The sequence below is a fragment of the Papio anubis genome, chromosome 6 (genome assembly GCF_008728515.1).
Source record: "Papio anubis isolate 15944 chromosome 6, Panubis1.0, whole genome shotgun sequence".
NCBI lineage: Eukaryota > Metazoa > Chordata > Mammalia > Primates > Cercopithecidae > Papio > Papio anubis.
In genome coordinates, this window is record NC_044981.1 from 74,627,656 (window position 1) to 74,699,744 (window position 72,089).

The 72,089-nt window shown below is 39.5% G+C and overlaps 1 long non-coding RNA gene and 1 pseudogene across 1 annotated transcript; one reads left to right on the forward strand and one right to left on the reverse strand.

Annotated features, from left to right (window-relative positions):
- Positions 1 to 34,925: 34,925 nt before the first annotated feature.
- Positions 34,926 to 47,265, forward strand: LOC100997076. The gene is made up of 3 exons (XR_002521623.2): positions 34,926 to 37,028; positions 37,759 to 38,340; positions 44,415 to 47,265. It is a non-coding gene; the product is annotated as an uncharacterized LOC100997076 (long non-coding RNA).
- A 6,883-nt stretch (positions 47,266 to 54,148) lies between these two features.
- On the reverse strand, positions 54,149 to 55,597 carry LOC103883808 (annotated as a pseudogene).
- Between the last annotated feature and the right edge of the window lie 16,492 nt (positions 55,598 to 72,089).

Sequence of the window (72,089 nt, forward strand, 5' to 3'; positions counted from 1 at the left end):
AGTCTCCGTTTGTGCAGCTTACTAATGTCCTGTGGCCCCGCTAATGCCCAATTACAGATGTACCACTTTCATCCAACAGTGATGCTACTGAGCCTACCCGACCTATGAATAGGGATTACTGTCAACTTCATCTGGCATCTTTTCCCACTGCAGATACTTACAGTACCTAAAGGTCTGCCAAATTACATGGCTGAAGCAGCAGGGCTGTGTCTTGGGTTGGCTTGCTTTGGGCCCCATTTGGAGCCAGTAGCCTTTCATGTCACTTGGTAATTAGGTCAAGATAGTATTCTTAAGTTCTAAATATGTTGCCCCCAGAACTGATGAAGCCTGCCAAGAGCTGTGCATCTCTCTTGGTCATAGGAAGGAAAAGATCCAATAACTTTTTCTTTACTTTGGAGGAGATATTCTGGCATGGCCCAGATCACTACACTCCTAAAACTTCCCTGACAGGTCCCTGAAACTTTGTAAGGTTTATTGCCCAAGGCATGAGAAGGAGTATCACTATCTTCCAAAAAGGAACCACTCTGCAAGCCCAGTGGGTTCAGGGTAGTCTGGCATTTCAAGATCTCAAGTGCATTTACCCAGATAACCCCAGATCTCAGGGTGGCAGTCCTGCCTCATTAAGGACTTGGCTTTGGCATGGGAGATTTGCTGAGGCTAAGATTTCAACTTGCTCTGAGGCTTTGCTAATGTAATTCATTCCTGGGTTTGGTCTTCCTCTAGATTTGCCCTCTAGATATAGAAGATTAGGGTTTGGTAAGGAGGCCCTCTGGTTTTCATAATTTGCCTTGAATTGATGATTAATCACACTGATTCTGTCATGAACTATCTTTGACAAATCAATAGCAGTTAGCAACAGCCACCCAATGCCGGTCTTTTAGTTAAAATTTCCTCCTTATCTCTCAAGCACCAGCAATGTTGCTTCATCCAGTACACATTTTCTGTGAACACCCATCTCAGTTCACCATTGGTGAAAATTCTAACAACTGCACCTTTACAGCATGTCAGAGGTCTGTCCACCACAAGTGATGAGGTCCTGCTTGCCAGCTGGTGGGTGAATAATCCATCTTTAAATTCCTATTTTACAGTCTGCTTTCTAGGGCCACTGCTAGGACCAATTACCTTAGGTTTGGAAACAGACAATAAGAGAGTTGTGTGCTGGCTCACTGGGAAATGTTCTTGGGAGAAACACGTGTAGGGAAGAGAGGAAGGTACATTGGGCATAGAGAAAAGCTGGCCTGCAATGCAGTTGTCCCTGAGGCCTCAGCCAATCCTTCAGAAACCTTGGGAACTATGAGGGGTATCAAGTTCAAACATATAAGACAGGGCCAAAGGCCAAAAGCTGATGATGCTGCTGGTAAAGATTCAATGAGCCACTTAGATCTAGACACTTTATTACCTACATAGATAACAAAAAGAAGAATAAGCCCAAGGTTCCAGTCCCCACAACCCTTGTCCCACGCATCACAAAGGATGGCACTGAAATGAAAGGGGCTGGATGACTGACACATGCATTGTGGGATAACCAGTTGCTGAGAAACCAATTCTAGATTGCAGCAAAGTGGCTTTATCACCTGCAGCCCTGCTTTGGGGGGAATGGGGTAGAAAGCCCCACACTCCATGAGAACCTAGGAGGCAATAAGCAACCAACTCAAAACAGTTTCCCGAGGGAGCTAGGGAGGCAAGTGGGAGATGGCCTCGTAGTAGCTCCTTACAGGCCTCCCATCCTCTCTTGTTCTGGGAGGACCACAAGGCATTTCTCCAAGACTCAGATAAGCTATGGTTCAAGCCTTCACTATACGGATACATAAAAAGTCATCAGGATGTCATGGCATAGCTATTCTCCTATAGATAGCCCTTCAGAGTTGTCTCAAATTGAGGGGAGAGGGTTAGGGCTTTATCTGCACATCAGCCACCCCCTGCTTGGGTCTGTATCCTTGCGAGAAGCAATTCCATATCACAACTTGAGCCGTCAACAGCCCATATTCCCAGCAGCTGGGGGATGGGTGCCTAGGACATAAACAGCAGAGCTAGACAGAGATCCACAGTATCCTATCAATATTATATTATTTTGAGTCAAACTGCATTTGTGATTGTATTAAGATGTATTCAGAGACATGAAAGAGAAAACCTAACCTATAGGCTTAAATGATGAGGACATTTATGAAAGTGAAAAAAAAAAAAGTCCAGAAGGGTAGCCCCAGGATTAGTGTGGTGGTTCAATGAAGTCATTAAAGGCCCAGGCTCTTTCCATTTTTTCATTATATTGTTATGAGATGTTAGCTTTCATTCTCAGATTTGTAATTTCATGGTCACTAGGAAGCTGCTTCACCTCCATAAATCAAGTCCTTGCCTGATTTTGTTTAAAACAGAAAAGGAGGGAGGGAAGTAAAAGAGCTTTCTCTTCTTATGCATCTTGAGGGAAAGGAAAGCCTTTCCTAGAAGCCTCCAGCAGACTTCCCTTATGATATATTCACCAAAACTGGGTCACATGACAATGCCTGAACAACCACTGGAGAAAGGAAGCAACTTGGACCAATCATGATTACCTTCCTAGAGCTTAGTATGTTGCCATTTACCTCAAATCAAATTCTATTAGCAAAGGAGGAGGAAGAAAGTGTTTGGCTATAGGGTGTACTAACCACCAGTATCTGCCATGTTTATTGCCAAAAAGAGTCATCAAAAGTGCTTAGTGCTCTGAAGGTAATGCAAATAATGATCTCTATTTTCCTGCCTCCTGCTCAAAAACTTTCAGGGCCTCTTGAAAGGGCTCATATTTGCATCTGAAGGCATAGTAGAACCAATAAGATGTAGAAAAGAAAGACATGTCTGTAGGTTAAAGAAAAGGAATAAAGCAAAAATAACCAGCTAAAACAACATGAAGAGCTCCCCTCTCTTCATGTACTCATGTACCCACAGGTATATGTGCACACAACTACACACACATATATACTTCATTTCTTGAAGAAGCACATAACTACATTGTAGATGTCTCTATTGTTAAAAATAAAGATGCCGAGATTCACAAATGAAATTTCATTTAAAATGAGGGAAAATAACTCTGAAAGGAGCTTTCATGATAAACTCAGCAACTGAAGTGCCATTGAATAGTGCTCCAACTGGATATTGGAGAACTCAACACCTGGACAAACACAATTTTGATAGTAATTATTGAGATGCATGAACTTTAGTTGTCATCTTCTGAATATAAGAAACACAGGAGATGACACTACAAAAAACACACAGCAAACTTTAACTACACTCATAATAAATAATACTAAAGAAAACACAAAAGCAATGAAAGCTTTACATACATACTAAACTCCAAGAGTTAGTGAGGTCTGGATAAACTTCATTTTCTTTTCTCTGTTTTGAAATTCACCCTGATACTCTTTGCCTTTAGAAAGTCCCATTGAACGAGCTTCTGAAAATAGCACTTATTTGAGGGACTTGACCATAATTATAGGGTACAGTAAAGATGGAGTAGTGAATCCCCAAAGACCACCTCCAGGTGTGGTGATTGACTGGAAGAATTCAAGGGACTCAGCATACAGTTGTATTCATGGCTATAACTTATTACCAAAAAGGTTATGAAGCAAAATGAGCAAAGGGAAAAAGGCATACGAGTGAAATCTGGAGGAAGCCAGGCACATGCTTCCAACAGTCATTTCCCAATGGAGATGCACAGGACATGCTTAATTCTTCCAGCAACAAGATATAACAACGCATGGGAAATGTTGTCTATCCGAGAAGCTCATTAGAGACTTAATATCCAATGTTTGTATTGGACACTGGTCATTTAGGCACCCTCTGTCACACATACCAAAATTCCAGACTCCTAGAAAGAAAGCAGGTGTTCTGCATAAATTACATTGTTTGTACAAGCAATTGAACCTCATTAAAACACCCTTATCAGTTAGTGAGTAATGGGAACACTCTCAAAATATAAGTTTCCAGATGCCAGCAAAGGGCCAATCTTGCAAGTAGGCCTTTATAGGGAGAGCAGTCTTGGGCCTGCTATGTTAAATGCACAGATACAAAAGCAGAGGGTCTGCTTCCTAGAGGCTGACTCACTGCTGTTCCTCCTCTGAATTTACCACAATACAGAGAAATCACATACAAGGGACCTCAGCTGGGTCCTTTAGAACTTGTCATTTGCTTGCCATATTGTCCCAATATTTAGCATTTTATCTAGCATCTATTTTGTTGAATCAATAACTAAATGCTGCTTTCCTTTTTTCCTCTGCCCCTTTGCCCTACAGAAACAGTACCAGAGCTTTCCCAAGAAAACCATAGTGATCCTCACAAAAATTAATAGTGTATCAACCAAAGAAAACATATAGTGGGATTGTAAAGCTACAAGGCTGCTTTCTGGCATGTCTGGTAAAGTGACTCCTGAGTCATTTCCTACAGAGAACGTTTCATCCCAATCTGAGCAATGGCCCCATTCCTGGAATTAGGCCAGGAGAAGTGGATTGAGTGGCCCAAAGGAGGAGCCCTCATCTGGCTAGTCCATTAAATTCTGGCTGCTTAGATTCTAATGCTTGTCTGAAAAGTTTATCCTATTACTTGATAATTATACTTATCCCATTTTCCACTTTGAACTAAGTAGGACATGAACAATGTGCCTTTTTAGGTGATAAAAAGAAAATATTTTCCTGTTTTAATACCTGGATTCTTTGAGGAAAAAAAATGAGTATGAATTCAGTTAACCCTAAAGTCACTTGCATTAAATTTTTTTAAAATTTTTTTTCTTAAAGTTTATTTCCTTGTTTTAAAGGGAATGTTTTCTGTTGGTCTGTCAAAGGCCTTTGACTGAAGCAGGCCCACCAAGTATCTCTTCCTTCCCTTTATTCCCTTGGGTATTCCAGGATTTCTCTTTGGGTGACCCCGTAGTATGCCACCAGAGCTTCATGCATGATTTTGCCAAATGCTACCACTGGAACTTGACAGCAGGAAGTGGCCCCTGGAATTTATTAGTATAAAGAACTTCCAATTATTCATGTCCTCTTTAGTCAAAACAGTAAATATTTCACTTGGCACCAATTTTATTTTATTTCCTTTCTGAAATATGTAGTGAAGACAGCAGCAACAGCAGGAAAGGGCTCATTTGGTGCAAGAGACCTCAGGAACTTTCTGTGCTTCAGTAGCTCAGGCTTGCATTTATGTTTCTAATTCTTCACTCTTCTTTCCATCGACAACATTGGTTGTTAAAATAACAAAGGCTCCCCCTAAGTCTTGCTTTCTTATATTATCTTAAAATAAATGAGCAAGAGTCTTTCCTTATTTCAGAGTTTTCTTAAACCAGTATCCTTGAGAAGAAGCAAATGTGAGCAGGCAGTCATAGAGATCAGCAATAGTTTGTACAGATCTGAAAGAAAGAAGCTGCCCTGGGAAGTAGAAAACTGGGTGATCTCTGTCATTGAGCACACCATTACCTGTTTATTCTCCCTTCGTACCTTTTGATGGCACTCTCCTCCTTTCCTCTCCCACCCTTTTGTAAAGAAAAAAGCTGAACCATTCCCCCATCTGGATGCTGATCAAAACGTGTTGTGTCCTGCCATTTGTTCTCACTTTGATGCTTTTTTCTGCCAACTGAATCAACTCTGACCTGATTTGAGTAGTTTCATGTTTACTCCATCTCTTGACCATTTGAAGAGCTCCTTAACTGTTCTTTCTTTCTATCCTCCAAGCCAATTCTAGTAATATTGTTACTGACACAATATTATTATTTACTGACTTCTCACTGCCCTCAGAATAGGCCCAAGCACCTTAGTCTGGCATTCCCAGCTGTGAACAGTTGAGTTCCATGCCCCGTTTCACTTACTTATATTTGTATTAGTTCATTTTCACACTGCTGATAAAGACATCCAAAAATAGGAACAAAAGAGATTTAACTGGACTTACAGTTCCATGTGGCTGGGGAGGCCTCAGAATCATGGAGGGAGGTGAAAGGCACATCTTACATGATGACACTAAGAGAAAAATGAGGAAGAAGTGAAAGTGGAAACCCCTGATAAATTTATCAGATCTCGTGAGACGTATTCAATATCATGAGAATAGCACAGGAAGGATCAGCCCCCATGATGCAATTACCTCCTCCTGGGTCCCTCCCACAGCACGTGGGAATTCTGGGAGATACAATTCAAGTTAAGATTTGGGTGGGGACATAGCCAAACCATATCAATGTTTTATTTGTTTGTTTCTTTAATTCTCATCTCAAACTTGATTGGTTCGTTTATTGGCGTATTCATTTATTCAACATTTCTTGAATCATCTATTTTGTTTACTAAACCCAGTAGATTTAAAAATAAAAGAAAGAAAGAAAGAAAGAAAGAAAGAAAGAAAGAAAGAAAGAAAGAAAGAAAGAAAGAAAGAAAGAAAGAAAGAAAGAAAGAAAGAAAGAAAGGAAGGGAAAAAAGACATCTTTCTTGTCACCAAAAGATTTATAGTCAAGTTAGGGGGACAATTAGAGTGGAGTTTAGTAAGTTTAGCAGATGCTATGATGAGATGTGCACACAATACTATGCATTGACGAATTAGCAGATAATTCAATTCCCTTGGTCTTTGCAGGTTATAAAAAGACAAAACTTTTCTGTTTTATACATGGACTTCTTGAGGCAATTGGGCATAAATTCAGCTACCACTAAAGTCAATTGCACTTAAAAAATTGTTTTAAAGTTTATTTTCTTGTTTTAAGCAGAACTCCATGTTTGCTGTTGTTCTATCACAAACTTATCAGGCACCTACAGTAATGCAAGCAATGGGCAAACACATAAAAGATCAAATCAAAAAGGAGAATCACAGCAAGTTTCTCAGAGATGCTATTGCTTCAACAATTGGCCGGGTCATTAAGGACTCCCTGAGCATCCAAGCCCTCTGCTAACTACCATCAAAATGCCCTTGGGAGAATGCATGGCATACCTTCTGCTCACTCCATTTCCTCACCTGGAATACTTTCTTATGTAAACCCCTTCTCCCCATTTTTTGTGGCCTAACCAAATGTACGTCTTCACCTGCTGTGAAATTTTTCCAGGATTCCTGCTCTCACCTTTCCAAAGCTCTACAGCACATTGTGCTTTTCTCATGGGGCAACATTTTGGTTATTTAAATGAATATTTAAGGTAATGAAAAATAATTTAAATTACATAGATGTATGTATAATGACGAGTGAAAGACCATCTTTACTGCAACTCTACTCCTATTTCTGTCTCCAGAAGCAAGTCCTGTCAACAATTTTGTGTGTGTTCACCCAGAGCTTTCTTTGGGCATTTGCACACATGCATGCATGTGTACACACACATATAATAAAAGTTAATTTCTTAAATAAGTGAAATCACACTCTACATTGTTTTGGAATTATCTATGAAGATTATACTTGGACAAACATTCATGTCAGTACATAAATATGTAATTTGTTGTTTTCAATGTAATATTTAGATGGACATTTGTTTTCTGACATTCTATTGTTTAAAAAAAAACCTGCTATGCACATTTAAATATATCCTCATATATGTATGTGACCATTTCTGTGGATAAATTTATAGAAGTAAAATTTCTAAATCAATGAATATACATATTTTAAGTGTCGGTAGATACTGCCAAATTGTCCTCCAAACAGGCTATTCCTGTTTAGACTACCACAGAGTCCTCAGACCCTCAACTCGTGGCACTTTGCACGTGTTTAACCTTCCCTAGTAGATGCTAGGAAACATAATCTTGAGGCAGGAACTACATCTTCTACATGTTAGCGTCCCTGGTGATTTCTAGCATAGATCAGTGCTTGGCACGTAACAAACATGTTCGATAAATATTTGTGGAAACAAAATGAACTGTGTAGATGTAAAACACCAGGTTCCTTCTGGAGGCAAAGAAAGGGTCATTTGGTTTTGTGGAAGATCTCTGATCTGGCCCCTGTAGATTGGAACCCTATGTCTAGTACCTGACTAAGTACATAGTTATATTAATGGCACAATCTAGTTAGATGCCATCTTACAATGAAAATTTTAAATAAGATACTCTGAGGAGTTAGTAGGAAGTCCTAAGAGTAAAGGCCCTGGTCTGTGGCTAGGGAATAAATCATATTAAAAGGCCTGGAGCTCCAGGGTCTCTTGGCACCGTAAGAATGTGGCCAGTAATCACCAATGCATACAAGGAATGTGGAGGCACAGGAACCTACCAGTGGAGCCCAAAAGCCCAAACAGGAAATAGCACTGGCACCCAATTGCTTCAAAGTACAACTTTTGCACACTTTAAGTTGAAAGGTCTGGGTTAAAACCCCAGTTCCATGACCTTTAGCACTCTACATACTTTTTATGAAAGTTGCTTTGCTCTTTTGTAAAATGGAAAGAACAATCCTACTGGGCTATTGTGAGAATTAAGAATGAGCAGGTGAAAGGAGCCAGCACAATGTCTGGTACAAAGTAAGGGCCTTTTAGCACTGAGCACAGCATAAAAAAGGACTGCCTCAGCTGATTTAGCACAGACTCACTTAGGAACATCATCTTTAAAGCCTACTTTGGGCTGGTTGGCTTGTCCATTTCATGTGTGAGTTTCAAAGGCAGCTTCTCAGAAAAACATACCAAGAAATCCAGATGTAACTATTTTTTTACTTCTGTTTTTATAGCTATTAATTTCCCTTTTCAACAGTTAAGATAAACTTCAGTTCTTAACACATAAATCTCACATGGATGTTGTCTTAGTCTATTCTAGCTACTGTAACAAAATACCATAAACTGGGTAGCTTATAAAAAACGTAAATTTATTTCTCATAGTTCTGAAACTCGAAGTGTAAGAGCAAGGTGTTGGTAGGTTTAGTGTCCGTTGAAGGCCCACTTTCTGATTCATAGATGATGCCTTCTAGTTGTGTCCTCACATGATGGAAGGGGAAAGGCAGCCCTCTGCGGCCTCTTTTATATGGGCACTAATCCCTTTCATGAGGGCTCCACCCTCATGACCTAATCACCTTGTCATGGCCCTTCTCTTACTACCATCACACTAGGGATTAGGATTTCACCATAAGAATTTTGGTGGGACACAAACATTCAGACCATAGCAGATGGCATGACCACAATGATGTGAAGGGACAGATGCAGGGATTAGGCTGAATGCAATATGCCTCCATGTTCTAGAATGGGGAAGGTGGTAACAAATCAGGAGATCTGTGATCATGAATCATTTCTGTGCCTTCAGGAGGAACAGCAGGAAGCACCGTGAGCCACTTGGGCTCCTGAGCTAAGGAACGAGCTAAGGATTCATTCCCACAGAATCTAAACTGGCAGAGTGGAGACTACCAAAGCAAAGAATATTTGCAAGTCACCAAAACATTAAGAAATCTCCCATGATATCCTCTTTTTCTCTGCCTCACCTTTGTTTGTTTTATTCCTTTAACCCTTCCTTTTCTTTTTTTTTCTTTTCCTTTCCTTTTTTTTTCCTTTCCTTTCCTTTTTTTTTTTTTTTTTGAGACGGAGTTTCGCTCTTTTTGCGAAGAAAAAGGAGTGCAATGGCGCGATCTCAGCTCACCGCAACCTCCTCCTCCCGGGTTCAAGCGATTTTACTGCCTCAGCCTCCCGAGTAGCTGGGATTACAGGCATGCGCCACCACGCCTGGCTAATTTTGTTTTTTTAGTAGAGACGGGGTTTCTCCATGTTGGTCAGGCTGGTCTTGAACTCCCGACCTCAGGAGATCCACCCGCCTCGGCCTCCCAAAGTGCTGGGATTACAGGCATGAGTCACCGTGCCCGGCTATCCTTCCTTTTCATTTCCACTTCCCACAGTCCCTATTATCTTTCAGGGCCTAGTGCCAAGCCTTCTTATATACTTCCTAACATTTTTCCTGGATGGCATTTTTCATATTATGGTTTCCTTTCAAATTGTCTGTTTCCCTCCACAGCCCATTAGTATCTCAGTGGTATTGTTTTCACATTTCAACTTCTCTCTCCCATGCCCTGAGCTTTACACAATGCCTTGTACTAAATAGTTTTCCAGTAACACTTTTTAAAGAATAGATAAATGCAAAGAAAGAGAAATGCAGGCATGGAAATGGATGGATTTGTGGCCAGGAAAATGACTGTCTCAAAGACTGCTGAAGATGTTCAAGGCACAGTTCTTTCACTGCTCACTCTTTCACTGAGCAATTCTCAGAAGCCAAAACATAAATTCTCTTATAAATAGAGAATAAACATGTGTCAAGGGTTTTATTCAACTCAGTCACTAATGATGGAACCAGCAAAATGCTAAAGCTGATTGTAAGAAGATTTAAGGCACTGGGGTTTATGTAGTCCTTTTAATAAAAGAAAGTTAGCTTAAGATTGCAATTTGGGTACAAAACTGGTTAATGTTCTCATTAGCTTTAACGTTTGGGATTTTCTTTTCTACAGGATAGAAATCATTTGTGTCTCTACCAAACACAAATGTACAAGTGAAGGGAATGTCACAGAATCAAAACCCTTAATTAATAGTAAAAAGCAAAGTTAAACAATGGTATATTTTCCTAGAAAATTAAATAATTCATGAGTGGGCCTGACAGTTATTCATAATGACATTGAAAGGACATGTAACCATTCTCTTGGCCTTATTTACAGATTGTGAATAGTTTTTCTTTCCCAATTTTCAGTTCTTTTTACTCTACGCTTTCTCACTGGACCAATTTTCTCCATACCTAATGCTTGGCAATGATTCTCAAATTTATAACTTCAGTCCACACCTTTCTTCTCAGCTCTATACTTGCATTTTACATCCCCTGCAGATGTAGTTTGGCTCTGTGTTTTTGCCAAAATCTCATGTCAAATTGTAATTCCCAGTGTTGGAGGAGGGGCCTGGTGGGAGGTGATTGAATCATGGGGGCAGACTTCCTCCTTGCTGTTCTCGTGATAGAGTTCTCATGAGATCAGGTTGTTTCAAAGTGTGTAGCACCTCCCACTTCTCTCTCTCTCTCTCCTGCCAGCCATGTGAAGATGTGCCTGCTTCCCCTTTGCCTTCCACCATCATTGTAAGTTTCCTGAGGCTTCCCCAGAAGTAGAAGCTTGTACAACCCACATAACTGTGAACTAATTAAACCTCTTTTCTTTATAATTTACCGAGTTTCAGATATGTCTTTACAGCTGTGTGAGAACAGACTAATACACCTACTGACCAGCAGTGCAACGCTGGGGAGATTATTTCACTTATCTGTGTCTTTGTTTCCTCCTCTATAAAATGGGATTAATAATAATACCTACCACATAGGGTTAAAGAGTAAATGAATTCATATATACAAAGTGCTTTGAACAGCATCTGACACATAAGTGCTTGCTGTTACTATTCTCAAAATCTTTATTTAGATGTTTCAATGGTACTCAAACACTACACGTCTGAAATCAAACCTATCCCATTACCTCCTACAAACCTGCTTTGCTTCCAGTATTCACTGCCACAATCAAGGACACCACCATTCATGCAGTTATAAAAATGAGAAACTAAGGGCCATCCTTTATACTTCTTCTCCTCACTCATCATATCTAAGCTATCAATAAGTTCTATTATATTCCCAAGTACCTATTGAATCCATCAATTTCCCTCCATCTCCACTGCTGGCACCCTAGTCCAAACTGCTTTCATCACTTGCCTGAATTACTACAATATCCTCCATAATGGTCTCCCTATAAACATTCTTGCCTCTCTCTAATCACTCTCCACACTGAATGATCTTTTAAGAATGAAAATCTTACTATGCTACCCCACTAAAGACTCTTGTCTGGCATCATTCCCCTGAGTATCTGTGGGCCAGCCATACTGGCCTTCACTTACACTGTGACCACACAAGGCTTCATAGTTAAGCCTCTCCCTGTGCTGTGTCCCCTGCCTGCACTGTCTGTCCCCTCTTTACCTTGTTGACTCCCAACTCAAACAGCACCTGCTCAAGGAACTCCCCTGAATCCTCAGACCAGGCCAGATTCTCCTCTCAACATCATTTATTTTTCCTCCAAAACATGTATTGCCTGTTATAATTATGCACTTAGGAGTGTAATGAATATCCATTTCCCCCACTAAACTGGAAGCTCCATGAGGGTAGGGGCCATGGCTGTTTTTCTCAGCATTGTGTCCCCTGTGCCTTGCAATGAGCTTGACTTGTAAGGAGTCTGGTATTTAGGATATGTTTAATGGATTTTTGATAATTGAATGAGAGAACCCAGAGGACAGACTTCAGTGGACTCCCGCAGAATTCTTTGGCCTGTTCAACATATTTATTAGTGATTTGAATAAAATCATAAAGATACACTCATCGAAATTACAAGGGCTAAAAAATACAGAAAAATACAACAGACCCAGGATTCAAAAAGACATTAAAAGAATAAAAAGTAGGCAAAGTAAAAGGCAAAATTTAGTCAAGATACATTTAAAGACATTCGTTTAATTTTTTAAAATCTTTCCTGTACAAAGACATTATAAGGGAGACTATTTGCTAACAATCCATTTGGAAGTAGCCAGGCAAGAATGGGAAGAGGGACTGCTTGGGTGAGTTAATAATGTGTGGGCAGCAGAATGTCTGACACTATCTTGGGATGCATGTACTGAGAAGCTGGCTCTCCTGAAAGTGAGGGAGAATGTGGATGGTGTCCCTTGTGCCTAACGGAGTCACGGCTAACAAATAGTGTTAAATTAGAGGATGGGGAAAAGGAAACGTGTACACAACACAGTAGAAAGAACACAGGCTATTTTGTCTGAAGAAGATTGAGGCAATAAAATTGTTTTTTGTCAGCCCTGTGGTATAATAGCCAAGGTTTATCCAGGCCTTATTATAGTGTGTTCCATTACCTTGTTGAAGCCTAACACTATCTGTATATTACAGATATTATGATCTCCATTTTATGGATGAATGAAAGGGAGACACATGGTAAACACGCACAGCTCTAAGTGGTGAAGCTGGGATTTGAACTGGATTCTAGAGCCTGTTCCTAGTGAGGCCTACTACAGAGCCCATGGCCCGCTTAGGCAGACCCTTATTAAGGCCACCCTCTGGACAAGGGACCAAATATCTGTGTGCAGCTCCAGATCCAGATACAAACTCCATGAATGGAAGAAGGAAGCAGATTTATGTACTATTTAAGGGACATTTTTCTAAACGGGAACTTCACAAAATTCTTTCTCAAAGATAGTGAAAGTTCTAAGTGGACATGCTAAAGCTGAAGCTCCATCACCACCTCTCAGAAATGTTGTGGAGAGCGTCCCTGTGTTGTGGAGGGAAGTTTGTTCTAGCTGACCATTAACTTTCCCTCCAACTCTCAGCTTCTAGTGTTGAACTAATTGGTAGTGGTGGGAACTACACATGCCTAAACCTGGTGTGGCACAATGGTTTGTGGTTCAGAAAATAGTCACTCAACTTACACTCCTTCTTGAGATAGAGTATAATTTCTTAGCCTCATTGACTTCAGGCTTGGCCGTGGGACCAGCTTTGGCCAATGAAATGTTAGCAGATGTGGTTCATGTAGAGGCTTCAAATGTGCTTGCTCAGTTTGGCTCAGCTCTTGAGCCCCTGTGATCCACCATAAGGTGCTCCCTGTAGCCACTGCCTCTTCCTCCTAGGACTCAGAACCAACAATGTGGAGCAGTCTTCAACCCAGCCTGCACCCTGAAGCCAAGCCCAGCTGGCCCAAGCTTAGGTCAGCAGAGCCTGATTTGATCTCCAGGCCCATGAGTGTGAAAAGAAATACTTCTTACTGTAAGCCACTGAACAGTGGGGTGGCTTATTATGCTGCATTATTGTGACCAAAACTGGTTAACAAATGCCTGGTTCACCGTAAATGGAGGCACTTGCTACATATGCTGTGATATTGGCCCTTTTAAAAGTCATTATTCTCCCTGCCACCCCTCTGCCTTGGGATTCCGCCTTACGTGAGTATGTGGGGGCAGAAGAAGGAGATGAGTGAGTGGCTGTCGGCTGATACGCTGGCCCTCTTTACTCTGCCTTGAATCTAAGGATCTCAAGACACTACTAGGTTTTCTTTGATATGTCTTTAAAACAATTTTCAGAAGGAGGCACTGTGCTGTAGACTCAAGGTTCTCACATATATTTGAGACTGTGCTATAGTCTCAAGGTTCTCTGTGCATGTTGTCTTACATCATTCTTGCTCTGCCCTTACTTAGGTAATAATATTTGGGTAAGCCTATCAGAGTATGGAAAGAGCTTCTTTCTTTTAGGGCCTGAAGCCCTTAGTATCCCACATTTGAGTCCATGTTATATTGTTTACCATGAGAAACTCTTTCAGAAGAGTTTTAACACAAAGGCAAAATCCACCTCTGTCTTTGTTTCCCTTCTGTACAAGCAGAAACCAGCCTGAATTACTATAGTAGGTTTGTGAGAGCCAGAGCTGGGTATGAAGATAAGGAGGAAAGGAACTGAACCATGGGCTGGGGGAAAAGGCAGAAGCTAGGCACAAGACAGGAAGGATGAGCCAGGAGATTCCTGAAGGAAGTCGCTGGTGCCTTCTCTACGTCATCTATGGCTTCTCCATGATTGGATGGGCCTTTCAGATACTTCTCCTTTAAAGCCTTGAATTCTGAAATTGTTCATACTGGCTCCCTTTGGTATATCTTTCATATCTGGGTTTCGTACTATGTGTGTAAGGAGAATAGGAAAGAAAGGAGGGTATCAGTGACTATACAAGAAATATCTCATTTACGTTTGGAAAGAGGGAGCAGGTAGCAACTCTCAAAACTGCAGAAATCCAGCCTGACTTTTAGCCCTGCCTGTCCCTCTTTTTTTCCTGAGGCCCCAGAGTAGAGACTTTAACTGAAGAGACAAGAGTGCACTTACATGACTAAAGAAGGGTGTGAGTTATTGGAAAAGGAGGGAAGAAAGCAATCTATGTACATATGGAAGAAAGGAATGCAAGATAAGAGGAGAAAAAACATGTGCTAGACACCAAATGGTACCTCACTCAATTCTCACAGGAGTCCTTTACCAACCTCTCTAATATATAAATAAGAAAACTGAGGTAAAGAGAACTCCAGCAACTTGCTCAATATCTCACAGCTAGTTAATTGGAGGATTGGGAGAACATAGGTAGAACTAGGATTAGAATCCACATCTATTTCTAGAAAGTGGAAGAAAAGATGAGTGCCATTTAGACCCAACCCTACATCCAGATGTTCAAACATTAGGTGACCTGAGATGCCAAAAAAAAAAATTCCTCAACTCCAAAATGGATGTTTAAACCTTAGGTGACCTGATATGCCAAAAAAAAAAAAAAAATTCCTCAACTCCAAAATGAATCCCCTACTGACTTATTCTGATACCTAAATTTCCAGTATTGTTATTTTCCTTTCATTGGGTTAGATCCATGTATCTCAAACCAGGGACTGCACAGCCCAGTAGGTATGTGGCAGTATGCCTGGGATACGACAGAGAATCACGGTACATTGTTTGAGAACAGTGGCTTCATTCCAAAATTTGAGAGACGTTGCATCAAAACAAATACAAATGTTTTATAAGATGCAAATTGACCTGAGTTTAAAAGTTAAAATGTGAGAAATTTCACATTTACTTTGCACTGCAATCTCAGAACCCTAAGCATAGGAATTCTTTCTACGATAAGGGCCACTTTGTTGGAAAAATTTGAGAAGTGCTAGTTTCAAGCACCCTGTCCCTAGGAAGCCTCTGGTAAAATGAACACATGTTGGCTATTAGTGGTGAGGGGCATTTACAGTCACTGCAAAATGTGAGCTGTTGAGGATAGATAACGGCTTAGACGTCACCCAGCACAGAGAAAATACTTGAAGTTATGAGACCCCAGAAGCAGAAGTTTGAATTCTGGGTGTATACAAATCATATTTGTTGAGCAACAGTGGGAAAGTGCTGCAGTGGGACATCAGAATATTATATACGTGGGGTAGGGTTACTAAAAAGCTATCTTTTTCTTCGTTATCCATTTATTCACCCTGCGAACCTTGAAGAACTTTCTCATGCTCCCTTCTCAGAGAAAATTCTCAGAGATCTATGAAAGGGGTAGCAGACCATGTGAGACCTCATCTCCTCTCCAGACACAGCTGACTTAACCATAGGTGGATACCACACTCAAGGCAGTGTGTTTGGAATGCATTTGTGTACATGAAAAAAGCCAGGCATTCTTTAATTTAGGAGTATGGAAGTTGGAGTTATAAACTGACATTAGTCAGTGTCTGATGGACTTGTGAATGGTATAAAGCTGGAGATCATGGTGGCCACATGCATGCTAACGCAGTGAAAGCCAGTAGTTTTTGAAAAGACAAAACCAGATGTGCAGAGAGAAGCAATCAGGAGAACGTGCAGCTCTGGGGAGATAAAAACATAACTTTAATTTCTGAGTTCTGGCCTCTCATGAAGCCTGACTGTTTTGTGAACACTTCTGCACCTTTCCAGTGAATTCCAATTATTGCTTAAGCTGGCTGGAGGAGTTTCATTCCTTCCTACTAAAGTTCTCTAACAAAGGCAGACGGTGTTATCACAAAAAGGGTTAGAAATGATCAAAACCCAACTTTACCTGGGTGTAGCATAACCACGTAATTTATCATCCTAACCGGGATACTTGGGGCGCTGTTAATAATTATTCCAACACAACAGGAAAACAAGGATGTTTGGCCATCTTTCCCAAGTGGTAAAGAAGGGAAATCAGGTCTTAATTGCTTGCATTTCCTAGATACTCTTGGCTGCTTACATCTATGCTATTTTATCAGACTGTCACCATAACCCTATCTAGCCTGTCCTCTCAGACAAGCAACTGAATTAGGGATGAATGAATTTACAGGCCCCATAGGAAACTGGTAGAAGAGCCAGGATAGGAATCTGAGTCTATCTGACCACAGATTCTGTTCTCTTCTCACCAGGCTCTCTTCTTCCATAACAGTTTTGTCTAGGGCCAAGCTGAGACAAGGCCACAGTACCAGCATCAGCATTCTGGGGCTGTTTGAGAGCAAGGATCACTAATAAGAGAAATACACGCAATCACACGAATCTCTCAGAAAACCCACGCCCACCCTACTGATGCAAGGACAATGTCTAGCCTCGTGGTTGTTTGACATGCCTTTCAGCTGAAAAAGCACAATGAAAGGAAATTTCCACTAGCAAAGAAGGAAACTGAGGCAATTTTAAGACAATTCAGGAGAAGCCCCATGTTTTACCTGAGTTATTTGAGGAAACAAAAGATTAAGGGTCAGAATTTTTCAGATAATTGCTTGTTTTCCTAGTTTAGCAGGTTTAACTCTCAGGCTTTCTTTTCAGAACCTGTTTTGTCCTCATCATACAGTGAATACCCACCAATTTCTAGGTAAGACCTGTGTGGCAACAGAAAGATGTAGTGGGAGAGTAGAACCTGTTAGTCTCATTAAGACGCAGGTGAAAAAGTCTCTTCATTAACATTCTAATGAAACCCTGGGTTTCTTTCTGCTGAAATACCAACTACAACAGGAAAATAATTAGTTCTGAGTTGTATATCTCTTTTCTTATCAGGCACTTCTAGCTCTGAGGACTAATTCAGTCCCAATCAAACAATTACTTGATGATTAGGGCTTCTGGGATTTGCTAACCGTGGTGGGGAAGGTGCCAGGTTATTTGTGAGTCAGAAAAAGGGATAATTACTGCCAACTGCACCCACCTGTTTATCCTTGGTAAGGGGTAGTCTGCCAGGATAGTAATTACATCTTAATTCCAGGCGACATGACCCAGATAGGCAGTGAGCTCTCCATCCACAATGACCTAGCTTGAAGAAGAGACTCCAGCACCTGAGAGGCAGGGCTTTTTATGCCATTAAAGAGTCCCAGCTGTTTTCCCTACCACTCCTTTCAGAACCACTGATGATTCTGCCTTTGCATGGTTTGCTTGAAGTATGGGTTTCCAATAAAATCCCTGACTTTGTGAGAAGGTGAAAGGGTGATGGAAGAATTTTGAAGGAAGTTGTAGTATGGGACAGGGGAGCACGATTTGGGTTGAGGACCTATTATAACCACTTGGCACTGTGAAGTCTGAGGCCCGATGTCTGACCTCATAAAGTGTGACCACCTGTGGCTGAGGCCATGTAAAAGGCATGCTGGCCTTGCACTAGTTATCTGGAAGCCAGAAAAATATGTTTGACACAAGCCAACTCATTAAACCTTATAAAATGGAAATGTGAACTTTTATACATGATGATAATAGAGAAAAAAATCTCTTTGAAGAAAATAAGGAACATGGAGCATGATTGTTTTTTGAAGAACTTTATAATAGTGTAAACCATATTTACACTATTTAGTATAGTACTCTTCGTATGGTACCACATCTACCCAGTATTTTCCTGACATTTTTCATGCCCACAGAATTCCATCATAGAAGTTAGGAAACCTCATTATTTCTCTTTTGAAATCCTTGAGAATTATTTAAATGCTTATGTGATTTTTCATCACCTTTCCCGACGCACCGCTGAATCCAGAGAAACAATTTTAACAATTACCTGAATGCATACCCCCAATATATGTATACACACAAACTTTTAGTGGTCTGCACTTAGAATACTTTTTATCTACAGATGAATAGATAAAAAGGCCTGTTTGGTGCTAAATAATCAGACAGTGCCATTCATTTTAAATGAAAAAACAATCAAGTTGAGAAGAGAGTGACATAAAACAGCAGCTGAACAGAGAAGTTAGTGAATGTGAAGCCCAACTTAAAACCAGAAAAAGAATTCCATCATCTGATATGTGATTATTTCTTATTACTATCTTATCAAACAAATTTTTTTGAGACTCTGTCGCCCAGGCTGGAGTGCAGTGGTGCAATCTCAGCTCACCGCAACCTCCGCTTCCTGGGTTCAAGCGATTTTTGTGCCTCAGCCTCCAGAGTAGCTGGGATTACAGGTGTGCGCCGTGACACCTGGCTAATTCTTTCTGTATTTTTGGTAGAGACTGGGTTTTGCCATGTTGGCCAGGCTGGTCTTGAACTCCTGACCGTACGTGATTTGCCCATCTCAGCCTCCAAAAGTGTTGGGATTACAGGCATGAGCCACCATGCCCGACCCTTATCAATATTTTTACCTTTCTCTTTGGTAAAATCCATCTTTTTTTTTAGTTTTTTATAATGGATTTCAAATAAAAATATCATTTTATTTAAAGATTTAATAATGGCTTTCTCACAGAACAACTATTAAATAGCTTTTCCTGAGAACTTTCAATTAATTTCATTTCCCTGGAAGTCGTTGTTTTGAATCTAGTTTTCTTCCAGGTGGTCAGAATGCAAACATTACAGAAATGTTTTTCTTTTGTTCCAATTTTCTACCCTAATATCAACTTCAGCCTTTATAAGTGGGAAAATTATATCAATACAGATGAATTTTCTTTAACAAGATAGCATTTTATTTACTTGTTATAACGGTATCATTTAATGATGGTGTCAGTTGCCCTGAAGAACCTGCATTTTGTTTCAAAATCATATGCAGTGATTTCTTTAAAGGGTAGGTCACTGCATTGTGTGGATTTTAAGGGTACCTTTTAATTCATTGTTTACACACAATACTTCAGAATATAAATTTTGGTCAAACAATCAAACTGATTACTTCATTGGGAGAAAAGGAAGCAAGGGAAAGAAGGAATAGTTAGAGCAAAAATATAAGTATTTCATAAAGTTATGTCAAGAATTAAAGACAAGTTCAAGTTGAAGTTGAGTAGCTTTAATAGCAGTCCTTTAAGTTTTATGACATCACCTGGGCTGTTAATTTGCTACACCTACTTATACTCTGGTCTGTCTTCAGCCGTTACCAGCTGGCCAGCAATGTACTTTTGCCCCGGGATTTTTAGCCAAGCAGGACTTGTTATCATTAAAACCTTTTTAAAAGTTATGACTAAAAAATATACTTTGTAAATCTTTCAAAAAACAAAGGTTTGTAAACACATTGGGTGATATTTCTGTCTTATTTAATGCCTAGTATTAGATATACGCATCTATTAAAAATTTTTAAAATGCTGTCAACTCTCCAAGCACTGCCCTTTCTGCAGCTGTGATTTGGCAAAGCCCTGGAGATTCTGTCATCCAGGAGGCTACATGTCCTGAGAAGGCACGTAGGTACTCCTTAGTAGTGGCTGAATAACACCACACTGAGCATCACACAGAGGCCTGGATCCAGCTTTCCCTCTTCCACTCAGACGCGTTGTCTTGTGTGGTAATTGCACCCCATGGAGCCAGATATCCAGGCTTCAGTCATTCATGGAAATACTGTCCCATAAAACACCCCCTCTATCTTGCTGGGCTAGGCCCCTGGCTTTGTGCTGTCGTGCACACACTTAGCTTCTCTGGGCTTAGGAATTTGCTAAGAAAATCATAGTCCCGGCTAGGTTTCTAACAAAAAAGGTTGGATAGGACAAACACATTTTTTTGTTCCATTGGCTTCCATTATTATTATGTTTTCATGCACACATTATTTTAAGTTAAATCAGGGATTTTTCAACCAGAAGAGGATGATGTTGTTTCTGAGAATGCAGATAAAACCAAACATTAAACTTCAGTAAGAAAAACATGCAACTTGAGTTCCAAGTGAAAAGAAAAAAAAAAAAAAACCAACTCTAGATGTCTTCAAATAATCTTGGCCAGGATCCTGGGTGTGGGAAGCCAGAGTGTGGCTCAAACTCAGGGATGGATTGAAAGCCTTCCTCTGGAGGTTGCACGGACAAGGCTTGTCTAGCAAAGAACAGATGCCCAGGGTGGCTCTGGGAGACGACTGCCCGAGTTCTGGACTTTTCAAGGTCAACTCAGAATCTCGAAGAAGAAATAATATGAATGTCAAGGTTGGTTTCCTAGACCCAGGAGGAGGAAGGTCATGTACACAGATTCACAGGCTGTTGAGATCTGGAAGATGCTTCCCAATGTTAGAGAGTAAGAATCATTCAGGATCAGAATCAATCATATGTTGGGGGATGGGAGAAAACAAATAGGCTGGAGTGTTTTACATTGATTTTTCTTTCTATTTCACAAGTTGGATGGTATCTGCCAAGTTCTTTGGCTGTTTTGTGCCCCACATATGATGAATTCCAGTGTGCAAACATTATTGTGCACTGTGAGAACCAGGAATTGTAATCCAGGCCTTCACAGTGCACAATAGCATACCACATGCAGGGAGTAAAATACACTGCTTCCCTAAAGATGTTGGAAAAAGCACATTAGTTCTGAAGCTATTCAAATAGCTATTCAGAATAGCTGGTTCAAAGAGCTATTCTGTCCTGACCTCTATGGCTCAGCAGAGAAAGATTCATTTAAAAAGCAAAACAAAATGATTTAAGGCCTGATATTTGAAACTAGGCTATTTTGGGGCAGTATTTACCTGGTTCAGAAGACAATCCACAGTATAATTATTCACTCATACGGAAGGCTCGAAACAATTAAAACAAATCAGTACTTTTTTTATTAAGAATATCTAAAACAGCAGATTTAAAAGTCATGGAAGGGTTGGAAAAGCTTTGCCATTTGTTTTGCCTACTTCCCTAGTGCTGGTAATTGTGACCAAGGCAGAGAACTCTGGGCAGACAGGGGCAGGTCCCTGGCAAAACTCCACCTTCAAGTTGAAAAGCTGAAACCACCGTGGCCCAAAGGAAGAATTTCCATCCGTGTGTGTGCCTGCTCTCTCCTGATTGGTTCTTTCTGAATAATGTCTTTTTATCAATCAAATGTTGCCTTTTCTAAAACTACCTATGGCCTGCCCTGCCCCCCATCCTGTGCCTATAAAGATCCCAGACTCAGCCAGCAGAGGGGAGAAGTGGCTGGACATCAGGGTGAGGTGACTTAACTTCAGAGACAGTGGCTGGTTGAGGCAACTTGACTTTGGAAGACAGAGGCAGAGAGGGAGCTTGACTTCAGGGGAGAGTGACCTGCCCCTCCCATCCCCTTCCCAGCTTCCCTCTCTGCTGAGAACCACTTTCATCACTCAATAAAATTCTCCACGTTCACCATTCTTCAGTTTGTCCATGTGACCTCATTTCTCTTGGGCACTGGACAAGAATTTGGGATGCACCACATATGAGTACCCAAAAAGGCTGTCACACTGGCCCTTTGCCCTTGCTGGCAGAGGGCAGCCACTGCATGTGACAAAGCAAAAGGCCCACTGAGCCGAAAACACACTGCTGTCTGCAGGCAGCAGAGCAAAGAAAGCATTGTGACGCACCCTCTGGGGCCTTGGGGTCCCGGGGGCCTGTAGAGAGTTTGCTCCTGCCAGTGGGGTTTGCTCCTGCCAGCACTGAAGGGACCAGCTGGTTCCTGCACTTGTTCGCTCACACGCTCCCTCTCGCGACAGGTGGAGCCTGGTGAACCCAGTGAATGGAGTTTGCTCCTGCTGGGCCGCTGACCAGTTCCTGCACTTGCTCACTCTGGTTCCACACTCGTTTGCTTGCACACTCCCTCCTGAGACGGGTTGAGCAGGGCAGGCTGAGTAAATGAGGCACCCTTACCGTAAGTCCTGTGAAGGGGTTGAGAAAATACCGTGCATCACTGGCAGGCACAGGCAAGGACATGCCTACTCTCAGGTAAGGATTATTTTCAAATACAGTTTGGGTTCAACTGTATTTCAGACCAAATAGGTTTGGGGAACCCTTTCTTCAATCAGTTTCTGCAATAGTAAGCAGAGTGATAAGAGAAGGCTGTGTTCATTATAACCTACACACTGCACTTTGTTTCTAGGGTGAAGTGTGCCTCTATAGGAGACTAAAGGAAGAGGAATTTAACCTGCTTCTCAATGATAAAAATGAAGAACTATTAAATATTATAAAAGCTAAGAGATTTTTTTTTCTATAAATCATCAAGCTGTATGTCTCTTGGCATTTACAGACTAACAATTCTTTTATCTGCTCTGCATTCTAAATATATCAAACTCAACATCTGACAAAGGAGGGAGAGGGAGAAGTTCAAGTCACCCTGCCCTACTCTTCCCTCAGCATTGAAGGTTAACTCTGCCTTGACCTCTGTAATTCCATGTTTTGTCCCATGATGCCTGTGTCCACATCCTAATCCCTAGAGCCTGTAAATATGTTACCCTATGTGGCAAAAGGGACTTTACAGATATGATTTAGAATTTGTAATGGGGAGATTATTCTGGATTACTCAGATGGTCCCAATGCAATTACAGGAGCTCATATAAGGGATAGAGGGAGGCAGGAGAGTCATCAAAAGATATATCACCATGGAAGCACAGGTCACGATGTGATTGCTTCTTGGAAGATGTAAAGGAGCCACAAGCCAAGGAATGTGGGCAGCCTGTAAAGCTATAAAAGGCAAAGAGGTGGGTTTTACCCTAGAGCTTCTGAAAGGAATGTGGCCATGCCAATACTTCGATTTTAGCCCCATAAGACCCATTTTCTAAATTCTGACTTCTAGAAGTATAAAAAAATAGATTTGTTTTGTTTTAAGCCACCAGGTTTGTGGTAATTTGTTTCAGCAACCATAGGAAACAAATTCAATGCCTCACTAAATATCCATGAACAAAGGAAGACATTCATGGAGTTCTCAGCAACTCTGGTCATTTCGGGCCTAGTCATTCCAGATATAGGGGTGTTAGGGAATCAGTTACTCACCACTGAGGCTTCATTCAGAGCTCAGGATGGAGCCATTTTCTCCCCCAGCTGCAATGTCCTTGGCTTAGACTTCACGGGATGCTTTTGCTTCTGAACCTGTGAATCAAGGGGGTTGCACAGGTGAGTCTGCATACGTAATTTCCTCACACTTTACTTCCATCCTTCAGACATCAGTACCATTGTCCAGAGAACCTGACATGTTGTATGCTATTTCTGTGTCAGAGCAGACCTGAGAAAGCTTTTTGGTGCCAAAATACGGGTTTTATCAGCATTGGTGATATTTGCCATGGTGGCATTCTGAATTTGATGACATAAATCTTCCACACGAATTGCCACTGAATCCTTGGTAAGTTTCTCCTCTGGTGGAATATCTAATGAAATAGTTCTCACATCTACTTGGATCAAGCTATCATTCATGGCAGGACAACAAACAAACCAGGTTCTTTGGCTCCTCATTATAGAATGTGGCCTGATCTAAAGATTACGGCCCTTTCATATTCTTTTAGGATAATATGGAGAAAGTTATGATTAGTCAAAACTCCACCTGCAAGCCTATAGTGGGATCCTCTTGAGGGAGTCAGGAAATACCATAACTGGATGTTCTCAAGATGACACTATTGGTTGGCTGTCAGAGTCCAAGTCTCTGTTATCACTTCACCAGAACTGTAGTAGCTGAGGAATGTATTGGTGTTTTTAAAAAGCTCTCTGGGTAATTCTAACACACGGCCAAGGTGGGTTATAAACCACCATTCCAGAACATCTCTATGAGTTAAATGTCATTAATATCTTCATTTCACTGAAGACAAAATCAAGGCATGGAAAGGTCACATAATTTGCCCAAAGTCACACAATAAGTAAGGGACAAAGCTAGGATTCAAATGTAGGTTCCGGAGCCTAAAATGCAAGGCTTCTCTATTGCCTTGTGAGAACTGAATCCTAAGCACACAGCAGAATTCCTATTACTTAACAAATGCTTGTTGAATGGATAAATGAAGGAATAAATGAATGTCAACACCTTTTTGTGATACAGGCGTTCATTAAAATATTGATGGGTATGGGCTCAATATTACCTTTTAATTTACAAAGTACTGTCATACACTGTTTTGCTTCATGTTCATTTGTGAAATATTTTTTCTAGAACTTAACTTTTAATTCTAAAACAAAAGTCTTGAAGTAAAGAAAAAATACTAACTGAACAAATAGTAGCATTTTTATTCCCAAGCCCCCCCAAAAAAAAATCAGTTTTTGAGTGCCACTATATTCTAGGGCTTGTAGTATGTAATTTTCAAAGTCATAATTTTATTTTGAACAGTGATTTCTCATATTAAGAAATTCATTTTTGGATAGCCCAGAGCTAAATCAACCCAAAGAGATTAAAATAAATAAATTTTATTTGACTCCACTTTTAAAGTACTGATTTAAGAAATGCTTCACTTCCTTAATGTAGCATAAATATATGTTTCATCCTCAGAATCTTTAAGATCTCTACAATGCTATCTTCCTAATCATTTAATGACAAAAAGGAAGTAAAGAGACCAGAAAGCAGATTTTTTTAAAGTTTAGAGCAATTTGTTACATGGTAGCATTAAAATGAAAACTAAAGTAAATCTTTTCCTGTAAAAATATAAGTCCAAGAGATGCAAAAGCTGATTTTACCACAAACTGCTTGTGCACTAAAATAAAAATGGAAAGTGGAGGAAAAGTAGAACAGTAATTGCAAATTGCCTCTTATATTGTGGTTGAAGGCACTTTCCTGTTCAATAATTTTAATAAAGAAATCCCCCTGGCCATCCCCCTGATCATTTGAACATAATTCAAGCATTATACACATTGTTCCCTTGGGCTTATACCTTCATGGTTTCAAATTATGTCTCGTATCCTGCCAAGGCTTAGATCAGTCTACCGTAGTTAAATATTAGACTCCAAAGCAACTAGAAATTCATGTTTTTCCTGTTTCAAAAACAAAATTCTATTTACAGTGAGCCTATCATTATTTTGATTTTTAAATTCAGCAGTCATTAGTAGAATTATAGACCACTCAGAAAGATAATGTTCAACTTAAATTTGTGGTACTTTCTTCTCCAAACTCTCAGTTAAATACCTTTAGACATTGGTTCCCAGCCTGCAGGAGGTAGGTCTCTGTGGCGCCAGGATGTTAATGCAAGGGATTCTTAGTTTCCTGGATGGCTGTTTACTGGATAGCTGAAATGTTACACGCAGAAATGTACTACCATTTTCCAAATATACATAGATGTTAATGTGATTCATAAAATTTCCATTCTTAGTTAATTCACTATAGCAGTTTTTCATAATGTATTTCCTCAGTCAATGGACCACTGCTTTTGGGAAGGGATTGTATTATGTAACATTTCTTGACATCAAGAAGAGGTCCTCATGATTGAAAATTAGACAAGATACATAGCAAGGGAAATAGACATATGAATGATGACCTCATTTGTTACAGTATGAAAGAACAGCAGTAAACGCCTCCTCAACTAATTGTCAGAAGACTGTGTACTTCTCCTGGCTCCTTGTGATAGCCCTGAGTAAATAACTCCAAATAGTTCAAGCCCAGATGTTTTCCATAGACATTTGAAAGTACATATTAAAACTTTTTTTGGTTTGCAGAGCAGAGGGCTGGCACTCCTTCATAGAAGGAATAGTTCTTCCACTGGGTAGTTGTGACAGAATTATATTCATTGTAAGCAAGGCCCTTTCAAGTATTCACATTTGGGATCTTATTGCATATCTAGGGTCATCATCAGGAAACAGGAAGAGTTTTTTAAAAGGATCTAATATAAGTGGATGGTGTAGCTGATCAGTTAGCAAATGACCGTCAGCAGTACTGGCTGGAACCCAGCAAAGTGCAGGCTGGAGGCAGAAGAGAACCGGGCCATTTCCTTGTGTGACAACCAATCTCTGTCCTTGGGATCACTGCTACTATTTATTTGGAATTTATTGAGTCAGCAACTGTTCTACATTCATTGCCATCATTATTATGTTTAAATCTTGTTACAACCCTTAGGAGATAGCAGATGAAGAAAGAGATTCTGAGATGTTAGGTGGTCTTAAGTTCCCCTAATTAGGGAGAATCAGGCATGGAACTTGGATTTTTTTTTTTTTTGAGACAGTCTCCCTCTGTCACCCAGGCTGGAGTGCAGTGGCGTGATCTTAGCTCACTGCAAGCTCCACCTCCCAGGTTCATGCCATTCTCCTGCCTCAGCCTCCCAAGTAGCTGGGTCTACAGGCACCCGCTGCCACCATGCCTGGCTAATTTTTGGTATTTTTGGTAGAGACAGGGTTTCACCATGCTAGCCAGAATGGTCTCAATCTCCTGACCTTGTGATCTGCTTGCCTCGGCCCCCTGGAGCTTGGATTTAACCTCAAAGCTTATGCTTTAGTAAATATTGGTGGCAAGACCAGTTCCTGGGCAGAGGTGTGAAGTAGGTGAAGGAAACCAGAATATATCACCCCCAAATATGCCTCATGGATATAAAAATTATTTTTGAACTAAAGGTAACTATGAAGCAGCAAATGGATGAAGAGCTCTATCTTCCCCTTTTCGGCCTAAAAACAGTATAGATATTCTCCCTTACAGGAGACAACTCTTATCAGCCTAGAGACAGTGTCAGGGGAATCTGAAATCAAATGTTACTTCATTAGTTTCTTCTCATATATTTATCTTCCACAGTTTCTGGCTTCGGAAGCCCCGAACTGCTTTCCTTCATTCTGGCATTTATCTCTAATTTTTCGTTCTTTGTTGAAGATGCTATATAAGCCAGAGTTCCAAGCCACTGCTTTGAGTTACTATTCATTGGGATTTCTCTCATATGATGTGCACTTCATGCATTAGTAAATTTGCTTATTTTTCTCTTGTTAATCTGTCTTTTGTTATAGGGGTCTATCCCAAGTACAAATTTATGAGCAATGAGGAGAAAATATATTATCTCCCCAACATGACTAAAGTTAATCTTCCTCTCTCATTGTTTCCTTCCATTACTTACTAAATGCTCTGGGTACCCCAGCCACCACTTCTGTATATTGGGAGCCAGAATAACTTGGTGGCTCAAAGCAAAGGCTTTGGAGCCATACACACTTGAATTCAAGTCTTGATTCTGTTACTTGCCAGCAATGTTATCTTGTACAATTTACTTAACCCATCAAAAACTTGCCCCATAAGGTTTTTATAATAAAATCACGTAATACCATCATTCATTCAATGAATTTTCATTGGAAACCCACTGTCTGCCAGCAACCTGCCTATAAGGGTTAACAATACAGAGTTCTTTCTTCATAGAGCTCACATTTTAGTTTGAGTCAGGTAACAAAAAATAAAACAAATAAATATATAATTTTAGCAATGGTACATGCTATGAAAAACACAAAGCATGGTTAAGGGAGTGAGAATGATGGGGGTGAAAGAGATAATACCATAGATATGGTTGTAGTGAACATTAATGTTAGGCTCTTATCATAGGGCCTGACACATGGAAGGACTCACTAACTGTTGTCTATTGTTGTCATTAGGTTCCCTATACTGACCCAGGGGTTTGGGTAGCCCCCTAAACATGGAAGATCTCAAGAAAAATGATTTCAGTGGGTGGCATTTAAGATCCTAAGGGAGGCCGGCATGTCAGTCAATTCAAATGACCCTCCCGTTAGGTGGTGATCTGCACTGCTTAGAGCTGGTCCTGAGTTGTCCCCTCATCTCAGTGAAAAACTGCTGAGTGAATACATCTAATTAGTCACATCTGGAAGAGCTGAAATTGCTTGTTGTTCAGCAATACAAAGGCCCTGTTGTTCTTTCCTGACTAGGATTTTGGTCAGGGTCATTCCAATCTACCCCAACAAGTTTTCCTAAATTTGAATCTCTGGGAGCAAGTGTTGGGTCTCGATTTTTTCCTTTTCAGAAAGCATTAGGCTTTTACAAATGGGTTCACAAGAGTCTACAAAATTAAGCCCTCTTGGAGTCCCGAAGTTTCTGTCTTATGTTCCCCCAGAAATAGTGTTTATTGTTGTCATTTACATAACAGAAGGGGACTCACTTTACTGACTTTGCCCAGAAAAAGATCTCCTCTAAGATGACTTTCTGCCAGTGTCTAAATGGAAAAGGAGTTTCTCTCCCTTAAAATAAAAAAATAAAATTTGTCCCAATCTACAAAATCACTAATAACCAGAGAATCTCAGCCTTGTAAACTTTGATGTTGTACCTCACATAGGTTTGGTTCTAGTAACTGATTGGTTCTGTCATTTACTAGCAAGTTATTTTACCTACGGACTAAGCTCTTCTCTCCAGTGAAGCAGAGGCAATACTGAATCATCCATGGAGGAAATTACCTTAAGGCCAAAGGGGCAATAATTAGGATTCTGAAATAAGGAATGAAAAACAAAATAAGATAAGCCTTGGGCAGGAGCAGGGCAGGATCTGGCCTCTAGGCTGACTGCACAAAGGATGCTGACAGGACCCTCTCACATCTCTGTTCCTCTCTGAGTATTGGTTTCATATGTACAGATCTTTATCAAGTGGGGACATGGCATGCAGACACTTGAAGATAACATATTCACAGAACCTCATCAGAGATGCAAGAAAAACTCTTTCCTGTCAATTCGATCAGAAAATCTCTAAGAGAGGACACTGAGGGACCTAGCCTCAAGTGTGTTTCCCTGGACCAGTCACAGGGACCAGGTTAAAAGGTCACTCTCGTTGGGTCATCTGGAGTTACACGACCTTCCTTATGGCCAGGGAGCAGGAAGCCATAATGACCGGTCCTTACCTGAACCAGGAGGCTGGAATCCGGATGATGCAGTTCCCTGAAGAAAGGGGAAGGCTACTGCCACAGATGGAGTAACGTGGTTATTAACTGTTAACAGACCTCTTAATCCTCACAAGGTTTTTTTGAGAGTTCAACTAACAGATTTCAGTGAAGAATTTTTTTTTTTTTCATCAGAATTAGGCTCTAAACTCAAAATGTTAGGGGAAAAAAAAACCCTTACTTAGAGGCCAAGCTACTGAACACAACCAGTTTTAATTCCGGCATTATAAGAAGTTACTAATTCCTCAGTAGAGAGTATGAGTTACTAATTCCTCAGTAGAGAGTAGAGAGTATGAGTATGGCTGATGTTTAAGGGTCATGTTATATGAAAAAATACTTATCTCTAAACACCCACGTCACTGTGTACACAAAGAGATGCTCACTGTATGAGATGCTCACTGTATGAAATGCTCACTGTATGAGAATTGAGATTAGCCAAGGGAGAGTAGACTCCTCCACTTTTTACTAAACCTATTCCAGGTATAAACTCCACAGTAGTGTTTACTCATTATTAAAACAATAGGTGAATCACTGGAATTGTTAAATGAATATATATACACATATATACACATCTGTGTATATATACATATGAAATGGGATAGCTTGCTGACCTCCTTCACAGGATGTACAACAGGCTCGAATCCCACGGTAGCACCTAGCGGTGGGTGCCTGCAACTCCCGAAGCCCCAGTGGGCATGTTACAGTGCTCCTTTAGCTCTGCCATCCACAGAGGACTTAAGTGTTATCCAGTTCAGTACACTGTTGGTATCTGGGTTCTTGTCTGGTGTCCAGGAAGAACCAGGTCCCACATGGACTTGAAGGATGGTGAATGTGGGGGTTTTATTGAGTGCTGGAGGTGGCTCCATGGGATGGATGGGTTACTAAAAAGGGGATGGGTTGGGAAGATGATTTTCCCCTGAAATTTGGCTGTCCTGTGGCCGATCTGCTCTCCAACCATCCCCAGCCGAACTCTTCTAGACGTTCAGATGCTCCTTCTCTTCTCTCCTTCTCTGCTGCTCTTTTGTTCTGTTTGTCTTCTCATGGAGCCTGGAGTTTGGGGTTTATATGGGTATAGAATAGAGGTATGTGGCCGGACAAAAGGCAAAATCTGGGCACGAAAACAGGAATACCTGTTCTAATTTAGGGCCGCGGGCTTCCAGCTCAAGAATGGGGCCTTTGCCGGGAAACCACCCACCTCTACTCAGTATTTCTCTGCCTCCTGCCCATATCGTATATACACATAATCTAAAAGAAAAAGATAAGTATATATGCACTTATACACTTTCTCTTTATTCCCTTCCTGAACTGGGATATTTGAATACAAGTAGACAATAGTACATAATAATAACATGTTACTATTTGAGAAATCACCAAACATGGTGTCTGAAACTTACCAGGAACACCCTAAATGTTAGTTGAATCAGAATCTGAATCTCTCTCCCTCCTAAAGGATGACTTTCACTCACACAGCTATCCTTTCTGCTCCTTGCAGCTTTTTCTGGGAATGGTGGGGCTGCTTCAAAGATGATCAAAGGAGATTTCAAAATTCTGAGTGTCAGAAAAAACAGGAGAAGGATTTTTTAACATGTTTCTACTCACGATTTGGCAGCTTCCCAAAACCACTCTGAATCTGTTCTTATTTCCCTGCAACTGACGCTTTTCTCAAGTTAAATTTTCAGTTATTACTAGTGGCATTTCCCACATCTCATGCACATATATATTACCCATTTGAATGAAAATAAAGGCACTCCCAACATTCCATTCTATGAGAGGGAAAGCACTCAAATATGTTGAGTGGAAAAATGTGCATTTCCTGTTTGTGTTCAATTAAAACTCAGACAGCCTCAGAACGGTATGTATTATAACATAACCATTGCCTGCCTAGAAATGCCTCTATGAACATACCACCTACTTCTAATTCTTTTATTCGGTCTAGAGTATTTGAAGAGAAGTTAAAACTGATATGTACAGGAAAATATTACACATTTAATACACGAAAGAATCTTGTTGTTAACAATTAGTAGGCTCTGTTCTACAAATTTTGCTAGAAAAATGTGGACCCTAACTTGCCCATAAAAGAAAAGAATCTTTACTAGTTATGTTTTTTCCAGAGGCATTTATTAATCATTATCTTCAGGTGCTTTTATGTGTTTGGGTCGTCAGTCTGAGCACTTTCAGAAGAGCTTGGGGATTTAATGAAATAAATGGATTTTTTTGGGGGGAGTCATATCATGGGGGTTGAAATTCATTTGCTGTATAATGAGCATGGTGTATTCCACTTAATTACTTTTCCAGACTCTTCTGTCTCATACCTGAATCAAGGTTTTTCAAAATTATAATTAAAACATTCAGAGTATATGGCAAGGGAAAAATAGTATTGAGACATGTTTGACTTTGCCTAAAATTACAGAAAAGAACATTAATACTTTAAAAGTCTCTCTCAGGAAGTGTGCTGCGACCTTGACACTGGGTTTAGCATCCAAGTTATAAAGGGCCTTGTCAGGAGCCTTCAAGGTGATAGTAGGGATGGAAGCTGGAAAGCTGTGGGTTAAGAATGAATAGGAAATGAGCAAGAGAACATCCTAAATGTAATCCTGTTTCACAAAGCTTGACTTTTTAAAGGAATGTGCTATGTGGCCTGTAATTTACTTTAAAATACCTCAACAAACAATCTATGTGTAAATACTTATTCTATTTCATTTTAATCCAGACCCTAGGGCAGGCAGTTATTCGAATTGAAAATATATACTCCAGCAATGGTTTTTGGTAGCATTTAATCAAAACGCTAAATTTCAGAGGCAGCTATAGGTGCCTTGGTTTTTATCTCAAACACGAGAGGTTTTGATAATTAGTGAAATGAATGTGAGAAGTAGGTTTTTCATTTGTGAAATTCCAGGTATTGAAGATGTGTGGATTGGTTAGAAATGCTTTAGAAGTGTTCTCGCTTTTTCATGAACAAGATAAAAGAATATGGTGATGCTTCCTAGGCTGGATTTCTATGCAGCCATGTGTCCAGGATATTGAAAGGAATAAGGTCCCAGAGGAGGAAGGAGGATGGAAGAGATGGGATACCTCATGGAGGTGGTAGAACAGGTCCTGCAAAACAGGAGGATGCCTTGGGATTGGACATAAACTCTATCATTTGCCTAAAGCCTTTTAGGTCATAACATTGTTGACACTGGAGCCAAGTTTTACTAATTAATAGATCCAGGCATGTGTGGTCGACTCCACCATGGTCTTCTCATCCTCTCTCCCCATCCCAGGGGAAAGCCTTGTTTCTGGATATTCAGATACTTTTCTTTCTTCCAGCTGTTACAATCTTTTCTCTGAAGCAGACCAAGAGAGACTTTTTTTTTTGGACAGAGTTTCGCTCTTGTTGCCCAGGCTAGAGTGCAACGGCACAATCTCAGCTCACTGCAACCTCCGCCCCCAGGCTCAAGTGATTCTCCTGCCTCAGCCTCCCGAGTAGCTGGGATTACAGGCATGCACCACTGCACCTGGCTATTTTTGTATTTTTAGTAGAGACGGGGTTTCACTATGCTGGCCAGCCTGGCTCCAACTCCTGACTTCAGGTGATCCACCTGCCTCGGCCACCCAAAGAGCTGGGATTACAGGGGTGAGCCACCACGCCCGGCCAGAGAAACTCTTAAGACTATTAGTGGAATTTATCCTTCTGGTGAGTAATTAAAACTTATCTAGGGTAGGGCTTAGAAATTATCTATTTATAGTTGCTGTTAATATGTATAACCATGCTTAGTATATATTTTGATTAGCATATAAATGCACTCAGAGTAGTATCTATTGGGTAAATGTGAACCTTTACATTAGCAGGTTTTTTCTTTTTTAAAATAATAGTATAACAAATTTAAGGAGTGAAAGAGGATGGCAATTAACAAAAAACAAGGTCAGCTACTAGGTTAATGCTAAGACAGAGCTGTCGGTAAGGTCAGTGAGCTAAGATAGATTGTGATAAAATCAACAGTGTGCAATGACATTTTACTGAACACTTCACACTAAAATTTTGCTTAATTCTTTTACCTACTATATTAACCATAACTGACTTTTTCTAAACATGTTTTAATCAAAGGTGGTTGAAAGAACTATACCCTAGGTGAATAAATGGTTTAATTTTTTTCCATCTCTACAAATGTTTAAAGATATTCTAAAGGCCAATATTTTGTTACATTAAGCAATACTGCTGAAGAAAATTTCTATTTGAAGTCTAAACAGTAAAATGCAGTTATCATAGCATAAAATAAACTGCATAACAATGGATGCTTCTTTTCTTGAGAAGATTAAGTTCACATTTTTGAAGAACAGTCAAGAAATGGAGCTCCCCACAGTTTGATAACATAACTGTGGTTATTAGTACCCTCCCCAGTCTAATTATACTGAACGGTATACATCAGAAACAAAACAAAAGATGCTGAAAGGGCAGGAGTAAGGGTAGAGGAAAGGAAGTTGGTAAAATGATCTCCATGAATGCTCTTATTTGAGTCCAAGGAGTCCTTTCAGTGTTTAAGAGAAAGCCTGAGACAGTGCCTAAGAGGCCAAGAGTTCCTAATTTAGGAAACCATAGAACAAAGGGAACCCGGAGAATTCTTACTTGGAGTAAAACCAGAATGTAAAGCTTCATGTAACGTACCATCCCACATGGCACTAAATTCATGGGCATTGAATGTTTTTTAAAAAAGTTATTAGATGTAGAAAACAAATATTGAATAAATTACAGTTGGAAAAGGGAATATGCTATACAGGCAGCACTTTAGGATTTAGACATTACTTACAGAGTGAGGGATTCCAAGTGTATCATAATTTTATGAATTCAGAACCAAGTATCAGGTCAAAAGACATGTTTTGGAAACTCTACAACAAGATCACAGGAATAAAGAAGTTGTAACATTTGTTCTAGTTACATATGCAACAGTTAAATTGTTTTTTTTCTTCGCCATTCTCTAATGTCATAGGAGCTTTTAGCTTTGAAAAATGCATTGATTTGGGCCAGAAATGGCATGGAATAGTGCTGCTCAAAGTGTGGTATGTGGACCCACATCAGCCTGCTGACTGTTACTAGGTTGTCAATGAAATAAAAGCAGAAATTAAAAGTTAGATTTACAAACTGTTTTAGCAATTTGACATAGTAATTTTATGTTTGCTAAATCTAATAATAAACAAATGGGCTTCTTTTATATTTGTTTATATTTTCATTTCACCTTTCTAGCAATTTATATTATATTTCACAGAACTATTCTCTTTCTGATGGGAAAAAACCCTGGTTCTTCACCTTCGATAGTTTGAGAAGCATTGATGTAAACCATAACTGAGTGATAATTATTTTAAGACCAGATTTTTTGTTTTTTGGGTTTTGTTTTGTTTTGTTTTTTTGAGACACAGTCTTGCTCTGTCACTCAGGCTGGAGTGTAGTGGCACAGTCTTGGCTCACTGCAACCTCCCCCTTCCAGATTGAAGCAATTCTCATGCCTCAGCTTCCTGAGTAGCTGGGATTACAGGCATGCCACTACACCTGGCTAATTTTTGTATTTTTAGTAGAGATGGGGTTTAGCCATGTTGGCCAGGCTGGCCTTGAACTCCTGGCCTCAAGTAATTCACCCACCTCGGCCTCCCAAAGTGCCGGGATTATAGGCGTGAGCCCCCATGTCAAGCCAAGATTAGGTTTCAAAGTCCAAGGTCCATACCTTTGTTAAGATATTTTGGATTTAAAAAAAGCTGTGATGACATCTGAGATTCTTTGAACTGCTTTTTCATAGAATACTCATGAATACTTGAGCCCTCCATGAAAATGAGGGGTCTTATAGAAAAAGTTTTATGGGCTGTTGATTGACTAATTCTACATTTCAGAGTCAAAAATCTATGTCTACTTTGGGTGACTTGTTTCTGTTAAATTTCCTTGAGTCCCTTCTGTCTTCTGATTTCATTCTATAAAATCATAGCAGTGTCTGATTCCGGGAATGACATGTGGTTTTCATTTTTTCAAAAACAACATTCAGCTTTCCATTACTTGTAATCATTGAAGAGCATAATGCACAGATAGCTAGATGGCAGAAATTTCCAAACTCACTTGTAATTAGCTCTGTAAAACATTTATATACCTTTAAAAAATCGTTCTTCTGAGCTGACATATGTAAAGTTAAAGTTAGCTGGCATTTCTGAGCAGAGCCCCGTAGAAAGCAGTGTGAAGAGCCCAGGCTGAGATGATTTTTTCAGCCTGGTTTTTTATTTCATTGATCTCCAAAGTGGGTTATCTATGGGCTGGTAATTGAGAGTTGCCTGTGCATACAGACCTATCTCTTAACTGACTCTAAAACAAAACAAGGAATGTGGCTTCAGTCAAGTCAACCTCTGATGAATGAGGGAGATACTAACCTTCAACGAGCCCCTTTAATCAGAGCACAGAATAATAAACGATGATGGGATAATTAGAAAACAATTTAGAAAGCAACGTTATATCTCTACTTATATCAATTGTTAGTAAATTAATTAAACTGCAAATGGGTGGCAAGGGTTTTTTTAAGCAAACCCCTAATGTAGAAACTTTAAGGAAAAAGAATGATAGGACTTTTTCAAAACAATCACCAAAAACTGTGCTTTCAGTAACAATTGAAAACAAGTGAAATAGTGTGGATATTTGTCCCCTCCAAATCTAATGTTGAAATTTGATCTCCAATGTTGGATGTGGGGCCTAGTGGGAGGTGTTTGGGTCTTGGGGCGGATCCCTCATGAATGGTTTCATGCCATCCAAGTAGTAGTGAGTGAGTTCTCACTCGACCAGTTCACACAAGAATTGATTGTTAAAAAGAGCCTGGGACCTTTCTCTCCCCCAGCTCTTCCTTTCACTTGTTATGTGATGCCTGCTCCTGTCTATCTTTCACCATGAGTAGAAGTTCCTTGAGGCCCTAACCAGAAGCGGATGCTGGTGCCCTGCTTCTTGTACAGCCTCCAGAACCATGAGCCAAATAACCTCTTTTTGTTATACATTATCCAGCCTCCCATATTCCTTTATAGCAATACCAACAGACTAAGACAGTAAGAAAAAATTTAAAAAACATATACATGACATGAATGACTTGAAAAAAGAGGGAGAGATAGACCTTTACAAGATACAATTGGAAGTACAAAAGCTATAAAGGAAAGTCTAGATACTGTTTACCGCATAAAAGCATTTTAAAGTCTGTATGAAAAGCAATGCTTTATAAATAAAGCCAAAAGACAAGCAATATGCAGAAGAAAATGCTTGTAACATATAAGACAGATTAAAAATGATAACAGAAAAAACATAAGACTTATTATGCGTCAGATACTTATAAGATGTATGACAGATTAAAAATGATAACAGCAAACATAGGACATTAGACATTATGCATCAGGTGCTATTCAAGACATTTTACATATTAACTCCTTTAATCCTCACAAAGATGAATATTACCTAATGAAGTAGGTACTATTATTACCCTATTTTGCTGATAAGAAAACTGAGACCTTTCTGGTCTCAAGAACAAGGACAAGGTGGAATTTGGATCCAGGCAGTATGGCTCTAGGGTGTGTGCTCTCAGTTATCATATCATAATGTGTCTCTTAAAAACTTTAAAATGTGAATGCTGTATACAGTGTTAACAGTGATGTGGATGACAGCACAGAAGTCAACTACTCTCACCTACTGCAGGTAAGAATGTAAATTGAACAATTTCTCAAGGTCAATTCGATATGACTTAATGAAAAGCCATAGAATTCTGTATGGACATTTGACCCAGAAATTCCACTTGTTTTTTATAGTATCAATTTAAAATGGATCCTTATTCATCGACACATGAATTTTATATACCTTAAAAAAATTACACGAAGTTGGTGGCAATCAGAATCCGGGTGCCGGATTTTAGTTTTTGCTTGTTTACAGCACTGCCAAAGTGTACTAAAGTATTCAAAATATGGCAAATTTAAGCAACCTCAGATAATGGTTGTTATTTCTCCCCTCCATACCAAACCATTTTCTGTTCTTGAGTACACAATTGGACTACATATCCCAGCCTTCCTGCAGTTAGATCACATGACTGAGTTCTAGTAATGAATACCATTTCTGGGACAAAGCTTTAAAGAAGGAGGTGTGCCACCTCCAAGCTCTCATTTTCCTTTCACTGACTGGAGGTGGATGATGAATATGAAGCCTCGATGAAGAGAAGGCAAAATGAGTTTGTGTCCCTGAGTTGCTAAGTGGAGAAGAAACGTCCACCAACCAGGAAACACCTGCCTCCAACTGTTAAGTGAGCAATAAATAAACTTCTATTTTGTTTGAGCTATTACACATTTTCTGATCTATTTATCTACAGCTTAATTTATGTTTAAATATGTTTTAAACTGCCACTGAACTGACTTAGTCACATATTTAAACTTTACAGCAGGTCTGTGAAATGTGCTTTCTTTCTGGTCAGCATGGTCACCCGCTTTAATAGTGGCTTCAGATGAGGCACTTTGTGACAGAGGAACTCTGCCCCTGGTAAGCCGTTTCTCTTGATATGTCTTCAGCTCCTTGATAACAGCTTGTGATGATGATCTTGCAGACTTCTCCAGCTTTTCTGCTGATACGCAGATTCTTCTTCTCAGCAGGCTGGTTCTTGCTCAGCTAGCTAATGATTTTTTTGAATCTTCAAGAATCTTGTGTTTGCCCTTCATCATTGTTCTGACCTTAAATTTTCTTATTTTCCACCTTGTCCTTAGTGAAGACTGTGGATTTAAGTGAGTTCTTAGAGTTCTTAGGAGATACCAACTATGTTTCTCTGCTTCTCCTTTTCTGTGTGTGCATTGAACTTCTCAGCATTTTGGACTATGTAATTAAGAGCTTCATTAATCAACATATTCTTCCACGTGGTGACTTAATACTCTCCTGTTTGGCCTCTTTGTTCACAGCAGCAACCTTGAAGATGTTGTGGAAGTCAATAGTCATTCTTACTTCACTCTGAGGACCACAATAGCGTGCAAGGGTGTGTCAAGCTCATTGCTATCTTTGGCCATTCTCTCTCACATTAGTACACCTGGATGTGAATGGCATGTTATCTATGTAAGCAGTGATGGTCTCTATCTGGTGGTAGAAATGACAGAATTACACACAATCAGGACAGCTGAGATTCCATTTACTAGCTCAGTAATCAGAGAATATGTATGACATCCCAGCAAAAAAATGTTGAACATGTTCAGATTTCATCGTATCAGCACCACGGTATCAGTCTTACTGGGAAGACGCTTGCATTCAGTTCCTGGCTACTGAAGAAATTTTGCAGGAGTTCCAGATAACTTACTGGGTCCATAATAATGAAAACTATTACAATTATGCTAAAGAAGAATACTTAATAACACAGAAAATGTTCATGATGTCTTTTAATTTAGAAAGCAGGTTATAAAAGTATTACAGTATGATCGCATATTTATAAGTAAAATATATATTAATTCATTTAGCAAATAAATATTAAGCCCCTCCTATGCACATACCAATATAGATATTGGTATTTGTGTGTGTTATGGCAGATTTTAATTTTCTTATTTTGTATTTTCTGATTTATCTGCAACGAATATGTATTAATTTTCTAAAAAAATCACTATTAAATTTTTTTGAATTATAAGAAAAGGCTAACGTCATAACAATAAGATTGTATAGAATAAACTGACAACACAGAAGTTATTTTGGCCTTGTGTTCCACAGTGACTCACCAAATATACCCTGCACTGTTTATTTTATTTTTTTCTATTTCACTATTGAAATGAACAGATGCATTTCATGTCACATGGATCTCATGGAAACATGCCAAACATTTTCTTAGCAACCAAACTCCTGTCTTCTGCACTGTGCATGATTAACTAAAACAGCCTGTTGACGGCTTAAAATAAACCTGCCTTTTCCATTTAGCATTTTATCAAATGAATATAATTTCATTTGCTGATGAATTTAGTTCAGCTTCAAGAGAATTTTTCTTTTCTTCATGGGGAGGCTGAAGAATCAGAACTGTCATACCAAAGAATGAAAAGCAAGCCTAGGGAGAACAAGACAGTCTGATGTTTACATGGGTAAAGTAAAAGTATCTTTGTCAATATTACCAGCATTCTCCCTCACCCTCTGTTTTATAGGGTGGAATGCTGATTTTAGTTCTGCCTTTGTATTATGGTGTTTACGTTGCTTGATTACAAACATTAATTTAAATGACTGCTGTGGGGATTACTATTGTTATTATACGTGAGCTCTTGTCTTACTTTTGTTTATTTCTAGCACTTGAGTATGCCCTAAAATTTAATTAGATTCATCTCATAGGATAGTAGACCCTTTGCTGGGGTTCAAAAGTAAAGGGACTAGATGGTATAATCCATCAAGGGAGGAGAGATGTATATTATCAGCAATCAGGAGAGTCAATGCTTTCTTAGAGGATGTGACTCTGCAACTCGGAATGGATTGATATTCTGTTTGATGAATATAAAATATATCTCTGTGTCTACATGTACATGTAGACACTTTGCATCCAAAGACTATAGGAATATTTGCTAAATAAGGAAGATTTAAAGTTTCTTTAAAGATGAACAGCTTGAAAACAAAGTCATCTATGCAGTTAAACCAGCGTGTACCCACAGAATCAATGAGAGGAAGAGGGTTGTACTGAATATTATATAGTCCATGCGATTTCCCCACTATCTTTTACTTGTGTCCTCATTTGGAAATAGACAGTGAAAGACAGCACTAATGGCAAATTGCAACACTATTTAAATTTCCACCTTATTTCCCCCAGAGCAAATTCTTAAATGTTAATCATCATCAGGCAGTCAAGTAGACACTTTAGCTGCAGAGAGTTTTATGTTTTTCCTGGGGAATAAAGGCACGACAAATATAAAACATAATCCTGATAAATCCACTCTTTCTGATTCCTGCTCTATTTACATTTTCAGAAATAATCTTGATATATTGTATTTAACATTAGACATAATCAATATAAGATTGATAGACATTTTACATTAAACATTGTAAAAATAGCTGCTCCCACATTTAATATTCTTCTGTTACAAGTCTGAATTCTTCATTACTTAAGCGAGGTTATGATGCTGGTCGGCTACTTTGGAAAATGTCACTATCTTCTTCAGGTTTGTTTCTGAAAGTGTACTAACATTTTCAAAACCTGGTTTCTAAGTTGAGAAAAATCCAAGTGAAAGATGTCACAATGACTATTTGAGACTAATCCTACTGACGGCATTACTTCCTTTATGGAGGTAAGACTTGATAACTAGCATTCTCTGCCACTAGCCTACAGAGAAGGTTACCTTCTCTGTAGCTTCTGGGAGCTTCTTGCAGGTGCTTAGAGCTTTATTAATTACACTCAGCTGGGCCGAGGGAAACTAGAGATGAAATATGGGAAATATTCCAGAGTCTGGCATGTGAGCAATCATAAGCAGTTCATGGAAACCTCAGAGTGTCTCAGCTTTCCTGCTTTATGTTCATTAATTTCTTTTTCTCATATTAATAAAGGTCAATGCTGTTAGTGCCTACCTTATCCATAGAAAGGAGCTTGCTCTTGAACTGAGTCGTTCCATTATATTCTACTTTTTAATAGAAAACTAAAATCTTACTTTTGGGGATGGCTTTGTTGTCAGTATGCTTGGTATAGCTTTGTCTTTTTCTAATGAATAGCCCTTTACTTTATTCCAAAAGATCGTATGCTTCTTAGAAGTGTTTCTGTTTTTTAGTTAAAATTACATTTTAGTTTTAAAACTCAACTAAAAAATCAGTAGTTATTTATTGATGGCAGGATATTAGTTGCTATACTAAATCCTATAGATGAATTAATTCTCACATTGACACTAGGAAGTAAAATCAGGTCTTTCTGATGCTCTATAATGAAGTGAAAAAGAACACACCACACCCACATTAAGAATAGATTACATGTCTTAGTTAGTCAGCCAAGAAAAAAGAAACCTCTCTGAGGCAGGACCAATATGGCCTGACTAACAAGGATTTCCCTGGTCTCTGCTTCCTGAGAAAGTCCACCAGGAAGGTCATATCCACACATAGTAAAGACCATCAGTGTCTAAATGTCCCTGATAGTAGACCTGCCTCCAACTTTCCAGGCTTCCCAAATAATTACATCTTCACAACCCAAAGTATTTTCCAAATCCCTTGTTCTTATAATTACAGCAGATTTCAGAACATCATACCTTTGCAGTGGTGTTCCTTTAAAATGAAGTACATAAACTCCTTTAATTATACAGTGAAATAAAAATATAGTTCATTTTCAATATAAGGATTGGGGCAACTAAAATCTGGTCACTTGAAGAACTAATTTCTGGTAAACAGATGAGGAACTAAATTATAGAGATTTGTTAATACAGTATTGTAAGTTGTCAGGATAATTTGGGAATAGTTCTTTCTAGATCAATGGATGGATTGAATAAGAACATCTTTGACTTATGATTCTAAAATGTGGTATGACATTTTTGCAAATTTCATCTTGAGGAAATACTTTTCTGTAAGATTTTCTCCCTAAAGCTAGACTAGATCTCCAGTGGGAGTACCCGTACTCCCTGGAAGTCTGGAACAAAACAGGAAATACTTTCCTGGCTCTGCAATGGCATACTATGGTTGCCTAAACAAAAAAGGGCAAGGTTGTCTGGTACTTGCATAACTAGATAACTAGAAAGATATAGACATGGGTGTGCGTGTGTGTGTGTGGATGTGGATGTGTGTGCGTACAATTAAGAAGTCTATATGTATATGGATATAAGCTTATACATATACATACATATAAGCTTCTCAGTTCCAAATATAGTAACGTAAAGAACACTTCAGTTATTAGGAAAAGATACTCTTTCAATGCAGGCTCTAGGGTGCACTGTCTAATTCAGTAGCTACTAGTCATATGTGGAGTTATATAAATTTAAATGCAAACTAATTTCATGTAAATTAATTTAAAATTCATCTTCAGAGCCGCACTAGCCACGTTTCAAGTACTCCACATGTGGCTAGTAGCTACCATATCAGATAGCACAGATGTAGAATCCTTCCATCATTGCGGGAAGTTCTACTGGACAGTGTTGGTCCAGAAATGAAGGAAATATTTTTAAAATGCATTTAATTAGGGCTTGTTAGTCTTATCCTTTCAATAAAGTCTTCCCTGAACTAATTTCTGTTGTAGATTACTGAAATGGGCTATTTTATTATGCTGTTCACATAGTTATTCAACTTCTAATTGGAGGTTGATGAAGTTCTTTCATTTACGACAGTATTATTTGCACCACATTTTCCAACTGCATTAAGAAGTTAAATTATCTCACAGAAGATAACAAAAGACAGGGAATTTACTCAACAGTCTAGAACATATAAATATAAATATGTATGAGGGGGTGTGTGTGTGTGTGTGTGTGTATGTGTGTAAGTTTGTGTTGACTGAAAACCAAAGTTGAGGATGCCGTGCTCCCACATTGTGAAGTGAAATGCTAAGCATACTACGAGCTTATCTTTGCAACCTTCTCAAGAAGAGTCCAGTCAAGTCCAACAGGGACTTCTGCCCTGCATAAGGAAATCATTAGAGAAGATTTTTTGAAGAAATGTCTAAGAGCAAAGAATTACCAGTGGCTCTCAAAGATTCTGTTTGCAAGTGGCATACTGCTCATATTTCACTTGCCAAATCAAGTCATGTGACCAAACCTGCCATCAGTGGGGTGGAGAAGTATAGTCTTCTCACAGAGAGTAGCAGCAAATAATTAGGGACAATAGTATACCTGTCACAAGGCCTTTTTGCTAATGATAAACATCTCACTCTCTGTATTAGTTAGGGTTCTCCAGAGAAACAGAACCAGTAGGATACACATATAAAGATATAAGGAGATTAATATGGGAATTGGCTCACATGGTTATGGAAGCAAAGAAGTCCCATCGTATGCCATCTGCAAGATGGAGAACTACGAATTCAGACTGTAATTCATGTTGGGTCCAAAGGCCTGCGAAACAATAGGAGCTGCTGGCATAAGTGTCAGAGTCAGAAGGCCAAGAACTCCAGTATTTCAGAGCAGAAGATGGGTGTCCCAGCTCATGGAGAGGGGGAGAGAGAGAAAAAGAGAGAGAGAGAGAAAAAATTCGCTCCTTCTCTGTCTTTTTGTGCTGTTTAGGTCTCCAACAGATTAGATGATGCTGCCCACATTGACGAAGGCAGCTCTTCTTTACCTCAGTCCACTGGTTCAAATGCCATTCTCTTTCAGAAACACCCTCACAGACACACCCAGAAATAATGTTTTACCGGCTATCTGGGCATCCCTTAATGTGTCAGTCAAATTGACACGTAAAATTAACCATCACACTCTGTCTTTTATTTATCTTGTTATGATACAGCTGGTTTCTAGATGGTTTTTTTTTTTTTTTTTTTTTTTAGACAGAGTCTCGCTCTGTAGCCCAGACTGGAGTGCAGTGGCACAATTTCGGCTCACTGCTAGCTCCACCTCCCAGGTTCACGCCATTCTCCTGCCTCAACCTCCCGAGTAGCTGGGACTACAGGCACCCACCACTATGCCCAGCTAATTTTTCTGTATTTTTTTTAGTAGAGATGGGGTTTCACTGTGTTAGCCAGGATGGTCTCGATCTCTTGACCACCCGATCCGCCTGCCTCAGCCTCCCAAAGTGCTGGGATTACAGGCGTGAGCCACCACACCCAGCCTCTAAATGGTATTTTTATATCTGCTTAGAAAAAATAACCCTATTTTTAGAACAACTGAGGTATCTGGTTTTTCAACATTACCAACAATAGACCACTGTGGTTTCTTGGAGTCTCTTATCATCCTTGACCTAGGCCAACTGCACTGGTTGCCCTCCTACTATACTCCGAATCTGTAGAATGCATAAAAAGCAGAGGACACTTTGTTCATTACTCTGCCTGTTTTAGTGCCAGAGATCCTGGCCTGGAGTCGGAAGTCTGGTAGGGAACAATTTGGACAAATTGAATAGAAGGTGTTATTTATGGCCATGAGGACAGAACAAGAATACCTGCTGCTGGAAAGTTTTATAAGATGATGATCATGTTTTCTTTCTCATTAGCAGGGTATTTCAAAGGTGAGTGGTGGTCACTTTATTTATTATAAACAAATACCACTGAGCCTTAACTTTTGGAAGAAGCTTGTATTAATCAACACAGCACACAGAAATGACACCTGTGAGACAGGTGTTTTCATCTCCATTTTGCAAAAGAGCCAGCAAAACAAAGAGAGATTAAGCGACTTGCCCAGAGTGTCACAACTCAAGTGCTAGAGATGGCGTCTGAGCTTGAGTCTTCCTGATTCCAGATTTACACATGGATCTGGTGAGCATCTTCCTACCCATATCAACAAGTAGCATTTGTCAGGTGGTATACTGCATTCGCCAGGCCTCTTGCCAAAGGCAGTATCAACATTGGTTGATTTGTCTTTAAAATTACCCTGCAAAATAACTATTATTTCTTAGTATTCTATGGTTAGGAAATTGAAGCTTAGAGGGGTAAATATGGCATGAAAGATTACACTGCTAACAAGTGTTGGAGCCAGAATTTTAAACCAAGTCTAACTCTAAAGTCACTGTTCCCATGGCTAACTAACCTCTACTGTTACAGCTTTAATGCTTAGCATCTGCATCCAAAACTAGGGGTGCCCTGAAGTGGAAAAAGGCAGGATATCTGAAGTCATACCAGAAAGGCAAGTAAAAAGAATAAAAGTACTTGAGTAAAAATGCATGGGATTGGATGATGGTGTAGGTTTATGGTGGAAATGAGAATATTAAAATGAGAATTACAGAAGAAAATCACTTAATCATGAAATAGAAATGGACTTCTGTCCCTGAAGCTCTTTGGTTAATTTTGCTTTTCAGATCTAATTTTTTTCTTAAGCATGCTTATTTTGATTCTAATCCAGTTGAGGCAAGCTTATAATTAAAGTGGCATTTACTACATTGGACATTTTTCATACTGATTAGATAGGAGTGTCTAGGGCAGCGAAAGGCCCTTGGGATCTGAGCACATCCAATGTCTTGATCACACAGTAGAAATAGGCAACCAAAATCCAGCCTTGGTGGGAGACAGTCTGAGTCAGAGGGATTGTTAGATGATAAGCCAAAGCAGAAGCCAGGGAGTGCACCCGGAGATACTCATTGCTGGGAGGCTCTGTGTTCATCTTGTTTTAATCAGTTGACCATTAAAAGAGAGAGAAGAAAAAATGAATGAAAAATTGTTAGGATAACTGAGTCAGATGACAATTGTGTGCAACTCAAACATACCTAATACTAAAACAAGAGGTATTCTGATGGAAGTTAGTACACAGATTGACATGAGTTGTCCTTTCTGACACTTAGAACCAATCTTTTTCTAAAGAATTGCTACCTCTCAAAATGGTTGGATATGAAAATTAGGACCTAGCTGGATCAACTCAATGGAAGCTAGTATATGACTTCTTAACTATTTCAACTAGAAGTATGTACCAGGCTATGTCACTGATGTCCAAATAACCCCTGCAACACTTAGACATCCTTCCACAGAAAATTATGCCTAATTCCTATATTTCTAGAATGATGCCCAGAATTTAAAATAATAGCCCCATGCCTTGCTACTCATTGTAACTGAGAATGCAAATGTCCTTGGATAGCTGGAAAAATTGCAGAAAAAATGATAAAGGTTTTTCTGTATGACAATCAGTTCTACAGACATCTAGCTCTGCCAGAATGGAGGCAATTATTTATTGTTGATTAAGCAGTGGAAGTCGTGGTTCTGGGTTTAAGGAAGACAGTTTTCTGGCCAAGAGGATCTAGAAAGTGCCCTTGGAACAACTGACTTTCCAGGATATTCATATACTCTATGGTTCCTGACAAAAATATAAAGGATCTGGGCTTGATTTTAATGAAAGAGTGAATGTTCACCCTCACTTCTTAGAATATTGAGTAGAAAATCAGAGGCTTTTCTCTAATCTTCATTCCTCTCTTTATTCCACTCTTGGAGCCTGGTTGTAAACCTTGGTATCCTGTATCTATGGTGAGTCTACAGACGGACTGGGTTGTTCAGAATCTTCCCTCTTGTAATACACTACTACTTTATATAAAGAATGACCCCAATCATAGGTTCTTATACGTCTTTAGAGGAGAATTTAAAACTATGGGGAAAACAGTAATTTTGTCCCACTACAAACAAATCAATCTGTGATTTGTGTATTGAGACTCCCCCAGAGAGATTTGGGCAATTAAGAATTGGAAACCCTTAATTAGAATGAAAAAGACTCAGCGATGGTAGATGGAGATGCTGATGAGTTCCAGAAGGGCTCTCTGTGTGTTAAGAGTTGGGTAGTCAATATGCAATGTAACATCTAGAGTAGTGTGGAACATTTCATTACCAAACACTGTAATCATGCTCAGGGCTCCCCTGGAGTGGCTCATCATGTGCCCTGACCTCAGGGTCCTATTTCTTCTGGTGTGGTTTGGGGTGTATTTAGTGAGTAAATGACCATGCTTTCCCCCAGTGGAACTAAAGAGGGCAGGTTGGATACAATAGCTTCTAGAGCTGGCATTGGACTTTGTCAGCAGTGTGGCTTTTATGATCATTGATCATAAGCAAAGAAAGACTCTTTCTGTCCCTCTCTCTGCCAGACATCCCTCTAGTGTCCAGGTTTCCCTTCTGCGGCTGAGTGGTATACATAACACCCTTTCTATGTGCCAGGCTATGTCACTGTAAGGCCCTTCTGATAATGATAAACAGCACACTCTCTGTATTAGTCAGGGTTCTCCAGAAAAACAGGACTATTAGGATATAATACAAAGATATAAGGAGATTAATATGGGAATTGGCTGTAAGCAATTATAAGCAGTGACATAGCCTGGTACATGGAAACAGCCTCCCCTTTTCTCTACACTTAAATTCTTCCTGTTCTTTAACATGGAGCTGTTTATTTTTTATTTTGTTTCTTTAAAATTGTGACTTTCTTCAATGTACTGTAACTTCCAGAGTGCTGAACATAATTCTAACAGGAAGCCTTCAATTAAAATAGAGTAATGCTGAGGTACGTTTGAAATACTTGCTATTTTGGAATCTAGGAAAGCAAATGTCTACGGGAAAACAGGAAAGTCGGATTCAACATCTAGACTTTTTAACAGTAAAGATTCCAAAGAAAAGACTGTATTTAGGAAAATGAACCAATACTGTTTACTTTTACATAGAAATCTAAAAATAAGTGAATGAGTATATACATTGGAGAGAGTGACAGAATTAAAAGTAAGACGTCTGCAAAGTGATACAGGAAATAGAATAGATAATCTGGATATTACAGGCCAAAAGCAACATAAAACACCTAACGATGTTTTTGGTATAGTGGAAAAATCAACAGTAATCTGAAATTTTCTGTCCTTTTGCAATATTAACAAATTTTATTTTATTGTTGGATAGTCTCTCTGCCAACTTTCTAGAATGATCTGGATATATTACTGACTTTTCTAACTTTATTTCCCCTGCTACTATTATTTTATGTATTACTCTGTGGACATCTTATTTTCTTGCCTACAGGGAATAATTTAACTTAAATATTAACATTAGTCATTTGAGCATAGTATTTCACGGACATTTTTATCCCTCTGTTTTTTTAAGATCATCCATTACTTTTACTCTGTTTCCTGTGTTGACGTTTTTCATGCTGTTTGCAATAATTTTCAGTAGGAAAAAAGTTTAAATGCATACAGTGACACTTCCATGAAATGGAATTTTCAAAGACATTTGTTTCTTGGATCTGTTGCTACGATTTTAAAATAGGAATGTTATACCCAGGAAAATATGCAATGTAGGAGCAGGACATATTTTACCACTGTGGGTATGTTCAAATTTCTAAAAATATTTTTGTTTTCTTTCTCTTTTTAAAGTTTGACAAGAAAATATTTGTGCACTCAAATTTTTTTCCCTAGTTATTGAGTTGTTTTTTCTCATTGTTCCTTGATATCATCTCACCTAAGTATATGATTTCAGTGTGTTTTCTGGTTGGACTCCGGAGAGATGGCAACGTCAAGCAGGTTTATTTAGCTGTGTGTTGAACAGAACTGCAGGAAGCAAGCAAAGGCTGTTAGCAGAAGCCAGGAGGAGATCTTTAAAAGCATGATGAGCTATGTTACACACACCAAGGGCACAAATAAATTGCATTTTGCACCATCCTCAGAGATATCGCTGGTAGGTGGTAGAGTGTTCAGGAGTCAGAGCGCTAGTCCAGGATCAATGCAACAGCAGCAGCGTGGAGGTGAGAAAGCCGAGGATGCCGGGAGCCACCTCGTTCCCACAACTGACGGAGCAGGACCACCGCCCTCAGCCTCAAGCTGTTCCTGCAGCTTGGAAACTATCGGCTAAGCTGGCCCAGAGTATGAGAATTTTCTAAAAGCTGAAGGGAGACAGTCCCTTTAGTGCATGGGTATTCCAGTCATTAGATCCAAAGACAAGCGCAGCTTCTATTTCAAAAAAAAAAAAAAAAAATAGCAGATAGCTGCAGGGTTAGCTCTTCCCCCAATGGCTGTTCACATTGATTTGCTTCATAGATTGATTGCTTTTGGCATTCGCAACCCTCCTGAACAACAGGGGAAAAAAACCCAGTGGCTGGGCCAAATTCACAAATGATGAATGAACGTGGAAGACACATTTGGTGTCACACTCACTTGCAATGGGTAACAGCATTTAAAAGTAGTAACAGCTGGATTCAAGTTTTTAAAATTAGGGCTGTATTATTAATGGAGGAATTGGGACACTGGGAGTCTGAGAGGGAGATTAAAAGCTTATTTGAAATGAATGGGCTTTCTGCTGCACCTTGGGATGGCAGCCACCAGGCGGACATGACACATGGCTCTGGCCCCTTGTCAGACAACTTTTACTCAGCTGGATTCAGCATTAGACCTTGGTGTGCAATGAGGACACTCTAACAAGGAGCGGCACAAAACTTCTTTTGTATTTATTGTGGGGATTTTGTAAAGTATATTGTCCAATAAATCTCATATCATCTTCTTCATGAAGACATCCAGGAGAAATTCCTCACACATCTTACAGACAGGAAAAGCTATGTTCTCCAGAGAAATGATGCTAGTCCACTTCATAAACACTGAATCTTGTGACTGCCAGAGTTTCCCTCCTGCCTTGGTCCCGGTGAAGCAAGTGACTGGGTTTAAGACTAGAATGGGACCTTCTGTATACACTGATATTCAATACTTTTATTCCTGGCTTCACTTTGCTTTCTCACCCTTATTTTTCTTTCTCTCCTATTACATGCATTTATGCAATGAGGAGGAAGATAAACAGTCAGTACACATTTTTTAGTGATAAATTATCATTTTAAATTTTGCCCAAGCGGCAATATTGTTATAAAAGAAAATATCCTTAATTTTTAGGAAATGCAGATCCAAGTATGGATGGGAGTGAAATGATGTGCAACTGCGATTTGCTTTAAAATACTTCAGCAATCGAAGGGGTAGATAAAGCAAGGAGGGAAACATTTTGAAAACTGAATATAGGTGGGTTTTTAAAACTATCCTTTTTAACTTCTGTGTATGTTTAGGAATTTTAATTAGAAAATGTTTTCCATTTGGATCAAATTTTTGATATAGTGGGAGGCCAAGTTTCTTGTCAACTTGACAGTGATTTCCATCAGAAAATGTTGACTAGTTTTTCATATATTCTTCTGAAACTGGTTTGACTGTTTAGTTTTTCTCCCCCTGCCTTGTCAGTTGAAGCTTCAAGTCATACAATCTAAGACAGAATGAAGGCAGCAAATCTAAACTCCAAGGCTACATAAAATGTGCCAATCCACAGGTAGAAACACTCACATGTGCTTAGAAACGCTCTGCTTTCCTCCTTGATTACCCAAATTCTCACTCTGAGCTTCTATTTCTCCAGATCTAGACCTGGGAATTTAATATCTGAAGACTCATATAGGGCTGATGTACCCTAAGTTGCAAAATTTCATGCATATTTCATACTTACACTCTTCATATGTCAATGGTGCTATTGAGTTTGGTTACTTTCTCTATCTGTGTGGTTTCATCACCAGTTTATTCACTCCTATATAAAACTTAGGATTTGAGATAAGAACTGGAATTTAAATGAGCTTTAGGAAAGAGTGTATCTTGGTTAGAATATAAGAGTCTGAAAAGTCTGCTGTGGGTGCTAAGCTGGCTAACTAAGGGAAATGGTGATGCTAACAGAAATTTGTCATGTGTCTTCAGAGTATTGTCTGGCAACTGATTAAAACAGAGGAAGAGTGAAACAACATCTGCTTCTCTCCACCTCACACTGATAAAATGGTTGAATAAATGCACTTTGCTTATGGCCATGAAGAACACAGGGGACTTCATCTTTCCAAGTGTTTTCATGCAATGCTCAAGGCTAATTCTTTTGGTCCTGATGTTTTATTTCTTAGCACCTGCTGGATCAAGAAGCACCCACAAGGATCATTTCTCAAAAATGTCTGAAACTATATCTATTCTGACTATGAACCTTGATCACAATTCAAACCCTTAGGCTACTAAAAATAAAATGTTCTGATTGTTTTCAGCATTACCCACTAACTTTTGCTTTCTATTTCCATTTTCTGTCTTCTGGGGGCACTTTTTAAACAGAGTCTGAAAGTGCTATTCTTTTTTTTTTTTTTTTTTTTTTTGAGACAGAATCTCTCTGTGTTGCCAGGCTGGAGTGCAATGGCGCAATCTCGGCTCACTGCAACCTCTGCTTCCGGTTCAAGCAATTCTCCTGACTCAGCCTCCCGAGTAGCTGGGACTACAGGCAGGCACCACCATGCCCAACTAATTTTTGTTTTTAGTAGAGATGGGGTTTCACCATGTTGGCCAGGATGGTCTTGATCTGTTGACCTCCTGATGCACCTGCCTTAGCCTCCCAAAGTGCTGGGATTACAGACGTGAGCCACTGTGCCCAGCCCGAAAGTGTTATTCTTACTATGACCTACAGTGGTAATATTTCACTTAAAAACCAGTGCTATGCCCATTGCTGGTTAACAAGCTTTGGAGAAGTATTAGGTTGAACCATAGAAACTGCCACAAATGGTCAAATATTGAAAATTTTCTATGCTTCAGCTCATAGTCTCTTTCACACACATTCTCTTTCGTATTTTTTTATAATTTTATTTTTTATACGACTTAATGGACACATGCTGATTTCCTGTATATCATCAACACTCCGGAGCCATGAGGGTAAGATCAGAGCTGCAGGAGCCCAGACACGTACTTTGTCACCTGCCAAGTGAAAGACAATGAATGGAGTTCCCTAAATTTTTCATTGAACTTTTTCGTGTCTATGTTGCCTAATTTTATTCCCTTTCTTTGTGTTTAAGAAAGATCTAATACCCACACAGAATATCAAGGCTATTAAACTCTAAGCAGATTGCCAACCTCAAAGCTTAAGTTCCTGTTATCATAGGCCTCATTTCTCAAATTTGTATAAATGTACATGTGATGGAAAACCAGAAGATGCTTAGTAAACATGGTCAGTTTTACTCAATGATGAATGGTTTCAGTCATCATTTTTTCTATTTTTTCATTTTTTCTATTAAAGGAAACAGAAATATACTATAGAGTATAATGCAAACACTACATGGATTTTTAAGATAAAATCTGAAAGGCATGTTCCGCATTTAGGGCTATTGCCAGGCCCAGAACCATGGGATGAAGTTTTACTCCTTCTGTCGGTAGAGGAAGTTTAGTGGAAGGTTTGAGTACCTGACCCCTGAGTGTAGGAAATGCATAGAAGTAGCAAAGTCTGAACAACACTGAGAACTACACAGTAAAATTAGCACATAGGATTTATTATCCTTTGTTGAATGAGTATATGAGTATATGATGATGATGATGATGATGAAAATGACCATGATGATTAAAAAAAAAAACTAATATTTTTGGAGTTCTTACAATGGGCCTAAGTATTGGTGCACAAGTATTCTAGGGATTGGCAAACTACATCCTGCAGACCAAATTCAGCCCACTGACTGTTTTTGCGAGTAAGATTTTATTGGAATATAGCCACACCAAGTCATTCAGGTATTTTCTATGGCTGCTTCCATTCTATTTAATACAAGGGCATACTTGAGTAGATGCAACAGAGACAACATAGTCCACAAGGCCTAAACTATTTAGTATCTGGTTCTTTACAGAAAAAATTTGCCAATTCCTGTATTAGTGCATTAATTCTCATAACAAGCTTATGAGGGAGATTCTAATATTAACTTCATTTTGCTGATGAAAAAACTAAGGCACAGAAGGTTATTTACCTTACTCAAAGTCATAGAGCAAGTAAGTGGCAGGGCAGTATTCGAATCCATCATTCTGGCTGTAGAGCCCACATATCTGAAACAACTCACTATAGAGATCCTTCTAGATAACAGAAAACATATTCAAGGTCACTTTAAAAACACAGGCCCTAAGTTGATAGCCTCCTAGTAAATGCTGTTAATATATCCATAACTAGAAAAGAAGGTGCCAAATTATGAGGATGGTGAGCAAGAAACCTGGAACATGGAAAAAATAGCATCTGTCTTAGCCAGTTCAGGCTGCTATAACAGGGCACCATAGATTGGTGGCTTATAAACAATAGATATCTGTTTCTTATAGTCTGGAGGCTGGAAGCCCAAGGTCAGGGTATGAGATGGTTTGAAAGTTTGTCCCCTCCAGATCTATGTTGAACTGGGATTCCCAATGTTGGAAGTGGGGCCTAGTCGGAGGTGATCGGATCATGGAGGCGAAACCCTCAGGAATGGTTTAGCACCATCCCCTTGGTAGTAAATGAGTTCTCCTTCAGTTAGTTCATGTGAGATCTGGTTGTTTAAAAGAATCTGGGACCTCCGCCTTCTCCCTCTCTTGCTCTCATTCTCACACATGATAACACTGGCTCCCTCTTTGCCTTCTGCCATGATTGTAAGCATCCTGAGTTCCTTACCAGAAGCAGATGCCAGCACCATGCATCCTGTACAGCCTGCAGAACTGTGAGCCAATTAAACTTCTTTTCTTTTTAAATCACCTAGCCTCAGGTATTTCTTTGTAGAAATGCAAAAATAGACTAACACAGGGTACCAGTAAGGTTGGGTTCTGGTGAGGGGCCTCTTCCAGGTTGCAGACAGCTGACTTCTCATTGTATCCTCACATGGCAGAAAGAGAGCCAGAGAGGTAATTGGGGTTACTTTAGGGCACTAGTCCCATTCATGAGGGCTCCACCCTCATGATCTAATTACTTTCCAAAGGCCTCACCTCCTAATACCATCCCATTTGGAGTTAGGATTTGAACATATGAGTCTGGGGGAAAATACAAACTTCAGTTCATTGTAGTGTCTAAAAACATCACAGCCCCATCCACTTGATGCCCACTCCCCATGTGCCAGTGGGAAGTTCAAAGAATCCTGAAACATCTAAACAGAGCCCTTAAAAAAATTAAAAACCATGAAATCACTAAAACTATTGCTCTAGCCAAAGCTGTCTCTTCCTGAATATGGTTTGCAAATCCCAATTCCATGTTTGTGCATTCCCTAAGTTGTTGTTTTCTCCTCTTTGCCCTCCCAATACCCACAATGAAAGTGGAAGGAAATTCAGACATTATCTGAAGGAATGTTAATAATGATGGGGAGTGTCAGGTTTACACTGGGGTGATCATGAAAATGCTGTTCTTTTAATGTCATATTCGAGATTCCTAGAAAGCAAAGGTTATGACTACTTAGTGAATTTCTTAAGATCTTGCAATGTGCATGCAAATACATAATAAATACAAGAAATGATCTTGTGTTCAGGGTTCTGTTAACTAGAATGCCCTGTTAATTGTTACTCCATACTTCTATAATAATGGATCTCAGAAACTTGTTGAGGTTGCTTCTTAATTATCCAAAACCTGTGTTCATTATAGTTTTTTTTTAAGTCATGAATACACTTTTAATTGATCTCAGATTAAAAACTACTCAAGGAAGGTCAGTAATTGTTTTCGCCCCTAATCTGTTAGAGCCCTGTGGTGAGCAGCCTTGAGGAGCTGGGTTAACTGGTTATTTTCCCAGTTTCCATCATCTGCAGTATTAGAAAAAACAAGGCACTGTCTCAGTTTAGGATAAACACATGGCTGGCAACCAAATCCAGTCTCTTACATTCCGTGTTTTTTCTTTAGCTCTTCTACTTTGTTGACGTAAGCTTTCATGGCATCTTCCTTGGTAGTCCCTTTCAGCTCATTCCAGGTGTCCCACTTGGTCTTACCCTTGAAGTCCAACAGCCCAGGCCATTCTATATTTATGTTGCCCGCAGTTGCTTGTTTGTAGTGGCCATAGATGAACACATCTCATCATCCCCTGGCTCGGTCTTAAGGTGTTTGACATCTTTCACAGCTTTCTCAAACTTAGCCTGAGACATCCTGGCCAGCTTGCAAGGATTCCAGGGAACCCATGGAGGAGGAGAGGAGCAGGAAGCAATCATCATAGTTTTAAAATTAAACATGTATACTCTGCTTAATTCTTTTACAGATGCACTCTATATATGTATATATAGTACTATTTTCTTTTAAACTGGTAACAGGTTCCTTACAAAATTGTTGATAGTTTTCTGTCTCTGATAATGGAGATGTCAGCTTACCTTTGGAACTGGCTTCTTTTTCGGGGTGGGTGGGGAAATCCCCAAGTAGTCCTTTGCATGGTATAAATGTAAAGGAAATAACCATCCATGAGCTGATAAGGGTAGATAATTGGATCTTTGTGGGATCTAGCCCAGGGCTCTGGCCCTTTGAGTAGATGATGTCTCATAGCCCTCCTCAAGTGAGTGTCCACCTCAGACTCCCACTCTCAAGTTCAGAGTTGTCAAATGGCCTGATGGGCCTCCAAAGCCCTGGTGAAGATGACCAGCAAAGGTAATTAAGTCCAAAGACAGAATTTGTGCTAAGGGAGAAGAGCCTGCATTGGTGACCCTGATTCAGTGTCAGGGCCTTGATCAGATGGAGGAAGCACTCATTCTGGACTTAGTGCACAGCTGATATCAAAACTTCCTGGGACCAGTACCTCCAGTGCTGTGGGTGTATCCTGGGGAAATGACTGAGGTTGTGATTAGATTACATATGGCTGATTCCTAGACAACTTGAAATGAAGGCTGTATGTCTTGTGGGACACCCATGGCTGAGTCTGCGGAGAAAGGGGTAGTTTCCCAAGGAACATACTGGTTATTTTACCAGCAAAAATGCAAACGAATAGCAGGGTGCAAACAAAAACAACTACACCATAAATACTAAAAATGGTTTCCCCCTTTCATAAAAGGTAAGCAAATGCCTATGCCTTTCTCAAGTTCAAGAATTATTAGAACCATGCTTCCATTTCCAAAAGAAGGAAACTGTACCCATAGTGACTGTATAGAAAAAGAAACACAACAGAGGTTCAGAGTCATAGCTGGGCTGACTGCCTGCACACACCCAGCTGTTCTCTTAAAATCGCAAAGCCCGTGGAAGTTCAAGACTCTGTTGTTTTGGCCCAAATTACATATTTCAACACTTTATTGTTTGCTTTTGATGTCTGGGTTAGTAATTTTAATGCAAAAAGGACCATCTGGGAAAAAAATTTTTTTGTGTGTCTCATGTGGGTTCTTTATGGATAAGCAAAAATGCTCATTATTTAAGCAAAAATGTTTTTAATATGGAGCTGCAATGATGTTGTGAATAAGGAGTTACATCATTGTGATATCCACTTCTGTGCCCAGAAAAACAGAAACACATTGCTTTGTATTCATGAGGAAAGTGTAGAGATCTCTGCAAGAAATGCGTTTTAGAAATTGCCCCACATATTACTTTAGAATACATTCTTTGTTATTAAGCTTTGTCATAGCATAAGGAAAAAAAAAATGCTTCAGTAAACTTTTTCAAATGATCTTTCATAAAATTACAACATTTCTTAATATATTTTTAAATCAAGAAAGCCACATATACAATATTAACTGGGAAAGGATATTTAAAAAAAAATTCTTGAAAATAACAGATTGGCATAATCAAATCAGGTGAATTCTGGTGATTACTGAGAATAAAGCACCTGGATTCAATAAATCTTAAAGCACTTAACCATGTAATAAAGCACAGAGCGATGGAAGAAAATGTGTAAATTTGAAGTCTCATCTACTTTAAAGTCACAAAAATGAGAATCACACAAAATACTCTCGCCTTCCTGGGCAGAAAAGAATACATCAACACTGCAGGCTATGACAGTGTAGTACCTATTAACGCATTGTGGATAAACAATTAAAAAGCTTGATTACCAAATGTAAGATAATGTAAGGGAGCACTCTTCAAATGAGTCTCGGTATATCAGAGTATATGCAGACTTGCCCTAAGAGACCTTGTTTGGTGGGGGGGTGGCTTTAAAGAATCCAGGTTCTTAAGTGAATTAAGGCAAGAACAGAAAACCAAATACAGCATGTTCTTACTAATAAGTGAGAACTAAGCATTGTGGGAGATAAGCATTGGATACTCATGGACATAAACATGGGAACAATAGGCACCAGAGACCACTAGAGGTGGGAGGGAGGGAGGCAAGGGCTGATAATCTACCTATTGGGTACTATGTTTGAGTGATGGGATCGTTCATACCCTAAACCTCAGCATCATACAATATATCTACATAAAAAACCTGCACATGTACCTCCTGAATCTAAAATAAAAGTTGAAATTATTAAATAATTTCTTTAAAGAATCCAGGTCCTTACCTTCCATATGTTCTCTTTCTTAAAACACACCTGCCTACAGGATATCCATCTGGTAGTTCTCCTCTTATCTCTCACCACTATCACCTTCCAATGTACTCAAGAACAAACCTTTTACTCTTCTTGAATCCAACTACATACATTTGTCCAGGGTGGAAAAACCCCTCATCAAACCAAAGGTTTAAAATGTCAAAATTGAAATATGACATATTGGCAGAGGAAAAGAAAAGAGATTATCAGTAAGAAATATTGAAGGCATAGGTGTGTTATTTTATACAAGTGACAAACTTTTATCAAAGGTTTTTATCTATTTAACTAGAATATTTAACTGGAAACCATGCTAGGAAGTTCCAATCAGTTAAGATGTGTGTTCTCTCTGCATCTTTATGATTCTCAGTAGTGAGAATGAGCTTGATAATTTGCATTATTAACCTGCATCATGGCCTGTGTCACAGTTGCATATTTGCATGGTTTCAAGGAAGAAGCGACAAAAATGTCCGTGTTTACTTTCATCAAGTTTTTCCAAAAAGACCATTTACAAGAAAAATCATCTTTATTTTATTTAATAGAGATACAAATCTCCTGCTCACTGTCACTCCTCAGTCATTGTGTTTATTCAACTATTTGATGTTGTTTTGTGACACATAATTTATTTAATAGCAAACATCAATTCACTTTTTGTAAACTCTACAATTACTAGGGACTCAATACTTTCTTTTTCTTTGCTAGTAATTCCCAGCAGAGTAAACTACACTCTTTAAAATAAAACATTTACTTAGGTGTGGGTGTATGACACCCCTCTGCCCCCTATAGAGAGGGTAACTGGCTCATAGTGAATCCTAGGTTTCTGTTGTCCCTTGCTCCCTATCTGTAAGTAATAAGCCTGCTTCATGGAACTTGTATGTGACTGTTCTAGCTCACTGGACTCAGACAAGTTAGTAACCAGTGCACAGTGAACCTGCATGACACTATTGGCTTAAAACAATCATTTAACTCTCACAATTCTGCTGTTTAGGAATTTAAGCAGTGCTCAAAGGGAAAAGCTCATTTCTGCAACATGTGCACTGACTGGAGAATCCACGATAGCTTTGCTCACATGTCAGGTTTCTCAAACGTTTGACTGAAGTGGCTGGGACCTGGCTGATCCTCTCTATCTCTCCCTTCACAGGCTCTTATACTCCAGGGCCTCTTTTTCTGCACACACTCTCTCTTTACATGGTTTCTTCATATAGCTGCTTGTTTCCTCTCTGAGCTAAAACAGAAGCTATACGACATTTGAATGTCTGGGCTCAAAAATCCAAGAATATGACTTCTGCTGCATTAAACTTGTCAAAAAAATCACAAGTTCAGTGCAGATTCAAGGTATGAGTAAACAGACGTGCTCTCTTGGTCGGAGAACTGGCGAGTGCGCGAATAATTCTTACTGGCTGTAGTTACATACAATCTTCCACAGTCTGCCCTCTGGCTACAAAAATTCACATTACTTCCATATGTAAACTATAGTCAACTGCTCCAAAGACTCCCAAAGTCTCAACAAATTATAATATCAAATTCTATGCCCAGTGTCTCTTGATCTACATTGGGATCATACAGATGTGCATGAAATTTCATAAGTGTAACTCCTTTTGATATGAACTGTGAAGCAAAAATGCAAGTTATCTGTACCTCCATGTCTAACAATATAATGTTAAGACAGACTAGAATAACCACATTAGACACTCATTTATAAAAGGGAGAAATGAAGGCACAGAGCAGTCACTAGTCAATAGAAATTCTGAAATACAGTCAGGCTCATCTTATCAGTGTCCCCTAATCTGGAGGCAAGGAATGTTTCTTGATTCAGGTTCGGTTTTGCTATATGGAAGTGATGATCTAATCCACTGCTTCTAATAGCTTATATTTCTGTTTGTGGGGCTCTGGGCTCCACCTTCTGAATCATATTTCCTTTGTTCATAGGAAATTTTCCATGTTTGCCATCAGGTAGCTGTCTCAGTCTACTGTTTGCAAAACAGGTTGAGGGCCCAGAGAAAAATGAAATTTAAAAAAGACCTTTTTTGCATTTTGCACTTTCCATGTTCTTTTTTAAGTTCAAGCTGATATAATACCTTAAGAAATTTAGTGTGCCTCCTGTGTATCAAATTGTAAATCCGAAATCCAAAATAAATCTAATTATAAGTGAAAAAGTCACACACACAAATCTCTTCAAGACAAGCCCCTCTCTAATGCAGGCTTTGAGTCAGAATGTTGTGGAACAATATTCTTAAAATTCTTACAAGCTGTTTTGTCTAGCTGAGAAGGTTGATGAGGCACTGAGTTAAATTAGGGATCTTGTAACTACACTGTTGATTTGATCTTTACACTAAAGTCACATTTTATTGACAATGTCCTGAATTCTATCTTTTTCCTGGGGCCCTTTCTCACTTTTAGAACATTTTTCTAACTCAAAAATGTGGGAATGAGAAAATATTTTATTTTCCAACTCAGCAAGTTCTCAGTTGAAAATATTTTCTCTACATTTGACTTGAAATTAGAATCATTCCTCTTTAGTCAATATCATTTTTGCAATACCTTATAATATGTAGGTCTAAGAGACTGTATTAGTACTTTTTCTATAAAAAATGCTGCTATAAAAACACACTTGAGACTGGGCAATTTGTAACCAAAAAAAAGAGGTTTAATGGACTTACAGTTCCACGTGGCTGGGGAGGCCTCAGAATCGTGGTGAAAGCTGAAAGGCATGACTCACATGGCGGCAGACAAGAGAAGAGAGCTTGTGCAGGGAAACTCCCATTTTTAAAACTGTCAGCTCTGATGAGACTTATTCACTATCACGAGAATAGCACAAGAAAGGTCCACCCTCATAACTCAATTACCTCCCACCAGGTTCCTCCCATGACATATGGGAATTGTAGAAGTTACAATTCAAGATGAGATTTTGGTAGGGACATAGCCAAACCATATCATTCTGCCCCAGCCCCTCCCAAATTTAATGTCCTCACATTTCAAAACAAATCATGCCTTCCCAACAGTCCCCCAAAGTCTTAACTCATTTCAGCATTAACTCAAAAGTCTGCAGTCCAAAGTTTCATCTAATATAAAGCAAGTCTCTTCCACCTATGAGCCTGTAAAATCAAAAGCAAGTTAGTTACTTCCTAGATACAATGGGGGTATAGGCATTGGGTAAATACAGCCATTCCAAATGAGAGAAATTGGCCAAAACAAAGGGGCTATAGGCTCCATGCAAGTCCAAAATCCAGTGGGTCAGTCAAATCTTAAAGATCCAAAATGATCTTCTTTGACTCCAAGTCTCACATCCAGGTCACACTGATGAAAGAAGTAGGTTCCCATGGTCTTGGGCAGCTCTGCTTCTGTGACTTTGCAGGGTATAATCCCCCTCCTGGCTGCTGTTGTGGCAGGCATTGAGTGTCTGTGACTTTTCCAGGTGCACAGTACAAGCTGTCGGTGGATCTATCATTCTTGGGTCTGGAGGATGGTGGCCCTCTTCTCACAACCCAACTAGGTATTGCCCCAGTAGGGACTCCATGTGGGGGCTCCGACCACAATTCCCTTCTGCACTGCCCTAGCAGAGGTTCCCCATGAGATCCCTGCCCCTGCAGCAAACTTCTGCCTGGACATCCAGGTGTTTCCATACATCCTCTGGAATCTGGGCAGAGGTTCCCAAACCCCAATTCTTGACTTCTTTGCATTGGCAGGCTCAACACCACATGAAAGCTGACAGGGCTTGAGGCTTGCACCCTCTGAAGCCACAGCCTGAGCCACAGCCTAGGCTGGACACAGCACAGGTATCTTGGGACCCACCCATGAAACCACTTATTCCTCCTAGGCCTCCAGGCCTGTGATGGGAGGGGCTGCCATGAAGACCTCTGACACACCCTGGAGACCTTTTCCCCATTGTCTTGGGGATTAACATTTGGCTCCTAGTTACTTATGCAAATTTCTGCAGCCAGCTTGAATTTCTCCTCTGAAAATGGGGTTTTCTTTTCTATCGAATTGTCAGGCTACAAATTTTCTGAACTTTTATGCTCTGCTTCCCTTATAAAACTGAATGCCTTCAACAGCACACAAATCACCTTTTAAATGTTTTGCTGCTTTGAAATTTCTTCTGCCAGATACCCTAAATCATCTCTCTCAAGTTCAAAGTTTCACAACTGTCTAGAGTGGGGCAAAATGCCACCAGTCTCTTTGCTGAAGCATAACAAGAGTCACCTTTGCTCTTGTTCCTAACAAGTTCCTCATTTCCATCTGAGACCACTTCAGCTGTCCATATTGCTATCAGCATTTTTGGCAAGGCCATTCAACAAGTCTCTAGGAAGTTCCAAACGTTCTCACATTTTCCTGTCTTCTTCTGAGCCCTCCAAACTGTTCCAACCTCTGCCTGTTACCCAGTTCCAAAGTCACTTCCACATTTTTGGGTATCTTTTCAGCAGCGCTGCACTCTACTGGTACCAATTAGTCTGTTTTCATGCTGCTGATAAAGACATACCCAAGACTGGGCAATTTGCAAAAAAAGAAAGAATTTTAATGGACTTACAGTTCCACATGGCTGGGGTGGCTTCACAATCCTGGTAGAAGGTGAAAGGCACATCTCACATGGCAGCAGACAAAAGAAGAGAGCTTGTGCAAGAAAACTCCTGTTTTTAAAACCATCAGATCTCATGAGACGTATTCACTATCACGAGAACAGCACAGGAAAGATCTGCCCCATAATTCAATTACCTCCCACCAGGTTCCTCCTGCAACATGTGGGAATTGTGGGAGTTACAATTCAAGATGAGGGGACATTCTTAGGTGGGGACACAGACAAACCATATCAGAAGCCAACTGCACGTTCAAAATTTTGCCTGGAGGCTGGGCGCGGTGGCTCATGCCTGTAATCCCAGCACTTTGGGAGGCTGAGGCAGGCAGATCACGAGATCAAGAGATCAAGACCATCCTGGCTAACATGGTGAAATCCTGTCTCTACTAAGAATACAAAAAAATTAGCCAGGTATGGTGGCTGGTGCCTGTAGTCCCAGCTACTCTGGAGGCTGAGGCAGAAGAATGATGTGAACCCAGGATGTGGAGGTTGCAGTGAGCCGAGATCGTGCCACTGCACTCCAGCCTGGGTGACAGAGCAAGACTCCATTAAAAAAAAAATTGCCTGGACACCTGCTTAGCCAGATCCGCAAAAATCCTTAGGTATATTTTCTATCTTTATATTCCTGCACATAATAGTTTTTTCAAATGTTTCCTCAGTGCTTAATATTGGGCATTCTTCTCCATCCTCCAATAATAAATTTGCTTACTGGTCTTCTAACCTCCATTAATAGTCCCATTGTTCTTTCAGTTTTTACCTGTAGTTCAGGGGCTGGTTGGGCTTCTAGTGTCTCATGCATCAGAGGTTTTTTTCTCTCCATGTGGCCACTCTCTCAGGGACAATAAGTGAACTTCCTCACATAGCAGCTGTTTTTCCCTCTGACCAAAAGCAGAGGCTATGTGCCATTGTAAGCCTGGACCCAAAAGTCCTAGAATGTCATGTCTGCTGCATTCTATTGGTCAAAACAAGTCCCAAGGTGAGATCAGATACAGTTTACCCTCATCTCTTGATTAGAGAAGCCACAAGCATATATGATATGCAAAAAACTCTTGGTCTCTACTGTGCGTTGAATAGTGACCCCCAAATAAATGCTTATGTCCTAATTCCCAGAACCTGTGAATGTTACCTTACTTGGAAAAGGTATCTTTGCAGATGTAACTAAGTTAAAGATCTTGAGATGAGGATAGCAACCTGTCTCATCCAGGTGGGCTCTCATCCAGTGACAAGTGTTCCTATAAGGGACACACAAAGGAGAGCCACACAGGCAGAAGAAAAACTATGTGAAGATTGAGGCATATGCAGTCACAAGCCAAGGAATGCTGGCATCTGTCAGATGCTGAAAGAGACAAGGAACAGAATCTCTTAGAGCCTCTGAAGGAAGCACCGATATCTTGATTTTGGACTTCTGGTCTTGAACTGTGAGAGAATCAATTTGTGTTAAGTCACCACGTTTGTAGTATTTGGTTATGGCAGTCAGAGGAAACTAATATAGCAGCTATGTTCGAAGTCGATCTAATACATTATGCTTATATTATTTTTAATATTCAAATACTCAACATAAATAAACTTTACAAAAATTTTGCTTCAGTCTACATAAATCAGATATATAATATTTATTAATAATTTTTAAGAAAAAATTTATTTTTGAAAATAGTTTTTGAATGGAATGATTTTATGGGATAATGAATATAAGAAAAATCATTTTCATTTTGTAAATGGTTTTCAAAACTATAAATGTTGTCCCCGTGTAGATTTTAAATTGCATACTTACTATACAAATACTAGTCTAAAGCATTGCTTTCTGCAATGATGGAAATGTCCTATGTCTTCCCTGTCCAACGTTGTAGCCACTAGACACAGGTGAATATTGAGAACTTGAAATATGGTTTATGTGACCAAGAGTTAAATTTCAAATTTTATTTCATTCAGTTAATTTAAATTTAGCCAAATGTGACTAGTGGCTACCATATTGGACAAGTGCTGGTCCAACAAATCCTTTCACAAGTTAGGTGGTATATACTTTTTTTCTTTTAACAGAATTGAAGAGGAGCATAACAGTATTGCCCACTGAGGGACTGAATTAGTCACGGCAACCACCCATGGCCACATGGCAAGAAACACATGGCATGTATTAGGTAAAAGGTCAAGATATGTGTAATAAATAAACTATTTACAAATGTGAGCAGGAGGTAAAGAAACTAAAGATAGTGTAATACCCTGAGAATAGTAACAAGAAGGTTGTCAATATCTTTGGGCCTAACAGGATATAAGGGAGAGTTTACTAGAACCCAGAAGGAGATAGTATAGATAGGATTACCTTGAAAGGGAACGTAATTTTTCAGGGAAGGAGCTGGGAGAATAAATAGCCATCTCTTCTCTTCCTCTAATCTCCTGCCAAGAGGTACTCATTGGTAAAATCCAGCTGGAAGCAAGAAGGCAAGCATGCTGATATAGTCCATACAGGTCAACTTCCAGGCAGGAAGTAAGGTAGAAGAGGATGGTATAGATCTAGAAGGATAAATAGAAGATATCCAACACCTACAAAATTAAAATAAAATTATTATTTATTATAATGTGTTTTTGGCTGATCCAATTCAGCTGATGTTTACAGAAAAAAGTGACATCGTTATAATTAAACTGTTTCTATTTTGTTAACTTATTTATGTAAATGAGATTTCCACAGTCTGAGCCCTGCCTCATTTTAGCAATAAGTGACTCATCCAAAGGTACATAAACTGAAAGGAAGGGAATGCTCCATTCATTTCAGATGTTCCCAAAAAATATGATAGGAATGATCAAATGTTTAATATATTTAAATTAATGATGCATTATAATAACATTATAATTACAATTTAATCCAGGGGAAATTTTTCAATAGCAAGAGTATATAGTCAAAGAATTTTAAAATTTAATTTATATATATCCAGAGAGAGATTATACAGTAATTAATAAAAGACTTTTAAGCACAAACATATATTTCATTAGGATAAAATTCTACAGAGAAAAAACAATGAATATGTAAGTTCAAGACAGAAAAAAAGAAACAATGTAAAATTTCTGACTTTTCTGAGTTTTTTTCCACAAATGTGTTTTTGTAAATGGATGAAGATGGGCATCAGGTTACTCTGGTAGGTGAGATATCAGCAAAAATGGCAGAGTATGAATTCCAAAAGTCTGTCCCTCCACAAAAGCAATGCATAAAGTGGCACAACTGTCAGAATCAACTTTTTCAGAACCCTGGAATGTAATCAAAAGCTTACAACAACCAGGGGAACACTTAATCAAGAAAAGCAGCCAAATCTCAGCATATGTCCTAGCAATTCCACTCCTGGGTATACACTCAAGAGAACTGAAAACATATGTTCACATAAAAATTTGTACATGAACATTCATAGCAGCATTATTAATAATAAATAAAAGTGGAAACAACCCAAACGTCCATCAACTGATGAAAGGATAAAAAAAAATTGATATAACTATACAATGAATATTATTCAGCCATTACAGGAAATGAAGTATCAATAAGTACTATAGCATGGATGAACCTCAAAAACATTATGCTAAGTGAAAGAAACCAGTCACAAAAACCCACATGTTACATGATTCCATTTATATTAAATGTCTAGAATAGGCCAATCCACAGAAACAAAAAGCAGGTTAGTGGTTGTCAAGGGATGGGAGATGAAGAGAATGGAGAATGACTGCTTAATAGACACAGGGTTTCTTTTGGGATGATGAAAATGTTTTGGAACCAGATAGAGGTGATGGTTCTACAATGTTGTGAATGTAGTAAAAGCCACTGAACCGTACACTTTAAAATGGTGAATTTTATGTTATGTGAATTGTACCTCAATTTTAAAAACTGTGGTATTTAGATTCCATTGGATACATTAACAGTATGATGGATTTTTATTTGAAAATTCAGAATTTTCAATATTCTTGAAGTTACCATCTTTATAACAATTTAATCTAGAATGGAAAAATTTAGATATTACTTAAAAAATGTGTGGCAGGGTAGGTTGAATCAAATGAGGCTAGTGATATTTGACTGTTTTAACCTATCAAATGACATTTCATATGATTCCATTGTTCTTCAAATTTTCTAGAAGGTGTATGAACAAATAAATAGATCACTATGTAAACGATTGGAGAAAGAAGGTAAACTTAGCACCTGCTAACCTGGGGGAAGTGAACTTCGGGTGAGTAAGAATTTTCAGAGAGGGAATGGAAGCATGAGCAGTGTGTGATGGGGGCAGCACACAAGAACCCAGGCCCTGGGCCTGCAGCTTGCTTTCCAGTGCTCCACCACTTACTGCTACGGAGCGTCAGACAAGTTCATTACCTTCTGTGTCTCAGCTTTCTGCGTTGTAGAGATGATACTAGTACTTACCACATAGGGTTGTTCTGAGGATTAAATGACCTAATGTGTAAAAAGAGTTTGACACAATACTAGTAAAATACACGCTGCATTAGCGGGCCACTGCCACAATAACACTGCATAACAAACAAGCACAAAATCTCAATGTTATACAATAATAAGCATTTATTTCTCACTCTGCACCTGTGGATTTGTTAGACTTGTCTCAGGCTGCGGTTTGGGACCAGGTCTGCTACACGAGTCACTCATCTTCCTTGGACCAGCAGATAATCAAGGAACATTCTTCTCATGGCAAAAGGCAGGAATACAAGGAAATGTTAAACTCCCTTTTGAAGTAAGGCTTTTTCTTAAGTTTTTTATTTCCTTTTGTTTTGTATGTTCTTCTAAATTCTTGTATTTTTATTGGAATTTCAATCGAGAAAATATTACTATCCATTAAACATTACTTGGTTGTGAAGCAAATTCATGCTTCAGTCAAAAACACTGGTGTGTCCCATTCTTTGAAACAGTCATCTTCGCTTCTGTACCGAATGAGCTCCATGAATCCCATACAACATTGATAAAGAGAGATGGAGAAATATAATTTCCTTGGATTCTGAATTCATTTTGATTATAATTTTCTCTCCTCTTCTTTTGACAAGCCAGTCTTACGTGTTGTCAGAGCAATTTTGTAGCATCTACTAAAGAGAAATAATTTGGAAAATACATCACATGTGCTAGCTGAGAGATTCATCTTGTTGTCAGGCAGGTGAAGCAGAATTCAAGGGGAATGTGCATCTCCTCCTATAGTTTGGACTGTGTGTTTTATTATCAGAAACCAACAAAGTTTTAATTCCACCTTCTTCTGTTTTCTGGTGAGTAAACGAAGGAAGATGTTTTGATAAAGAGACTTAATGGGAGAAGCTGATGTATTATACCTTTGCAGATAACTCAAATTTATAAGCCTAAGGAAATACATTTATCAATTCCTCCCAACTGAATAGACCGTTTAGCTTGTGAGATTCTGATAATAAAGTAAATAAAATCAACACTTTTTTTCCACATACTACTGCTGTAAATTACATGCAAAGTGATCACATGTGCCTGGCCAGGATGAAAACACCTTGAGATCAAGTCTTTACTATAATACTAATGTGCAGAGTCCTTTTGGCCAAAAGCAAGAAAGCACCTTTCTTACAAGTACATAATGTGGCTTCCAAACACTAATACTTTTTTTCTGGGTTGCAATTCTAATCGGCAAAGACTGAGTGTGAATAACACACTTGATTTTGTTGACAGCTGTTATTTTATTTTTGGTTGCAGACAGGGTCTTGTTCTGTCACCCGGGGTTGGAGTGCAGTGGCGAGATCACAGCTCACTGTAGCCTCAACCTACTGTGCTCAAGTGAACATCTCTCCTCAGCCTGCCAAATAGCTGGGACTACAGGTGTGCACTACCACATCTGGCTAATTTTTAAAAATTTTTTTGAAGAGATAGGACCTCACTATGTTGCCTAGGCTGGTCTTGAACTCCTGGCCTCAAGCAATCCTCCAGCCTCAATCTCAGCCTCCCAAAGGCTGGGATTACAGGCATGAGCTATTGCATCTGGCCTCCCAGCCATTCTTTTTAATTGCAGTTTAAATGTTTTACATTGTGATTATATTTCCTTAGAGTGAGGGAGCTTTAGCCTAGCCCCAAGATGGAAGGTGTAATGTCACAGGAAATCCTAGCTATTACTCTTCCCTCTGAAGTTCAGCTAAAAGTGATTAGGTACCTTTGATCACATGTTTGATTCTCAGTCTCAAGGAATGTGTGTGTGGGCACTATGCAACCATTCATCATGATACCGACAGAGAGACGAATTCTAGGCAGAGAAGGACAGGTCCCTAGTGAAGTCTCACTCTCAAGACAAAAAGCCTGAGACTGCAGCCCAAAGTGAGAATTTATATCCCTGTTTTCCTGCTTGAATATTGCCTTTTCCTAAGTCACCCCTGGCCCTACCCTGCCCCATGGTGTGCCTATAAAGTTGGATGTCAGGGACTATGGCTGGACATCAGAGAGAAGTGGCTCAACTTCACAGGGACAGCTTGACAGAGTAATTTCAGAGAAGAGTCCAACCAGAGATGGCTGGACTTCTGGACCTGAGGGGAAGATTACCCACCCGTCCCATCCCCTTTTCACCTCCCTTTCCCACTGAGGGTCACTTCCATCAGCAATAAAATTCCCTGTATTTACCATCCTTCAGTTTGCTCATGCAACTTCATTTTTCCTGGACACTGGAAAAGAGCTTGGGAGCCATGAGTATGGATACAAAAGGCTGTCACACAGGCCCTTTGCCCTCACTAGCGGAAGGCCGCTGCCTCAGGTGAAAAGGCAGAGGGCCCACTGAGCTGTTAACACTTAAGCCATCCGCAGATGGCAGAGCCAAAAAAGCCCAGTAACACAACCTCTGGGGCTTCAGGGGTCTCAGGCACCCCCAACTAGATGCTGCAGGGCCTCCATGGAGTTTGCTCGCGCCTGTGCCCAAAAGTGCTAGCTCTGGCTCCTGCACCCACTCACCTGTGTGCTCCCTCCAGCAAGCGGTACAATGAGGCAGGTCAGAGTGAGTGAAGTTTGATCCCGCTGGCACTGAAGTGCATCTCATTGTGTTGTCCAGGCTGGTCTTGAACTCCTGGCCTCAAGCAATCCTCTGGCCTTAGCCTCCCAAAGGGCAGGGATTACAGGCATGAGCCATTGTTCCCAGCCTCTCAGCTGTTGGTGAAATATGCTGGAAAAATAACATTGTATACATTAAAAACAAGATATAAAAGAGACTTTTCTAAACTTCCCAAAACTTGTATCTTCTGCCATAACTTGTTTTTCTTTATTCTCTTCTTGATGGTCTCAGTCAAGGTCATAATTTCAACCACTGATGTTATCACATAAACACCTTGGTCCTAGGTATCCAGTCTTTGCCTTGTCCTTCAGTTCTAGTCCTGCAATGCCGACCACTTGCAAAGTAGCTCTACAGGGATATCTTATAAGTATACTCATTTTTAACCCCCAAACAAACTCATGAATTGTCCTCCAAGGCCTGCTTGTGCTCCTGCTGACTCTGTTCTTGTTAATAGCACCACTGTCTCCATCATTATGAAGATAATCACACTGTTCTCTTAACTCTTCCTTATCTTTCACATACAAACAATTGTCATCATATTTTATCTCAACAATGTTGCTTGAATTTAATTGCTCCTTTCCATTCCCACTGGCAATATCCTAATTATATCTCTCACTTGGACAATGGCATTGTACTTACCAAACACCTCACATTTATTAACCTTAACCTTCACAATAGTCCTAAGATGTAGGTACTCTTCTTATCATCTCTATTTAGGTCATAGAGTTTACAAGCAGAACTAGGATTTGAACCCAGGCAGTCTAATGTCAGAGATTGTATGCATAATTTCCTGCCACATAGTCTCTAGATCAGTAATGGCAACAACAGCTACTCTTTAATTTTCGCTACAATCCTATGAAAGTAGCATTTCCGAATTTTAGAGATTTGGAAACCAAGGCCCAAGCAGGTTAACAACAGAAACAACTCATGAGTTGAGTCGGCCTACTCACCCACCTGCCTCCATCAGATTAATCCTCTAAGTGCACCCGTCTGATTACTCCTTAAATAAGAAAAAAGAAAAAGAGAAAAAATGATGTCCTTCATTGCCTAAGGAATAAAGTCCAAATTGTTCATTTGGGCATTCAGGGGCTCCCCATGTTTGTTCTCTTTCCAGCTTCATCTGCCACTTGTCACTCCAGCTAGGTAAGTCACCTGGCCTGCACTCAGCCATGCCCTGAGGTCCTGCCTGTACTCATACCTGCTCAATCTTCTATTTTCATTTCTCACCACCCATCCAGTTGTTGTGTATGTATTCTGTGTATATATTGAAGAGGGACATTTGGAATTTTCACTAAATAGCAACCATAGATTAGGTATATTCTGAAGACTTCTCTGCCATTACACAGACCCTGGAAAGAGAAAAATCATTTAGTTTTTACAAAGTGGGAAAATAGGCTTGGGAGAACTATCTTCTTGCTTTCTCTCATGCAGTGGTGCCCCATAGTAATGCTGTCAGTTCAACAATGTATATATAAATAATACAATGTAAAAAAATGAGGATTGTGATGAGTAGAGTGGACACAAGAAGCAGGTTGAATCCTTTAGCTGTTCACCCTAAAAATTATGGCTTAGATAGTCCCAGCCTAGAGACCTCTTGTGCCCAGATGGCTCTTTTGTATTGGTCTTCTGCTGTAGGCTAGAATGCTGGTTTTAATCTTTTCCTCCTTCTCCTCTAGCTCCTTCACTTCTTCCTCCTCCTTCTTACCCTTCCTCTCCTTCTTCTCAGAACTTTTCATCCAAGAAAGTCTTACCAGGAGGTTCAATGTGAACAAGAGATTAAACACAGAGCTGCTCTCCTGGAGGTTGGGTGGGGAGCCTGAGGACTTCTTCATCTGCCCCTCACCACATCCCCCCTCCTTGCACCTGAAGAATTCTGCAGATACCAGTTTCCAAGGGCTGTGTGGGCAGAGTGTGCATGTGCAGGCATGCATGCCTGTTTGCAGATGGTATGGAGAAAAAAGTGATTGTATTGTTCATAAAAATGTAACTTGCTCAAATATACGCCCCTTTTCTTTCTAAATTACTTGCTTTTATATTCTGGGTCCCCTAGAACTTAGATTGAAATGTCATCTAACAGCTATTTGTTTAGGGCTTGCTGAGCTGCTTTCATACTGTGAGGATTGAGAAATATATGAAGCAGTCCCTGCCCAAGAAATTGCATAATTTAATTGTGAGGCCAAGACTGTCACCTTCCTGAGAGTGGCTCCAACATTCTAGATGTTCAGTTTTGATCTTTTGCTTGAACTTTAACTGCCTATTGTCCTCCTAGACAATCTCTGCTTGATTATCCTACTCTTCACCTCAATTCGACATCTCTAAACCTGAAACAATGTCCTTTGTCAGGAAACCAAGACGTTTGTAACATTCACATCAGAGTTATCTGGTAAAGGAGTGAAAACATGGAGGAGCAGCAATAAACAGTGGAGATCATCAAAGTGACCAAAGTAACAAAAATAATTGGGGATTGCTAAGACCTACTGTTAATTAGTTGAAGCCTGGAATGTATGAGAGGGAGTAGATGTCTCCTGGAGTGAACATATACCTGCTATTACCTCAATGACCTTAGTTCCCTGCCTTTCATCTTGTCAGCATCTCTATGTTAATATGATTATAGTATTTAAAAACAAGTTTTTATATATAAGTAGCCTTTAAATTGCAAGTCAATAACTACATCTACAATGCAGCCAAATAAATAGAAATCTGTTCTAAAAATGGAGAAAAAACTAACCATGATGGACACTCTAAAAGAAGGTACTATATATAAAAAACAGTATTTATTACAATTTCTGGGTAGTGACTGGTATTTTATGGATCCCATAGATCAGGCATGTTCAGTGTGGTATGGCCATAGACATGACTGGTATTTTCTTTTCTTTTTATTTTTATTTATTTATTTTTTTGAGACAGAGTCTCGCTCTGTCGCCCAGGCTGGAGTGCAGTGGTGCAGTCTTGGCTGACTGCAACCCCCACCTCCCGGGTTCAAGTGATTCTCCTGCCTCAGCCTCCCGAGTAACTGGGATTACAGGCGCCCGCCACTATGCCCAGACAAGTTTTTGTATTTTTAGTAGAGATTGTGTTTCACTGTGTTAGCCAGGATGTTCTCAGTCTCCTGACCTCATGATCTGGCAGCCTTGGCCTCCCAAAGTGCTGGGATTACAGGCGTGAGCCACCAGGCCCAGCCCATGACTGGTATTTTCAAGAGTAATTTTGAATCCATCTTATCTGCTTACTTTAAAAACAAACCCTTGCAAAAAAAAAAAAAAATGTGACTTTATTGTATTTGATTTTGCTGTAGAGAAAAAAACCCAAGGGTTGCAGAGTAGCAGACTGTTGCTCAATGTAAAGGAGAACTCCTAATAAGAGAGCTGCCCAAAGTCAGACTGGTAGTCTAGGAGGGCAATGTGTTTCCTTTTCCAATTCAGACAT